Source organism: Cervus elaphus, chromosome 11 (assembly GCF_910594005.1).
Source record: "Cervus elaphus chromosome 11, mCerEla1.1, whole genome shotgun sequence".
Taxonomy (NCBI): Eukaryota; Metazoa; Chordata; class Mammalia; order Artiodactyla; family Cervidae; genus Cervus; species Cervus elaphus.
In genome coordinates this window covers 86,068,647-86,140,735 of record NC_057825.1, presented here as the reverse complement: position 1 = coordinate 86,140,735, position 72,089 = coordinate 86,068,647, and positions in this window count along the sequence as shown.

Sequence of the window (72,089 nt, the reverse complement as noted above, 5' to 3'; positions counted from 1 at the left end):
ACTCTTGGAATCAACCAGGAGTCTTTGCTGGGTTATTTGTCATTGGTTTATGCTGCTTCCCATCTGCTGAGCAACTTGAACTTGAGTGCACAAACTCAAGTGAAAAAACACAGTATAGAATTTCAGATACTCCATTTATATCCAATCTAACCCATCAAGATAGCAACTTGCAGACATTGCGCCTGCAGTTTGTAAGCAAAAAATGTTGCAGATGGAAGGATAGGTAAGGAGAAAGGTGAGGAGCTGAGTGTAATAGAAAAAGAATCAAGACTCAAGATTCAGTCTGGCTTGAATTCCAAAGCCTGTGCTCATTCAGTTAGCAATAAAATTATTTTTAATATTCAGTTCACATAATTAACTCTTTGAATCTGTAGACATTGTTTATTAACATAGATAGACATATTGTTGAGAAACATTGATTAAAAAAATATGTATCCAAATATGAACTAATTTTCTTCCGGATCATGAGACCTGTCAGGCTAAATTTCTTTGTTTCATGTTTGCCCTGTGCCTGTTTTTTGGTTTTGTGTTTTTCTTGCTATAACAGGTATTAAGATTTTCTAGTTATTCAGGCATGGTTTGTCTTGTGTTCCTCCCCTTTCTCTTTTCTCTCTTCACTCCCTTAATTCCTTACTTTATACAAATTTTACTATTCATTCTTCTCTAAAAGTATATTTCTGTTTTCACTTCTATTGTTAGGCAATCCTTGTCAATTGCTTTGCCTTTGAAACATGTGTCAACCAGTTCCAATTTTTTTCCTGCTCTAAGACCCAACTCAAAATCTACTTTCATTGAGGTGTATTACTTCATGACCCACATCTGTATGTTATGACTTTTAAACTCTTTTTGATCTTCTCTTATAACAGGTAATCTATTTTGTATTTGTTATTTTATTTTATCTCATTAATTTGCAAGTCCTTTGGGCTAAATCATTCTAGGCCTGATATCTATTACAAGTAACACCACTTTCAATTCCACAGCATACAAGATGAGGAGAATGTAAGATTTCCTTTTAATGTTTTAAGTGTGGATGATGTCTAAGCTAACAAAGAAATTTTCTTCAAAGAAAACAAACATATAATGACAATTTTTGTATGTAACTACTTGCTACTTACATAGTGGATTCATTGTGAGTTAATAGCTCAGTTGGGCTTCCCTGATAGCTCAGTTGGTAAAGAATCCACCTGCAGTGCAGGAGACCATGGTTCAATTCCTGGGTTGGGAAGATTCCCTGGAGAAGGGAAAGACTACCCACTCCAGTATTCTGGCCTGGAGAATTCCATGGACCGTATGGTCCATGGGGTTGCAAAGAGTCAGACACTACTGAGCGGCTTGAGTTAATAGCTCAGTTGGGCTTCCCTGATAGCTCAGTTGGTAAAGAATCAGCCTACAATGAATGAGACCACAGTTCAATTCCTGGGTCAGGAAGATCCCCTGGAAAAGGGATAGGCTACCTACTCCAGTATTCTTGGGCTTCCCTTGTGGCTCAACTGGTAAGGAATCTGCCTGTAATGTGGGAGCCCTGGGTTCGGTCCCTGAGTTGGGAAAGTTCAATCCCCTGGAGAAGGGAAAGGCTACCCACTCCAGTATTCTGGCCTGGAGAAGTTCATGGACTGTATAGTCCTTGGGGTCACAAAGAGTTGGACAGGACTGAACAACTGTCACTGACTTTAATTGTGATTTATAGTCATTATAGGAGATGATAATGCAAACAGATAACATTCTTTCCTAGTAATGAAGATCATGCTCAAGTAGAAGAGTCCTCAGTGGTGCTAGTGGTAAAGAATCCTCCTGCCAACGCAGGAGATGTAAGAGACATGGGTTGGATCCCTGGGTTAGAAATGGCAGCCCCCTCCAATATTCTTGCCTGGAGAATTCCATTGACAGAGGAGCCTGGCGGGCTACAGTCCATAGGGTTGCAAACAGTCAGACACGACTGAAGTGACTTAACACAGAAAAGTAGTCCCTATTCTTTTAAAATATGTTAATCCTTCGCCATGGCTGATTCATGTCAATGTATGACAAAACCCACTGCAATGTTGCAAAGTAATTGGCCTCCAACTAATAAAGATAATTGAGAAAAAAATAAAAAATAAAATAAAATACGTTAATCCTTCATAATCAGAAGTGCTTATTATAAATTTAGACAATTTAAAAGTGGAAATTTAAATAATGTATCTTAACCTTATTTTTGGAGCAAAATCTTCTAGATTTCAGTTGTAGAAGCTAAAAAAACAAAAAAAGAATAGTGGAAGAAAATCTAGAGATAAAGCTTTTCATTAGCTTTTGATTAATGACCCTATATCATTTACTTTGGACTTACTGAAAGTATAGACACAGTGAGAGTGAGTGGATTAGTCAAATTTTCTATAGCATACAAAAATAATAGCATTATACAATCAGTTTTATAGAACCCTCTCTTGGTGGAGAAGTGAGTTAGTGTGTAACAGAAAAATGGCTCCTGTCCAAATTATGTCTCATTAAAAAGAAAGAGGGAGGAAAAAGCAAGAAAAGTATTAAAAATGAAAGTTTGACAGAAAATCAGACTTCTGGTCATAGTTTTAAAATTCTTACATGTGGCCTAACAGCTACGCTAGTTTACATTATCAGTTAATTTCAGAATATATTACATTTGATAATGCTGGAAATAGTATTTTTTCATTTTTATTATAGTACATTAAGTATATGTACTCCTGGAGAAGGAAATGGCAACCCACTCCAGTATTATTGCCTAGAGAATCCCCATGGACAGAAGAGCCTAGGGGGGTTGCAGTCCATGGGGTTGAACAGAGTCAGACACAACTGAAACAACTTGCACAACCCAGCAAGTATATATACATTTTCCCCTGGGCTCTTAAATTACCATGTGCAATATGTGCATACAATTTTTTGGCCCTGACAAGATTTTTCTCATTGTTTCATATTCTATGGCTTTGACTTTCAAGGACTTTTCATATCAATTAGTTCAATACTCTGAAACACCTAAACTTCCTCCAGTGAAATCAAAAGCAAGCATCATTCTTCTGTGGGTTTAAACAAAGTTCTGTTAAAAGAGCTGCCATACAACCTAGCAATCCCACTGCTGGGCATACACACCGAGGAAACCAGAATTGAAAGAGACATGTGTACCCCAATGTTCATCGCAGCATTGTTTACAATAGCCAGGACATGGAAGCAACCTAGATGTCCATCAGCAGATGAATGGATAAGAAAGCTGTGGTACATTTGCATAATGAAATATTACCCAGCTATTAAAAAGAATGCATTCAAATCAGTTCTAATGAGGTGGATGAAATTGGAAGCCTATGATACAGAGCGAAGTAAGCCAGAAAGAAAAACACCAATACAGTATACTAATGCATATATATGGAATTTAGAAAGATGGTAATGATGACCTTATATGAGAGATAGCAAAAGAGACACAGATGTAAAGAATAGACTTTTGGACTCTGTGGGAGAAGGCAAGGGTGGGATGATTTGAGAGAATAGCATTAAAACATATTTATTCAGTTCAGTTCAGTTCAGTCGCTCAGTCGTGTCCGATTCTTTGCGACCCCATGAACCACAGCACGCCAGGCCTCACTGTCCTTCACCACCTCCCAGAGTTTACCCAAACTCATGTCCATTGAGTCAGTGATGCCATCCAACCATCTAATCCTCTATCGTCCCCTTCTCCTCCTGCCTTCAATCTTTCCCAGCATCAGGGTCTTTTCAAATGAGCCAGCTCTTCGCATCAGGTGGCCAAAGTATTGGAGTTTCAGCTTCAACATTAGTTCTTCCAATGAACACCCAGGACTGATCTCCTTTAGGATGGACTGGTTGGATCTCCTTGCATGTGTGAAATAGATCGCCATCCAGGTTTGATGCATGAGACAGGGTGCTCAGGGCTGGTGCACTGGGATGACCCTGAGGAATGGGATGGGGAGGGAGGTGGGAGGGAGGGTCAGGATGAGGAACACATGTACACCTGTGGCTGATTCATGTGAATGTATGGCAAAAACCACCATAATATTGTAAAGTAATTAGCCTCCAATTAAAATAAATTAAAAAATAAAAAGGAGAACTCTTTTTTTTTTCATTTATTTTTATTAGTTGGAGGCTAATTACTTTACAATATTGTAGTGGGTTTTGTCATACATTGACATGAATCAGCCATGGATTTACATGTATTCCCCATCCCGATCCCCCCTCCCACCTCCCTCTCCACCCGATCCCTCTGGGTCTTCCCAGAGCACCAGCCCCGAGCACTTGTCTCATGCATCCAATCTGGGCTGGTGATCTGTTTCACCCTAGATAATATACATGTTTCGATGCTGTTCTCTCAAAACATCCCACCCTCACCTTCTCCCACAGAGTCCAAATGTCTGTTCTGTACTCTTAAGAGAAAAGAGAAATCAAAGAATGTTTTGTGCTGAATGAAAACGAAAACACCGCCTATCAAAATTTGTTGGATACAGCTAAAGCAGCACTGAGAGGGAAAGTTCAGCTCTCAGTGCTAAACAGGGAACAACCAAATCTCCATCCAGAGAAGGATAAACAGATTGTGTCATATCCATATAGTGAAATACCACTTAGCAATAAAAAGAACAAACCATAGATACATGCTACCACACCAATGAATCTCAAAGCATTCTGCTGAGTATCCTTTGTTGGATGCTTAGCAATGAAGACAAAGACATAGAGAACAGACTTGTGGACATGGGGAGGGGGAGAAGAGGGTGGGATGAACTGAGAGAGTAGCATGGAAACAGATACATTACCGTATGTGAAATAGATAACCAGTGGGAATGTGTTCTAGGACGAAGGGAGCTCGGCTTGGTGCTCTGCAACAACCTAGAGGGATGGGGGTGGGATTCAAGAGGGAGGGGACATGTGTATACCTATGGCTGATTCAGGTTGGTGTGCAGCAGAAACCAACATGATTTTGTAAAGCAATTATCGTCATTAAAAATTAATTTTTTAAAAAAAGAAAAGAAAAAGCACATCTTCAATTCTAGGCCTGGATAAGACTACACATATTCCACATTTTAACAGAGAGGAATAAAATGACAAAGCTAAAACAATAGTTATCAGTATGTGATCCATAGAACCCTTGGGGTCCAAGACAACTTTAGAAGGTCTGTGAGATCAAAACTATTTTCATAGTAATGTTGCATATATATATATATATATATTTTTTTTAAAACTATGTTAAAATTGCATTTATTCTGCAAAAGCAACAGTGGGTAAAATTGTTGATGCCTTAGGATAAATAAAGGCAGTGGCACCACACTGTACTAATAATTATTGTATTCTTCAATGCCAGGAACTTACAGGAAAAAAAAAAAAAGCCAGTTTCACTGAAGAATATAAGGCAGTAAAACTAATTAATTTTACTAAATCTCAAAACTAGAATACATACTTTATTAAAATTTTATGTAATAACACCAATAGACTGTCTAAAATACTTCTAATATAGACCAAAGTATGTTTCTGTGTAGAGATAAAGGATGGGATTGTTTGGTTTGCAGGCTGTCCTAGCCATTTTATTCAGGGAATAACATTTCCTCCCCCCACCATTCCCGTAAGAATAAGTGAGGTGAAGTGATGTTGCTTAGTCATGTCTGACTCTTTGCAACCCCATGGACTGTAGCCTGCCAGCCTCCTCCATCCATGGGATTTCCTAGGCAAGAATACTGTAAAAATAACCAATAGTTAAAATTTGATCATTTAGACTTGGGTATTTGATAGTTTGGAGAAGGGCATGGCAACCCATTCCAGTTTTCTTTCCTGGAGAATCCCATGGACAGAGGAGCCTGGAGGGCTACAGTCCCTGGGGTGACAAAGAGTTGGACACGACTGAAGCGACTTAGCTCGCATACACATTTGATAGTCTCTCAAAAGTGGAGGAACTGAACCTGTTATTTCAAGGAAAACAATAGTATTAGTTGACAATGATAAAAATTTGAGCTTTCAAGGGAGAAATTGAAATTTTAGAAAACTTATATCTATAATTAAGAGCTTAACAATTTCTTAATACTTGTAGAATTTTGTGATGAGATTACTGGTCATAGTAACTAAAGCAATATTTTGTTATATTATTGTGCAGTGAAGAGTTAACTTGGCAAGCTTGGGTTGTTCAAATTCTGCACATTCCAAAGAAAGAAGTGACCCTTGACTAATTCATAGTAGATAACATCTGAACTTTGTAATATTTTGCCTGATAAGAGTGTTTTGTATTCCTGAGTTTATGGACCATGTTCTGTCAGCACTGGGAAGCTGAATATTGAGTAGCTCCAGCCTGTCATTAAAGCAATATGTCTACATGACTGACTCTTGATATCTGGACATTAAGGCTCAAGTGAGCTTCCTGGTTGATAATACTTTGCATGTGTTTTTGCACATCTCTGCCAATAGAATTAAGTCCATTCCTGTGTGACTCCTTCAAATGACTTGAACCCAAGGCTGGGCATATGGACCCCCAACACATTTATAATTGTGTAAACTTTGGAAAAACTTTGTAAAGGAAATGATCAATGCACAATGTAACAAAATCATGCTTGGATAAAAGATGCATAAAAAATGCAAGGTAGATCAATAGATTTTAAAGTACAGAGAAGTGCACTGATTAGTATCAGATTCCACAATGCAACAAATCTCTTAAGAAACTAGTGTCATCTGTTGAGTTTTAGCATAATACTAAAGAAGAATATCCACAGTTATCTGAAAAGGATATTACCTTACTCCTCCCTTTTCCAATGAGTCATCTTTATGAAGTCCCATTTTCTTCCTATACTTGAACCAAACCAATACATTGCAAAAGACTGAATGTAGAAATGGATGTGAGAATTCAGCTATCTTCTGTTAAGCCATACATGAATGAGATTTGTAAAATAAAAAGCAATGTCGCTGTTTTCAGTAAATTGTGTTCTGTTTTATAACTATATTTTTATAAAAATATGTTAACAGACAATGGCTTTAACATTGTTATTTTAATACTAATTAATAAATACTTTACATTTTTCTCAATTTTAAATCTAAATCTAACAGTGACAAAAAGCTCTTGTATTCCTAAGAATTTTAAGAGCATAAAGGGGGCTTCTGAACAAAGTTTAAGAATCACTGGGGTTGTGTCTAGATGTACTCTTTCTTCCACTTCTTCCAGGTTGCTAGCTCCCTTCTGTTTAGTGGGGTGTGAGTAGGGAAAGGGGTTTGTTCCTTATTTGATTTGCTCTGTAAACATTTTTCTCTTGTTTCTCCCTCTTTCTTTCGTGAGCAGTGGCCATTCTTTGACAGCTTCTGTGTGGCTGGTATCTTAAATGCTCTTGGGTGCTTGGTTGATTTTTGTTTGAAGAAAGCAAGGTATATGCAGTCAGGAACCAAGGCAGCAACTCTTTCTACTTCTCTTTCTCTAGGGACACATATTCTCACCAGTCTGTTTCCCTGCCCATGTCTCCTTGCCTTTTTTGCTGTTTCATCTATATTTGGTGTAAACATGGGCACACCTGTTCTGTTTTACAAGTGCAGTATATCTAATCCCTTAAACTACCATTGCCAAATTCACCTTCAACTCTTGACTGTATACCACAGTCTCTTTCCTTTGAGTCTCCTTGCCTGTCAAGTAAACCCCTTGGGATGGTGAAGAGTTGAATCAAGCCTAGCTAAATTCCTTAAGTCCACATGGCCCTGGATACAAACATGCACTTGCCATGTGTCTTAGTCAGCTCTGGCTGCCTGACAAAATACTACTGACTGGGTGGTTTAAATAGCAGAAATTTATTTCTTACACTTTTGCAGACTGGAAAGTCCAAAATCAATTCACTTCCCTGGTGAGGGCTCTCTTCCTAACTTGCAGACATCCATCTTCTTTCTGTCCTCCAATGGCAGGTATATGGAGAAAGCATTGGTCTTTTCCTCTCCTTTAAGAACATCATGGGGACCCTATGCTCAGGACCTCATCTAAACCCAATTATCGCCCAAGACTTCACTCCCCAAACCATCACTTTGGGCATTAGGTCTTCAGCATATGAATTTGGGGGTGGTACATTCAGTCCATAACATCATAGCAGTTAATATGAGAACCAGCTTCACTCTTTCACAAGACCAGGAATACCAAGTCTCTCTTGCTCCTCACCCCCTCCACCACCACTGACCTCACAGCTGTTCCCACTCTCTCAGGTGGTTCTCTGTGAGTCCCACTCACTTAGGGAGGTATTACTAAGGAGGAGAAAATAAAATCCTCAAAGCTTCAGAGTCAGAATTGTTATTACTCCCTCTCTAATTCTCCCCAGTTGACTTTGTAGAGACTAGAAGAGAGGTAGGAAAGGAGTAGCGGAGATGGTTGGTTCTAGCAGGGTGGGTTCTGCTAACAATTAGGAAATCCGAGATGTCTGGCCCAGAATGTTTATAGCTCCCTTTGGAATAGAAAGTGCTTAGAGCATCTTTGTCTCTGCCTTTGGATTTCAGCAGCCAATTCTCAGGCAGTGTCACTGAGCATTCTGTTACATATGGAAATATCTGATTATATATTCCAAAATCATACATGAAGTTTAAATTATTTACTTGTGTCTGTGTGTGTGTGTGTGTTAAGAAAATCCCTTAACAGAAATATTTTGTAGGAAACTAAGGAGTAGAATACATCTATTATAGAAACATAAAGTGCAATTTTGGCAGATCAAACTAGATTGCTGATAGGCTTAAACTCTTCCAAAGAGAAAATACCACATTTCAGGTCCATTTGACCAGTACTTATGGAACATCTGCAAAACGTATAACCTGCAGTTTTGCCTAAAGAAGCTTGTCTTTCAGTGGAAAGACATACATGCAGTCTATTCGGTTGAAGTATGTTACATGAACTAAAACAGAGGAACTGTGGAAAACTACAGCAGGGAGGAGTGGTTCCAGCTGGCATGCTAGGGAAGGACTTCAGGTAAGAAGTGTGAGTTGGACTAGGAAAAAAAAGAGAGAGAGAGAGAGTATTCTGCCCAAATGGACGTAATGACTGGATTGTAATTGAATGAGAAGAAAAAGTAAACCCCAAACATCTATGTGAAATGTATGAAGGCACTAGTTGGGAAAACACATACTCCAGGGTCAATATTATAGACAGAAAAGGGGGTAGGAGTATGGGATAGGAGTGAGCTTTGGCTGAGGAGAAGAGTGGCAGGTAGCATGGCTTAGACTAATGACACATTGATGGAGAAAGCCTCCCTGCAATTTGAGGGAATGAAGTCATTGTGCATTAAGTTATTTAGTAGTAAACAGTTATTTCTAATCAACATTAGTACTAGTTATATACTATATCAGAAAACACTCTAACACTATATTCGATTCAAAATTTTTGTCATGATATCTGGCCTTTCAGACTTTTTTTTTCCCTTTTAAAAATGGTTGGCTATTTTATAATTAGAAACTGTAAAGTCATATGGCACTTATTTTCGCATATACTCTTTGTACTTATTACCTCATTTTCCAAGAATGCAAATTTTGTTTCTTGTCTTGTGAAAGTCCACTAGTGAAATTACAAATAGCAAATAATTCTAGATAGGAAAACAGTGACAAAATCCAGACTTATTAGCAATGGCTATAAAAGCATCAAAAATATATACTGAGTTTGTGTTAAAGCATTCTTTTTGCCTGAGGTATCATGTTAACTTCTGGCAACATCAATTCACATCACTCCAGACTTGGGAAGGATGGATAAATGTCGCCAAATCTGTTCTGTTTTAGAATGATGAATAAGAATCATCTGAAGAATGTTGGGTGAAGGTTTACACAGGGGTAGGGGGGACAAGAAGGATCCTCAGTGGTGGTGATTACCAACTGCAATGACTTCCCAAATGAAAGGAAGGTTGACCATTGAGGAAAGAACAGAATATTGTTAGATGAGATGAAGTCCATCCTGAGAATGCAGAAAGTACATGTGAGGGAAGAGCTGCAATTCAAGGTAATTTGGGGGCAAGATTTCTATGATATATCTCACAATGAACAGATAACCTCAACTTTCATTAACAAATAATAAAATAAAGTAAAACAATAAATAAAAACTCAAGTCCTTGCCAATCACTAACAATTACAGAATAAACAAAAATCCTTATTTTCTAAGCCATCTCTCAATTTACCAAAGGAATATTAATAGAAACTACCTCACCAATTAAAGGGAGAGATTTCTCTATTATCCACCTTGAGCTCTTTAGTTACATTTACATGATAGTTTTAAAAATTTATAAAGTTCCTACAAAGAATTTTGGACTCTAGGGAGGGAAATAAATTGAGATAGATTCTGCTTTCTCCAACTTATATTTGAAACCTCTTTATAGAGACCTGTCACTTTTAATGTTCAGTTCAGTTCAGTTCAGTTGCTCAGTCGTGTCCGACTCTTTGTGACCCCATGGACCACAACACGCCAGACCTCCCTGTCCATCACCAACTCTTGGAGTTTACCCAAATTCATGTCCATTGAGTCGGTGAGGCCATCCAACCATCTCATCCTCTATCTTCCCCTTCTCCTCCTGCCTTCAATCTTTCCCAGCATTAGGGTCTTTTCAAATGAGTCAGCTCTTCGCATCAGGTGGTCAAAGTATTGGAGTTACTTATTATTTATTAAAGGCAGGAATTCTAGCACAGTGCCTGGCTTAAAGCAGATAATATTCTTTTCTAGGATTTTATTAAAGTTTCATTCTTTTCTGTTTGGATCCATCTTCAGCTAGCAAGGTTTTCAAAGTACAAAGTTTTGACATAGGAAAAAAAAAGCTATAACCACAAGAGACTTCTTCACGCAAGGTACACCTATGACTGATTCATGTTGATGTTTGACAGAAAGCAACAACATTCTGTAAAGCAATTATTTTTCAATTAAAAAATAAATAAATTTTAAAAAGAAAGGAACTCTGGAGGAAGAAACTTCTTCTCTTTCTAGATATAGTAGGTGATAAACTTCACACAGGAATGAAACACATTTGCCCTTAGCAAAGTGACAGCCAACCTGGAAACTGAATAAACTCGTATAACCTGGTTAAATCAGATGGGTAAGCCTTTTTCTTCCCATACAAGTGAATAAGTAGTTGACTCACTGTACTAAGTCCTATAATTTGTGATAAACAATCCAGTTACTAGTCTACTGAAAGCTTCCTTGAGAAGTGGGAAACTTGTGTCTGCCTTCTCTACCAGTGTTATTCGCTCAGTGGTGTCTGACTCTTTACGACCCCGTGAACTGTAGCCTGTCAGGCTTCTCTGCCCATGGAATTCTCCAGGAAAGAATACTGGAGTGAGTTGTCATTTGCTTCTTCAGGGGATCTTCCCAACTCAGGGATCAAACCTGATCTCCTGCATTGCAGGCGGATTCTTTACTGTCCGAGCCACAGAGGAGTCACTCTTATCTCATATAAATATGTACTGAAGAAAGAATTTAATGTAACTTCAAAAGTACATTTTTTCACATCCTATTCGCTATTTTAGAAATGTGGTAGGAGCTTATCATAATAAAAGTTATTATTAGGTAGACTTGATTGGGTCATAAATTAAGCATGCCTGTAAAATATAGTTTTAAAATAACAATGCACTCTACCAAAAGTAGTACACTTATGTAATTCTATAAGACTACTATCTCCAAATAGTTGTGTTAAACCTTTGAATACTTTTTTTTTTTTTTTACAGTTAGAACACTGTAGAGAATTTATATTCTAGGAAGATACTTCTTTTTAATAAATTAAATGCTGAATGATCTTTCAGATTAACAGTCAACCTCTGTTATCCATAATTAATTGTCATCACTAATGAAAACAGGTGAGCTATTAGCACAGACTGAGTCAGTCTAGTACATTTTATATTGAAATTGGGTGAACCAAAGCATTTTCAGCTTGCCATCTTTCTCAGTATAAAACATTTCAAAGGATTTTCTGACTATTGAGAGAGTTCTTCCTCAGCAGCATGTGAGTTCTGCCTGACCACCGCTGGTCTCTCACTCCTTGTAGTAGCTAACTTTGAAGAGAACAGGTGTCTACAGTGGTTTCAGCAGCTTCAATGGAACTTTCTTCCTTTGCACTAGTAAGCACACTTTCCTGAGGTTTGTCTTTTTTCACTAAGGATCATTTGAAAGTTCAGATCTAACACAACTACTTAAAAATCAGAATAAAATGTAGTAACGTTAATTCAGCTTTTCTTTAGAACTTTTGCCTACTACCTTAATCTGCACCCTGTTTTTAACATCAACAAACATTATGTCATTAAAAAAAACAAACTGGGAAAAACTGATCACGAATCAAATACAATGGAGAGAGGAGCCACAGTGGAAATAATTTCTCTTAACTACTCTGTTTTCGCCACCTTGCTGATTTGTTTTTAAATAGTTAGCAAGACTAGATGTGCTGCTTAACGATTCTGATAGAATTGTTTTCACTGAGAAGGCATAGCTAAAAGATGCCAGCAGGACTTGCAAGTTGAAATTTTGAAGAAGAGGGGGAGGAGGAGGGAGTGGGGCGTGGGGAGGAGGAGAAAGGAGTGGGAAGCAGAAGAAGAGGAAAGGGTGGGAGGAAGAACAACACAAGAACATTTGAAAAACCTCATGAATTAATAGAAATCTTCTTAAAGTTTCATGGTGTTTCTTTTCAAGAGAAGTGAAAATGATACCCAGCTGTGGTATGGACTTCTCACAGGAGTTCTATTCTCAGGAAGCTGGACTGAGGCTAATCAATGCTGGCAAAAATGAGTTAGTTTGTTAGAATTGCAGAGGGACCAGAGAAGATCAACCTGAATAATAAAAGAGAAGCATTTAATAAAAGGAAAGATTAAAGACATTTTGTTAGTAAAGCTAGAAGCATAAAAGAAAAGGGTAACTGTGTTAGACTGGATCCTCCAAGAGTTATTGCCAAGAGAGGATGAAACTAGCAAACTGTTTTTTAAGTCTTTGAAGCAGTTGCTAAAGAAAATATGAAGGGAGCCTAAGAAGGCTGGAAGAGCTCATAGACCACAGTGCAAGTCTGACCCTGAGTGAAGGAGAGGGAAGGTGGGTTGAGTGCAAACATCCTTGACCACTGGGCAGTCTAAGGGATGTCTGGTAAGGCTTGTCAGGTTGTCCTCAAGCCAGAGTCAGATGTCAGATGTGTCTCCTGGGTGTCCTAGCCTCATATCTGCCTTAGTTTCCCTGACCTCTATCAATTGATTGTTCAAACCCCTAGACATTAACAAGTGATATAGAAATACTCATACTTGATGCTTACTCAAATATATCTCTTACTCCAGACCCCAGAAAGTCTCTGATCTTTCAGCCCTTTTTCTTCCATGACCTGACTAGGTAGTCAGTAAGCTCTCTCTTCCCACATTAGGCCCCTTCTCTTTCCACAGGTCCACTATTAGTCATTTCCTCAGTTCCCAAATTAATAGATAAATCAGAACTGGACTTCCCCCATCATTCCACAAATTCCACCTATCCCTCCATTCTGATAGTGAGCCAGGATAACGATTTGGGCCTCTGGGCTCCAGATAATCTTGTACCCTATGTTTGTAAGTCCTCAAAATGTTTGGTTACTCCATCTTCCCTCAGTGTACAGTCACCCAATAAACAGGTCCTTTTATGAAGAGTCTGGAGAATTATCATGGTATAAACTTATCACAGTGTTACAAGGTCTTTCTTCTAGGTACTTGAGCATCATTTTAGTCTTTATTCATGTCTGAGATGGTGAATTTTTATTGGGTGGTCACCTTCTCTCACCTTAAGCACCTTGTTATGTGCCTGTCTATTTTGCTGTAAGTTCCATATTCCTTACTGGTTAATCTCCTTGGCTACACCTCTGACCTTGGGAGTTCTTTATGACAGTTATGACTTCATGACTTCTGAATCAAACCCCATGATCTGGCCTTGATTATTTCAGGGCTCAAGATCCCCATGAACCTTAGTGAGCTCAGCTTTGCTACCTATTCCCCTAGGTCTTGGGGCCCAGGCCTGTAGAGGATAGCTACAATTAATACAGATCCTTTTAATGATTATGGGGCCCTCTTCATTTCTGATGGCCTTGGTGAGTGCATTGTCCTTTGAGTCCTCTTATATTAATAGAACATAATCTTCTGCTGTGTCATCTGGCCTTATTTAGCATATTCATTGTAACATGTCCATGTCCCTCAGCCTCTTTATTCCTTTCTCTACATTTACTGGAGTAGGGGAGTCATTTCTATCTCACTGTGATTAGTGGTCTCTCTCTTTTTTTTCTAGGCTTCTAAGAACCACTTCAGCAGCAAGATTTCCCCATTCTCTTAGGTCCTATGTCCGGAAAATGACCCTCAAATTAAAGAATTTCTGCTAGCCAGTCTTATGTTCTAGCCCATTAATCATTCACATTCCAAGTCCAATCCCAGGAACACTCCTCTGGTTCTTGCTGGTAACAAGTGGCTAGCTTTTTCCATTTTTGAAGTACATAGTCCAGCAGATCCCAGCAGGGTTTTGCTTGGAGTTTAATCCTAGTTGTTGGCCTGGAAGCTAGAATGGAGGTGGAAGAAGTTCCTCAGAAGCCTTCCTGGGGAGGCTTCTTCACCATTTGCTAGGATGATAGAAATTCTAGCATCGATTGAAAAGGTTAGGCCACCTCTGCAAGCCCAAGGAGTCCTGGGTGTAATTGCAGAGCAAACATCTTCAAGGCTTTCCATCTAGTTGTCTTCATCCCATGTTTTGGGACTCTATATATTTTTCCCACAGGTCCCTGACCTTCATATACAGACTTACCAAGACAGAACATTCAAATGTCTTTGGAGCTCTGCTACACAAACAATTACATATTCACTTTGTTTGCCCACTATGTCTGCTCTTCGATGGCAGGAGAAATGCTACCACAGAGGCCCTTTGGATCCCACACTTACCCATTAGGTCTTGTTAATAGAGCCTCAGACTCTCATTATCTTTCTGCAGGATATCAATACAACTTTAAAGTATTCAGCCAACTTGGCTCTCTCGGTAAGTATTGTTCCCATAATTTTCAAATGCCTGCATCACTGCATCTTGCACAGAATTCTCCTCCACCAATATATTTTTCCTGGTTCACCATCATGAAATCTTTAACAAATATTCTACCATCTTTTGTCAGGCACTGTCTGCACCTCATTTATCAACCAGGATGGAGTCTTCATTTATCAGTTGGTGGGTGAGCTAAGTCTGAGTCCCCATTTTACTGCCTGTTTTCTGGAACCACTCCTGATACCACTTGTTAGTCCAGATTCTCTGAGAAGCAGAGGCCAAGGTGGAATTAAATATGCAAGAATTTTACTAGGAGGAAACTGAGAGGAAATGAGGAGGGAGCCCAAGAAAGCTGGAAGAGCCTTGAGGCCACAATGTAAATCTGACCAAGTGTAGGAAAGCAGGAAGCAAAGGTGAGCAGAAGTGCCCTGGTCAGCTGTGTGTCCTACTATAGTTTTGGCAGGATCATCAGCAAGCCCCAGGTCAAAGACTCAGGTCTCCCAGCCTTGGACCTGCTTCAGTTAGCCTCCTATTGAGAGGGTAACAGGCAGGAAGGCCAGGGGTCTCCAAACGGAGGAAATAGGCTGCAAGTGCCAGACATTTTTTTCTATCTTAAGTGGCAGGAGGAATCAAACCAGCGATATTTTTTTCTTCTCTATACAAATTTAAAACGAGTTTTCTCTTAAAATGTTGTGTTGCCATGACACCTGGTTTCACCTGAAGCTAACTACTCTCAAACCTTGAGTTAACCAATACATTTCTTTTTCTTATGGAAATGTTGTCTTAAGCTATGTTAATGTACCCCAGACTCTATCTTCAAGCTGGTTCCGCCAAATGGCCCAACCTACTTACTCAGATTGTGAGTGACTATATAACAATAACATATCCTGCCTGAGGACAGTCTTTGGATTAAACCCTCTGGCTAATTCTGTTATCTTAAAACATAAATTATGGGAGTAGGTCTGGTCTTTACAAGGATGTATCCTGCCTGAGGTCAATCTTTGGATTAAACCTTCTGTCCAACTCTGTTATCTTAAAATGTAAATTATGGGAGTAGGTCTGGTGAGGTCTTTACAACCTCCAGACATTCTTTGGATTCATTGGCTAACACTAGCAAAGGGGTACTCTTTTGCCCCCTTCTGATGCCTGTCAGAAGCTTTCTCTATCTCCTTTATACTTTAATAAAACTTTATTACACAAAAGCTCTGAGCAATCCAGCCTCGTCTCTGGCCCTGGATTGGATTCGTCTCCTCCGGAGGCCAAGAATCCCACATCTTATCGTTCAACAACAACCTTTCACTATGATCTGTCATCGGCTAGAAGCAGTGTCTGGGATGCTGTGAAGCCTGGGCCCAAGTGTGGTCACAGATCTCAAAGCACAAGAGGTGGTCAATTTTGGTCCCTGTTGCTGGGAATCTGCAACTTCCACTTTTAGGGCACCTTGACTAATAGAGGAAAGGCAAGATATCTGTAAGACTGGATCCTGTTCTGATGTCCATCCTTAAAGAAGTTAGGATGCCAATTTAAACAAATATGGTGTGTCAAAATAGGAGTGGAAGGGGTCATATAAAACTAATATAGTATATGTAAAACTAATATGTCTTTATATAAGTACTAGGTTTGTCTTTTTGTAAGAGTAAGGATTTCTCTTTAACCTCAGTAATTTTAACTCTCTAATCTTCAGAAGGAGATCCAACCAGTCTATCCTAAAGTCCTGGATATTCATTGGAAGGACTGATACTGAAGTTGAAACTCCAATACTTTGGCAACCTGATACAAAGAACTAACTCACTGGAAAAGACCCTGATTCTGGAAAAGATTGAAGGTGGGAGGAGAAGGGGATGACAGAGGATGAGATGGTTGGATGGCATCACTGACTTAATGGACATGAATTTGAGTATGCTCTAGGAGTTGGTGATGGACAGGAAAGCCTGGTGTGCTGCAGTCCATGGGTTCACAAGGAATCAGACATGACTGAGTGACTGAACTGAAACTTCAAAAAGATTTTATGCAAATTCAGACTCTCTTACAAGGTAATTAGTGTACAGTAATGGCCAGTATTACAGTGATGTAATGTTTATTTATTGCTAAAGTGTATATTGAGCTTTTTGTTTAAAAAAATGTATTTCAGTAAATACAGTTTGAGAAATATTGGGATAGAAAATTATCTCCTAGAGGGGTTTAAAAATTACATTTTTAAGGTTATTAGTTTCATGCTGCTGATTTTATGATTCTACAAGTTGATTTTAGTTCTTTTAATGCATGTCAAGAATATAACCTTTATCATTGATAGTCAATAAGAACATATTAGCCTCAAAACATGCACCTCTGTTAATGTCAGTTTTTAAGATGACATCTTGCAAGCTCTCTAATTGTTTTTGTTTTTTTTCTTTTAAGATGATCAGCAGCTTAAACAGTTCAGAAGGCTTTGTAAAATTACTGGGGACATATGATATCCTAGCCCCTAATATTTACATCAAGTATCAGGAAAAGCTATTTCCTTTTTATACAATTATTTAGGGAACTACAAGTAGTTACTTAATTATTGGATATCTGGACTACCAACTGGATCCTCAGAATGACAAATTTAAACCCTGGGAACTGAGAGACTGCTATACAGGGATTGAACAGGGAAGCAGTTTCTGTACACTCTGGAATTTGTCTTTTAAATGGTTGGAAATAAACAACATTATATCTCTTTAATAGAAAGGAAAAGTACCTTAAAGAATCCTCCCCTGCAGAAACCTTTCATTGCTTCAAGATCCTTTAGAATTATGGTGTCTCCAAAGTGATTTATTATTAGATGTACTGAACCACATAAATCAATGTTATCTTGAAGTTCAAACAGATCAGGTAAGAGGAACCACTAAATAACATCAAAGCTGTTGTAAAGAACAACTCAGGAGGATGATAAAAGGAGTCCTGAGATTTGATTCATGTGTGTAAACAATACCATGCCTGCCCCTTCTAATTATGATTATAAATACACAAAATTTGATTAATCATAATGTGAAATTGTTTTCAAGGGAAAAACTGACTCCACTAACTCCTCTATTACATGTTTCTTGTCATTTCAGCATGACAGAGCATGCCTGTAGCTCTGAGAATAAGAAACACTTTAGCATATGGATCTGAGAATGAATTTTTTTTTTTTTTGGTTTTGTTTTGTATACAAAGTTCTGAAAAAGCCATGTGAAGGCTGAATGATGCGCTGAGTGGTTTTAAAATATTTCATCGAGAATCTTTGAATTTTTCAAGAAAAGAAAATACTGTTTACTGTTATAAGGAAAGTTGACAGAAATAACACTCAAATATGAACAAATCGAGTTCCAATTTATCTGAACTGATTTTTAAAAAACAATTTCAGACCTAGAATGGCATTTCTTTTTTATATCTCTGATTAAGATATTGAACAAAACATGTTTTTGTTTTCTTTCAACATCTGGGTTCTAGTGTTAGAGAAGTGAGCGACATTTTCTGACTGCCTCTCTGACTTCTCTTTCACAAGACACAGAGCTCGTACTGTTGACATTGAATGAAGTGGAGAGCAAAAGAAACACTGATGAAAAAACTCTCTCTCTTCAAAAAGCTTAATTGTTAGTATTCCTCACAATCATTCATACAATCCTTACAATCAGTCAAGTCTTCAAATAGCATACACTGTCTGATATTATTCATCTCCATCTTCTTCACAATTGAGCTAACCATTTTACAATGTAGGTATCAGAAGTCAAATAGAAGCATACATATCTTAGGCTTTTTAAAAATATATTATATCCTCCTCCCAATAGAAAGTTGTCCCTGGTAAACTTGAAAAGGCCTCTTCACTTTCTTAATGTATAAACCTTTACCTGGAAATAATTTCAGACTTACAAAAGAATTGTGTGAATAATACTATCACAAATAACACATTTGTATACTTTTTCTCAGGATTTATATATTTTAACATTTTCCCATTTGCTCTAAAGTATGTGTTCTTTTTTCCTGTCTCTCTCTCTCTATATATATATAATCATGTATAATATGTATATATTATTTGATTATTTCTTTTCTTTCTGTCATAACAAGTTGTTCAGGGTTATGCTTATCTTGTACTTAGCACATACATGCAAATACACATACATGCAAATAAATACATGCACACAATACACATACATATGTACCCATTCTGCTCATAACCTTATTCATGCTTTGCTCTTAGCTAGAAATTATGAAGCACTCATGAGTATATGAGACATATTCATGAAAATATGAAATATCCATGAAATACTTAATGTTAGTTGCTTTATCAACATCTTCCCAGTCATTTTTGTTTGGATGAATCTCAATCTTGTGTTGATTATCTTGTTTCTCTTTCTTTTCTGTAAGATTTTTATTTTTCCCTTCTACTTTTTTCATTTTACTGTTTTCCGTTTACTGTCTCATCTCCAAAGGTTACGCCTTCTTAACATATATGATTATGTTCCAGAAGCTGGCATCTTTGAGGCTGCCACTTCTGGTCCTATATAATATCCAGTTTTCCTTGCATGCCAGATTGCTTCAGTTGTGTCCAACTCTTTGCAACCCTATGGATTGTAGCCCACCGAGTTCCTCTGCCCATGGAATTCTCCGGGGAGGAATACTGGAGTGCTTGCTGGGCCCTCCTCCAGGGGCCCTTCCCAACCCAGGGGCCAAACCTGCATCTCTTTTGTCTTGAGCATCAGCAGGCGGATTCTTTACCACTAGCACCACCTGAGAAACCCTTCAAGTTCCTTTCCTGTGGCGAGTTCTGTGTATTAGCAAGTTCTGACATATGCTCAGTATTTTATCATTTATATTTGAGCATTTTCTTTCTGAGAATGATTTTTGCCTATGCCTTGAAAGGATTCAAATGAGCCCCCCCAAAATATGCCACTTTGTCTTGTTGATTACTTTGAGCTGAAGTCAATCAAGGCCCAGAACACTCAAAGTGTTTATTCCCTGTTAACTGCCTGAAGGAATTTTGATAGAGGGCTTGATTCAGAAAGAGCTGTCACCAGAGATAACTGCACAGAATACGGACTATGTATGGTAAGCTTGGGGGAGGCAGTATAGGGCCTGGAGATCAAGTCCTCTTTGTCCCATTTTCACTGCATCGCATGGCATAGCAAACATTTGTTTACTGAACATTTGTTATTATCATCTTTCTGTGGATGAGGCAAGAATACTAGAGTGGGTTACCATTCCCTACCCCAGGGGATCTTCCGACCCAGGAATCGAACCCACGTCTCCAGCAGGTCCTGCAGTGGTGAGCAGATTCTTTACCATTGTCTACCTGGGAAGCCCAGACTCCTATCCATTTGCCTTAGCTTCAGTTCAGTTCAGTTCAGTCACTCAGTTGTCTCTGACTCTTTGCAATCCCATGGACTGCAGGACGCCAGGCCTTCCTGTCCATCAACAACTTCCGGAGTTCACTCAAACTCATGTCCATTGAGTCAGTGGTGCCATCCAACAACCTCATCCTCTGTCATCCCCTTCTCCTCCCGTCTTCAATCTTTCCCAGCATCAGGGTTTTTTCAAATGAGTTGGTTCTTCGCATCAGGTGGCCAAAGTATTGGAGTTTCAGCTTCAACATCAGTGTTTCCAATCAATATTCAGGATTCATTTCCTTTAGGATGGACTGGTTGGATCTTTTTGCAGTCCAAGGGACTCTCAAGTCTTCTCCAACACCACAGTTCAAAAGCATCAATTCTTTGGCAGTTAGTTTTCTTTATAGTCCAACTCTCACATCCATCCATGACCACTGGAAAAACCATAGCTTTGACTAGATGGACCTTTGTTAGCAAAGTAATGTCTCTGCTTTTTAATATGCTGTCTAGGTTGGTCATAACTTTTCTTCCAAGGAGCAAGTATCTTTTAATTTCATGGCTGAAGTCACTATCTGCAGTGATTTTGGAGCCCAAAAAGATAGTCTGTCACTGTTTTCACTGTTTCCCCATCAATTTGCCATGAAGTGATGGGACCGGATGCCATGATCTTAGTTTTCTGAATGTTGAGCTTTAAGTCAACTCTTTCACTCTCCTCTTTCAATTTCATCAAGAGGCTCTTTAGTTCTTCTTCACTTTCTGCCATCAGGGTGGTGTCATCTGTATATCTGAGGTTATTGATATTTCTCCCAGCATTCTTGATTCCAGCTTGTGCTTCTTCCAGCCCACCGTTTCTCATGATGCTTTCTCATGAAGCTTTCTCATCATTTCTCATTCTTAACTTAGAATGTCATATAAGCCACAATTGTCTGACTGCTGTGGGTCTCATAGTCTTAGGGGATACCTTGTTGTTGTTCAGTCGCTCAGTTATGTCCGATTCTTTGTGACCTGATGGACTGCAGCATGCTAGGCTTCCCTGTGCTTCACCATCTCCTGGAGCTTTCTCAAACTAATGCCAGTTAAGTTGATGATGCCATCCAACCATCTCATCCTCTGTTGTCCCCTTCTCTTCCTGCCTTCAATCTTTCCCAGCTCAGGGTCTTTCCTAATCAGCCAGCTCTTTGCATCAGGTGGCCAAAATATTGGAGCTTCAGCTTTGTTATCAGTCCTTCCAATGTATATTCAAGGTTGATTTCCTATACATCTGTAATTAAATTTTTCTCCTGTTAATTTGTCGTCATCTCTTCTCGGCCTTTTGGCTAAGATCAAGTGTAATTTGTCGTATGTGAATTTGATGGTATCAGTCTAAGAACCAAGAGGACAGAGGAAAGTTTTTCCCTCTTCTATAGCTTTGTCTCTTAATCTTCACTGTGCCCTTGTTCTCACTCAAGGAAAGCGGTTCACCTTCTCTCTTCTGCTCCCTCACCCACAGGCTTGTAGCACAGACTGGGCAATGGAAGAGACATTGGAATTTTTGCTCTGTTTCTTCTATACTTACAGATAATTATAAAATTGCATTTCCCTGTCTCCCAATAATGCTTGAAGTATTGATTCTATGTGGCTTATTTCTTCTCCCTGTTGATTTTATGAAGTGCTGATCAATTAAAAATAGTTTCATGCCCTTTGAAAAACCTTTAAAATATTACAAGTATAGATTAAATGTTTTCATAGAAATTGTCATTCAGATTTATATATTTAGAGTTAGAGAGAAATATGAGCTAGATTAATTCAGTTAATTTGGGGGGAGTGACTACTAGGTCAGAAAGTGAAAAGGACCATGAGTACTATAGCCAGATGACAGAGGGCAAAGCAGGGATGATGCAGAAGAACAAAAATATAATAACCCTGAGAAGCTCTGGGGAACAAGGATGTTTTTGATCATCTCTCAAGCAAGAGGTTTTGAAAATCAACAGTGTTTAACACAGAGCTTCTGGGGAAATGGTATCCTCAAGCTAGAGCTATGAGGAGGGGATATTCTGTGAATACCTGGTTTCTAGAAAATTGAAAGTTGGTAACTAGTGGCACATTCATATTGGAGAGGCCAAATAGGTCTATTTCTGCTTTATTGACTATGCCAAAGCCTTTGACTGTGTGGATCACAATAAACTGGGTAAAATTCTGAAAGTGATGGCAATACCAGACCACCTGACCTGCCTCTAGAGAAACCTGTATGTAGGTCAGGAAGCAACAGTTAGAACTGGACATGGAACAATAGACTGGTTCCAAATAGGAAAAGGAGTACATCAAGGCTGTATATATGGGCACCCTGCTTATTTAACTTATATGCAGAGTACATCATGAGAAATGCTGGGCTGGAAAAAGCACAAGCTGGAATCAAGATTGCCAGGAGAAATATCAATAACCTCAGATATGCAGATGGCACCACCCTTATGGCAGAAAGTGAAGAAGAACTAAAGAGCCTCCTGATGAAATTGAAAGAGGAGAGTGAAAAAGTGGGCTTAAAGCTCAACATTCAGAAAACTAAGATCATGGCATCCAGTCCCATCACTTCATGGCAAATAGATGGGGGGACAGTGGAAACAGTGACAGACTTTATTTTTGTGGGCTCCAAAATCACTGCAGATGGTGACTTCAGCCATGAAATTAAAAGATGCTTATTCCTTGGAAGGAAAGTTATGACCAACCTAGACAGCATATTAAAAAGCAGAGACATTACTTTGCCAACAAAGGTCTGTCTAGTCAAGGCTATGGTTTTTCCAGTGGTCATGTATGGATGTGAGTTGGACTATAAAGAAAGCTGAGCACCAAAGAATTGATGCTTTTGAACTGTGGTGTTGGAGAAGACTCTTGAAAGTCGTTTGGACTGCAAGAGGATCCAACCAGTCCATCCTATAGGAGATCAGTCCTGGGTGTTCATTGGAAGGACTGATATTGAAGCTGCAACTCCAGTATGTTGGCCACCTGATGCAAAGAAATGACTCATTTGAAAAGACCCTGATGCTGGGAAAGATTGAGGGCAGGAGGAGAAGGGGACGAGAGAGGATGATATGGTTGGATGGCATCACTGACTCAATGGACATGGGTTTGGATGGACTCTGGGAGTTGTTGATGGACAGGGAGGCCTGGTGTACTGTGGTTCATGGGGTCGCAAAGAGTTGGACAGGACTGAGTGACTGAACTGAACTGAACTGAAGTAGGACAGTATCAGGATGAAAGTGCAATACGGCGAAAGACTAAGGATGGCTGGGATGTATTATTCATAGGGTGGGATGAACTGTTCTTAAATGTTACATAGAAATCACATACGAAGTAGCTTCAGTGAAGGCAAAGATAAATCTGCACTTTGAGTCAGAAGTTTAAATAATGGTCCAGGCAAAGTGCCTTAGAAGAAACATGTCTCATCAATGGGCACTAAGGCAGACACAGGCAGAAGTTCCTGGTTGAGTCTGTAGGGGAGGAAAAGTATTTTTTCTTTAGAAGTCTACAGTTTCAACTGGGCTTTTGTAACAAAAGAGATTAGCACCAGACAAGCAAAATTTTGCCACATGTATTTCTATTTATATATACATGGGAGAAATTCAGTCATAAATAGTTTAAAGGGATGTTTCAGACTGAGACTCTTATACTATTTTAGGCTAAAAAAGAGGGGCAGTGGACTTTTGGACAAGAGAAGGCAAATTATGGGAAGGTAACCAAGAGAAGCTGAAACTCCAATACTTTGGCCACCTCATGAGAAGAGTTGACTCATTGGAAAAGACCCTGATACTGGGAGGGTTTGGGGGCAGGAGGAGAAGGCAATGACAGAGGATGAGATGGCTGGATGGCATCACCAACTCGATGGACATGAGTTTGAATAAACTCCGGGAGTTGATGTTGGACAGGGAGGCCTGGAGTGCTGCGATTCGTGGGGTCGCAAAGAGTCGGACACGACTGAGCGACTGAACTGAACTGAACCAAGAGAAATATCGCAGAAAAGGGGAAGATTTATTGTGCGGATTGGAATGGTACTTTCTCCATTGATGAGTCTCTTGTGAAGAAAAGTTACCCTTCTCTTCTGGGTACAAAGAGAGATTTCCTTTACAAAATGTAAATTTCCTTTACAAAAGGGAAACTTGTTTTCTTTCCTAAGAGCTTGTCCTGTGCCAGCTATTTCTTGAAATAATCAACTCAACATTATCGTTATGTCAAAGAGGCATATTTTGGGGTGACGTGTTTTTGTATGTGTGGACCTATAAGCTTTTGAAGATAAGGATTTGAATGGAGTTGGAGATCTACATCTCATCTACTGAGAGCTTTAGTCCTTTCCTTCAGTAGCCTATATATGCTGTATGCCAATCCACTCTTTCTTGCCTCCAATATTGCAAAAGAGACATCTAATGTCAGTGTCATCACTTCCTTGTTTGTTTGGGGTATAGTATGATACCTAGATATGTGTCCTTCATTCACAACTCAGTGAAATCTCTCAGTCTTTGGACCGAGTGCTCCCTTTAATTTAAGGATGTTGTTTCTTATGATATCATTAATGCCTTTCCTTCTTCCTTTTTATTCTTTAGAAGTCCCTGTTAGTCACTGTTCTCTTTTTCCTCAGTTTCCCTTCTCTCTATACTTTGCCTCCCCTGATAGGGCTTTCTCGTATTTTGCCTTCTAGACCATTAAAACACATTTCAACAATGCCATCTCCAATTTCAGCTAGGAACAGCTATGCTAAACCATGGTACCTACTGAACTTTAATTTCCTAAAGTTTTGCATTATTATTTTAAATTTGAGTTTTCATTTGCTTTTTTTTGTATGTGTTCTATGTGTTGTGACTGACACTTCAGAGGCTGAGGGATAACTAGAACTAGTTCTCTATTTTTAGCTCATTATGCTTAAGCATGATAATTGAATGGTGTGATTGCAATCTGCCATTGGTAGATTTCCAGCTGGCTGCTTCTCTTTGAGACAAGGCCTCAGATTTAGAAGCTGGCATGATGCCGGTTCGTAGCTGAAACACCTGGAAGAAATCTACCTGTTCTTTAGTTTCTTCTGACTTTCACAGTTTCAGAGTCATGGAAAATTTTGTTCAGTTTTTCAACTCCTTTAGTATTGTGGGGTGTAGGGGTCAGTAACCTTTTCCTACCATGAAGAGGTGCTCTCAACAAATCTCTGAGTGCCAGTATCTTCCCAGAATATGCTACTTGCTGACTTATACATTGGGTCCCTGATAATATCTCCAGGTGCTTGTTTAGTGCACCATGAACAAAGGCTGGTACCAGTTATCTGTAGTGAGAGTCCCTTAAAGTAGGATTACCTGATAAAATACAGGACATCCAATTAAATCTGAATTTTAGATACACAAATAATGTTTTTTTAGGGACATACAGTAAAAAAAAAAAGTATCCATTGTTTATCTGAAGATCAAATGTAACTGAGCACCCCATATTTTTATTTGCCATACTACCACAGAGTTCAAGACTATTTTGCACATAGCTTCCTGTAGGGTCAGGTAGAAGGCTGATGCAGAAGGAACACCTAAATTCGTTTCCAGAGTGGAGGAAAGAGGTTCATCACCATTTTCCCAAATCTCTTTTTTCTGCAATTTTCTACTTCCCTTTTCACTTTGCCTATCACATATATTCTCCACAATAGGTAAGTCCTTGTGAGCTGACCCAGGAAATAAAAATAACTACAATAAAAGCTTTCCCCATTAGAATCTTATGCCTGTGAATACAAATATTTAAAACACTTAGGTTTTTTTTTTCCAGATCACTGGTTCTATTTTTATTATGTTTGATTGCAAAGCAAAATCTAGCTATAAACTATTTTTAAGATAACCATTAACATTTAAATTTATAACTAAATTAACAATTTAAAGTGAATAATTAAAAAAACAATTTAAGGGATACTAAATAAAAGGGAAACAAAACAGTAAAAAAGGAAAAGAGGAAAAAGAAAGAATGAAAAGTCAGTAGCAGATTATTGGAAATTTAAGTTTAAAGTCACCAAATAGGATAAAGAAATGCACAGTGTAATAATAAAAGCACAGTTTATTAAGAAAATATATTAGTCATACATTTATATCTTACACAAAAAATAGCCAAAAACACAAAGAAATGCAAGAATTTATTAGAAATATAACATAATGGAAGTCTTCCCTATGCCCCAAAATTAGGCAAATTGAGTTACCACAGTGAAGTAAGAGATACTTAGGAGAGGAAATTAGTTTTTAGAAATAAGTAGCTATAACGTCTATTGGTGAAAGGCCTGTGGAGCAATAAATACTCTCATAGGGTAAAAACAAAAAACAAAAAACAAAAAAACTGGTGGAAAATAAAGTGGTATAAAAATTTGGAAAAGCAACTGGTAGCATCTATTAAGTTGAACTTTCAAAAATCTTTTGGCCCAGCAACCTCATTAATGGTAATCTTCAGTAAAAGAAAACACATTATTATATGAAGTCAGGTAGACGTAAATATTTACTGTGGTATTGTTTGCAAAGATAAAAAAATATGGAAATCAAATGACTGCCTCTCAAGAAGAAAATGATGGAATGCTACCCTCATCAAGGGATATATGTCAGTTGAAATGGAGGGAGTTACAGGAGTTACAAGCTGAGAAAGAAAAAATACATAAAATGTGATATTTTAATTTATTTTTATTTATCACTTAATGTATAAATTTATATAGAGTTGAGAGAACAAATGAAGAAGCATGGGTCAAGATATATATGGACACAGTTTCTATTTATGTTGATGAGTAAGAAGGAGAAGTAGAGAGAAAATGAAAATGGAAACCCAAGAAGAAAAGGGAAAAAATAAAAATACTACCTCACAACCAAAACACTTACGACATGGTAACATGCATGGACTTATGTAAAGATGTAACAGATTGCCTTATATGTAAGTAAGTTAAATTGACTAATTCTTAAGAAAATCTTTGGATTCCTACCCAATATATACACATTACAGAAAAAGCATTCCAGATTTTGATCTCAGAGGTTATTTTTTCTCTGCCTCTCTTTTCTGTGAGTCTTGTTTCTATATGTATATGTTTGTTGAAAGTTTGTGCCCTTAACCATCCCAGGCGAGGAGTAGAATCTGCTGATCAGCTGAGGGGCTCACACTAGTGGTTTCTATGCTGTTTGTTTCCTTCCTTTCTAAGCACTTCCTGCCCAGCTCTGTGCTGGGTGCTGCGGAAGTTCAGAGAACTGCATCACCCAATCCCAGTTTTGAAGGAGCTTTCAATACAGTTGCAGAGACAAAGCATGTACACTTAAAATAGTGCAACTTTAGAATAAACCACTGCAAATGCTGGTCTAAACCAGGCCATAACTAAGAAATGCATGCAGTCTACATAAATAATAGTGTTTGTTATTGAATCCAAGCTCATACTGCTTGCTACATGACAAGCCGATAAATTGAGAAATGAGTTGTTGAGGCAAGGAATAGTGATTTTATTTGGAAAGCCCACAGACCAAGAAGATGGTGGACTAGTGTTCCAAAGAACAGTATTACCTGAGTTAGAATTCAGGTTTCTTTAATGCAATAAGGGGAGAGGATGTAGTTCATTGTGCAAATTTCATGTCAGAATCTTTTATTCTTGCATTCCATCCACTAGATCAGGTCATGACATTCTATAAAATTCCAATAAGAAAAATGTTTTTGTCTGTTCTGCAGACTTTTATCCCTGTTATACCTTTAAAGGTTGGAGCCTTGAGAGTGGGTTTTCCTATATATTTCAGGCTACAGGCAACATTCTTGACTTGTAGCAAAAGCAATAGAATACAAAGATTAAAGTAAAAGATACAAATCCATTTGGAGTCAGGTTTGTTCTTCCCTATTACATGTTCATAAAAGGGAGAATTTGGGTTGGAGTAATCAGGAGAGAGTTCTATGAGGCTATGAGAACAAGGATTGGGTTTCTAAAACATATGTCCCGGAAGTAGAAGAGTAGAGAGTATTCTATGAAGGCACATCTTCTGAAAAAGAAACTAATAGTCTGTAGAAAAGAATGAAGAAACACCACAAATAAAAACGTAACATCATATTATTTGATAAGGAGATTGTCTATCCTGCAAGGGATGACTCTTTACTAAATAAACCTACAACCAACTGCTTTCTGCACTGAGACTGGAAAATAGATATACTCAACGTTAGCATTCCTTGAGGAGAATAATAGCTAACACTTCTTGAATAATGACTATGTTCCAGGAATTGTATATAATTAGAGTCAAGTAAACTGAGTCACAGATAGGCTAATACTTGCTCAGGGTCACATTGTTGGCGAGGGGTAGAACTGGGATTGGCGCCCAGGCTCCTAATCACTTTCTAAGTGCATTTTAACACCACGTTATTACAAGGCAGTGGTAGAGTGGCTGTTTGACTGGATATGGAAATAGCTTCATTACATAAGAGTATACATTTTGAAACATTTATAAAAATGAGATTCTAGCTTTGCAAACCAACTTCCTACTGCCTCAGAGAAACACCTTCAGGACCAATGGTAATTAGTAAAAGGAATCTTTAGATGTCTTCTATAAGCACTGTTGTGGGAATGTTGCAGGTTACACATGGCAAAATTACATATTTGCTATATAATTCAGACAACTGTCAGCCCATGGAGAGCTCATATTTAAACCAATTTAAAATAAATTAGTAACTACCTTTCATGAGTAATGAATCAAACGTTTTGCTAAATGGAAGACAAATCATGTTTGAATCTCAGCCCTCAATCTCAGCTATAAATCCTACAATTTGATTAAAAATACTCTGTTTGGCCTTTGTTTGGTTTAAAAACCAACTTTCTCTTTTTGCTCTGGAGATATCTAGATTTTTATCACCCACCACCCACCTTGATATACACTTGGCATCAAAATAATGCAGCTTGATTTGTTCCATGAGTTTTTTTCACTGAAAGAAATATCAATATGTTGAGGGATCTTATCAAGGTAATTTAAAACATGAGAAATATTATAATTAAATCCTTTGTTTGAAACGGTGGAGATAAAAATGCCTGTATAATCTAGAATAAGAAATTTTAAAAGACAAAACAAGTGAATAAACATAGCAAAACAGAAATAGAGTTATATCTACAGAGAACAGATAGGTGGCTGCCAGAGGGGAGGGGAGTAGGGGGAGATTAAGTGGTACTAACTTGCAGTTGCAAATATATCACTATCTATCAATCTATCTAATTTTTCTACTTTTTAGGCCTTATGCTGAGTTCTTTACATGCAGTATCCAAATAGGCCTGTTAGCAATATTAGCTGATAGTATAATTACCATCCCTAATGTAGGTAGTGAAAAGATAAAAAAATATGACACCAGAAGATGAGCCACCCAGGTCAGAAGGTGTCCATTATGCTACTGGGGAAGTGCAGGGAGAAATTTCTAATAGCTCTAGAAAAGAATGAAGCAGCTGTACCAAAGCAAAACAATGCTTGGTTGTGAACATGTCTGGTGGTGAAAGTAAAGTACGGTGCTGGAAAGAACAGTACTGCATAGGAACCTGGCATGTCAGGTCCATGAATCAAGGTAAATGGATATGGTCAACTAGGAGATGACAAGAGTGAACATCGACATTTTAGGAATCAGTAAACTAAAATGGACAGGAATGGGTGAATTTAATTCAGATGACCATTATATCTACTACTGTGGGCAAGAATAGCATAGTGAAATCTCTCAGTGGTGTCCGACTCTTTGCAACCACATGGGCTGTAGCCTACCAGGTTCCTCCATCCATGGGATCTTCCAGGCAAGAGTACTGAAGTGGGTTGCCATTTCCTTCTCCAGGGGATCTTCCTGACCCAAGGATTGAACCTGGGTCTCCCACATTATAGGCAGACACTTTACCGTCTGAGCCACCAGGGAAGATGGGGCAAGAATCCTTTAGACAAAATGGAGCAGCCTTTATAGTCAACAAGAGGCTGAAATTGCACTTGGGTGCAATCTTAATAACGACAGAATAATCTCCGTTCATTTCCAAGGCAAACCGTTTGCATCACATTAATCCAAGTTTGCCCAACCACTAATGCTGAAGAAGCTGAATTTGAACAGTTCTATGAAGACCTACAAGACCTTCTAGAACTAACACCAAAAGAAGATGTTCTTTTCAATTTAGGGGATTGGAATGCAAAAGTAGGAAGTCAGGAGATACCTGGAGTAACAGGTAAGTCTGGCCTTGGAGTACAAAACGAAGCAGGGCAAAGGCTAATAGAGCTTTGCAAAGAGAATGCACTGGTCATAGCAAACACCCTTTTCCAACAACACGAGAGATGACTCTACACATGGACATCACCAGACGGTCAATACTGAAATCAGATTGATTGTATTCTTTGCAGCCAAAGATGGAGAAGCTCTATACAGTCAGCAAAAACAAGACCTGCAGCTGACTGTGGCTCAGATCATGAACTCCTTATTGCAAAATTCAGGCGTAAATTGAAGAAAGTAGGGAAAACCACTAGGACATTCAGATATGACCTAAATCAAATAGCTTATGATGATACAGTGGAGGTGATGAATAGATTCATGGGATTAAATCTGGAAGACTGAGCTCCTGAAGAACTATGGGCAGAGGCCTAAAGTATTGTACAGGAAGCAGCAACCAAAACCATCACAAAGAAAAAGAAATACAAGAAGGCAAAATGGTTGTCTGAAGAGCCTTTTCAAATAGCTGAAGAAGAAAAGAGAAGCAAAAGGCAAGGGAGAAAGGGATGGATATACCCAACTGAAAGTAGAGTTCCAGAGAATAGCAAGGAGAGATAAGTTCTTTGTTAAAGAACAATGCAAAGAAATAGCGGAGACAAATGGAATAGGGAAGACTAGAGATCTCTTCAAGAAAATGTAAGCTCTCAAGGGAACATTTCATGCAAGGATGGGCATGAAGGACAAAAATGGTGAAGACCTACCAGAAGCTGACGAGATTAGCAAAAGGTGGCAAGAACTATACAAGCAAGGTCTTAATGGCCCAGATAGCCACAAAAGTGTTTGTCCAAACTCAGCTTGACAATCTGGAAATTCTCAGTTCATGTACTGCTAAAGCCTAGCTTGAAGGAATTTGAACGTAACCTTGCCAGCATGTGAAATGAGCACAATTGTGCAGTAGTTTGAACATTCTTTGGCATTGCCCTTCTTTGGGATTAAAATGAAAACTGACCTTTTCCAGTCCTGTGGCCACTGCTGAGATTTCCGTTTGCTGGCATATTAAGTGCAGCACTTTAACAGTATCATCTTTTATTATTTGAAATAGCTCATCTGGAATTCCATCACTTCCACTAGCTTTGCTCGTAATAAAGCAAGGCTTTACTTTTAAAGTAAATCACCTCGTTTATGCAGATGATACCATTCTAATGGCAGAAAGTGAAGAGGAACTAAAGAGCCTCTTGATGAGGATGAAAGAAGAGAGTAAAAAGCTGACTTGAAACTCAGCATTCAAAAAATGAAGATCATGGCATCTGGTCCCATCACTTCATGACTAATACATGGGTAAAAAGTGGAAACAGTGATAGATTTTATTTTCTTTGGCTCCAATATCACTGCAGAAGTTAACTCTAGTCATGAAATTAAAAGACATTTGCTCCTTAAAAGGAAAACTTTGACAAACCTAGATCACATGTTAAAAAACAGAGAACACCACTTTGCTGACAAAGTCCATATAGGGAAAGTTATGGTTTTTCCAGTAGTCGTGTACATATGTTGGACCATAAAGAAGACTGAGCACTGAAGATTTAATGCTTTTGAATTGTGGTGCTGGAGAAGATACTTAAGAGTCCTTGGCCTGCAAGGAGATCAAATCAGACAATCCTAAAGAAAATCAACCCTGAATATTCATTGGAGGGACTGATGCTGAAGCTGAATCTCCAATCCTTTGGCTGTCTGATGGAAAGGAGCTGACTCATTGGAAAAGAACCTGATGCTGGTAAGGACTGAAGGCCAAAGGAGAAGGGGGCACCAAAGGATGAGATGTTTAGATCACATTACCAACTCAATGGACATTAATGTGAGCAAACTCCAGGAGATAGTGGAGGACAGAGGAGCCAGGCATGCTGCAGTCCATGGGGCCACAAAGAGTCAGATAGGACTTAGAAACTGAAAAATAATAACAGTGTAAAAAGACGCACTCACAAATTTAACCTTTGATTATCTATTTTGTGTCAGACATTGTGTTCCACAGGAGACATCCCTTTGAAATATAACCTCCAGGAAACACAGAGCCCCTATTTCCCTGTCTCTGTGGGAGGGGAGGAGCCTAAGCTTTATAAATTCCAAATAGCTGACACAGATGGCCTAATCGTATTAACCAATTTCCCTCCTCTCCTAATGGTTTCCAGTACTTTTCCAGTGGCTCATGCTGATGGTTAAAATCTCTCTCACCTTTTGTTTCAATAGGAATGGAACCTAATTTCTCAACATTATTGCAACTGTCTTGAATGAAGTCTTCCTTGCCCATTAACTGATGAGGCACAATTATTTTCTTGTTAATTACAGATCCACATACATGGAATACAGTGTGGTAAACCAAGTGATCAACAAAAAAAATTTGCAATTTATGTTCTGCAATCATGGCAAGCCACAAGCTGCCAGGGGAGGAGAACTCTTTTATAGAGGGGAAAAGGAAGCTGGGAGAGCTATAGTAAACAAGGAAGCCATGGCTTTTCATTAACTGAGTTGGCACCAGGAAAGAAGGAATCTTCCTTCTTTCTTTTTAGCCATGATATCTTCACAGGGTATGAGAGCTACCCCTTGTGGTTTCCTCACATAATTTAATTGAGGTTTTTGTTTATTCATTTTTTTAAAGACATGTTATATGTTTACTGAAATGTCTCAAAAAAGTCCCATATGTCTACATAGGTCTGTAAGAGTTTGTTATCAGGATGATTAATGATTCTGATAAAACAGTGAGCAATTCTAAATATTGAATAAGTAAATCTGAAAGAACAGCCAAGTGCTTTTAAATGCATAGTGAGACACTGTTTTACTGTTAAGAAGGATTGTGCTGTAATTATTGTTAATGTATAACTATTGCTAAATATTAGCATCATTGCCCATGTTGTTCTAAGTCCTTTAAGACTTTCATGAAAAGCCAAAATTGCTAGCATTTGATAGGATACAGAAAATGAAATAGAGAAGGAAGGCATCAATTCCTTTATTTATGGAGTATAGGAATTAAGAACACATATTTATAATGAAAAAGATCTACCCATCTGAATGCAGAGTTTCAAAGAATATTAAGGATAGATAATAAGATAGCCTTCCTAAGTGAACAATGCAAAGAAATAGAGGAAAACAATAGAATGGGAAAGACTAGAGATCTTTTCAAGAAAATTAAAGATACCAAGGGAACATTTCATGCAAAAATGGGGGCAGTACAGGACAGAAATGGTATGGAACTAACAGAAACAGAGGATATTAAGAAGAGGTGGCAAGAATACACAGAAGAGCTACATGAAAAAGATCTTAATTGTCCGGATAACCACGATGATGTGATCAGTCTCCTAGAGCCAGACATCCTGGAGTGCAAAGTTGATGGGCCTTGGAAAGCATCACTACAAACAAAGCTACTGGAGGTGATGGAATTCCAGCTGAGCCATTTCAAATCCAAAAAGACGATGCAGTTAAAGTGCTGCACTCAGTATGCCGACAAGTTTGGAAGACTTAGCAGTGGCCACAGAACTGGAAAAGGTCAATCTTCATTCCAATCCCAAAGGGCAAAGCCAAGAATATTCAACTACCATATAATTGCACTCACTCACATGCTAGCAAAGTAAGGCTCAAAATTCTCCAAGCCAGGCTTCAACAGTGCAAGAACCTAGAATTTCCAGGGGTTCAAGCTGAATTTAGAAAAGGCAAAGGAATCAGAGGTTAAATTGTCGATATCCACTGGATCATAGGAAAAAGGAAGAGAGTTCCAGAAAAAAAAAAAAAATCTACTTCTGCTTCATTGACTACGCTAAAGCCTTTGACTATGTGGATCACAACAAACTGTGGGAAATTCTTAAAGAGATAGCAGACCACCTTATCTGCCTCCTGAGAAACCTGCATGCAGGTCAAGAATCAGCAGTTAGAACCAGACGTGGAATTATGGAGCAGTTCTAAGTTGGGAAAGAAGTATGTCAAGGCTGTATATTGTCACTCTGTTTATTTAACTTATATGCAGAGTTCAGTTCAGTTCAGTCGCTCAGTCGTGTCTGACTCTGTGACCCCATGAACTGCAGCACGCCAGGCCTCCCTCTCCCTCACTCAGAGTCCACCCAAACCCATGTCCACTGTGTCAGTGATGCCATCCAACCATCTCATCCTCTGTCGTCCCCTTCTCCTCCTGCCTTCAATCTTTTCCAGCATCAGGGTCTTTTCCAATGAGTCAGCTCTTCACATGGACTTTTCTAAAATTAAAAAAAATTTTTTTCTCCATAGCCCTTCCAGCTTCTTCTCACTCCCCATAAAACCCCTCCATCCTCCTTTCCATTGCCTTGGTAGTTGTCATGTTACAGACCCTGAATTGCAATTCTCTGGTGATCCTGAATAAATTTGCCTTTGTTGGAGAAATATCACCTAAATACAAGATTTATCTACATTCTCTTATATCATTTTTATAAAAAATGAAGTATAGTTGATTTACACTATTGTGTCTGTTTCAGGTATATGGTAAAGTGATTCAGTTATACATGTTTTTGACCATAAAGCCCTATTTCCCATTCTACATTCCTGACCTAATATCAGACAACTTTTAATTGAACCAGTACTATCATAAGGGACTCGCTACTTCAAAGAAACAAAAATGAATACAAAGCAGAATAACCCAGTTCACTGTTAGCCAGCTCTGGTTGTCTGGTTATTCTTCATTGTTTGAGGTAGAATTGTGCTCTGTGAAACTTACTCTTCCCCTAGTTCTGGTCTCTTAAGCAAAACTGAATAAGCTTGCTTTTTCCACATGACAACTTCTCTTAAAATATTCATTTCCTTTGACTATTTTAAGAAGAAGGTTAAACTGCAGAAGAAAGTTCCTGCGTTGCTCCAGAGATTGGCCTGGATGACCTCTATAATTCTGTCATGCTGTGAAGCAAGTATCATAATAAAACCCTGCAAGTACAATAATGAAAATAGCAACTACCTTTCCTTGATCGATGGGCAGATGCCAAGTACTTAGTGTGAATCTTTATAATAACCCTGGAGAGTTGTCTCATGTAGAGTAAAAAATTAAGATGAGTCAAATACTCATATCTGTGTAGCTGAAAAGGGATCAGCCCAAGATTGAGGTGTAGTTCTATACTATTCCTTAAAAAAAGGAAGAAGAAGAAGAAAAGTATCTTAAAAAGAGAAAAGTACATGTAAAACACAAACTCATTTTGTATAGTGCTACAGCATTAGCTCTCTGGTAGGTTAATTAACTTTACTTCTCATTTTAAAGAAGTTTTAGATAAGCCTTAATGATTAATGTACATCAAACTGGAAAATATTGTGGACTTCTAGACCATTTTTATTTGACCATTTTCACCTGAGATTCAAACCTGTAGATTCCAGATATTTTAATTAGACGTGTTCTTTAATGGGTAGCAAGATTTATACTCCTACATTGCTTTAAACATTTTTGGGGAGATATAAACCCTTAGTTATTTTGTTTACAGTACTTTAACTTTTATTTAAAAGAGTGAAACAGCTAAACAAAACAAATTAAAAATTAGAAAAGAATAAAGCACATTTGCATTTGAGGAGGCCTTGCATCTTCTGAGGTTTGCTTTTTAATAAAACTTTGCAGGAATAATTTTTAAATTAATTGTTTTTAATTTGCTATCCTAGAGCCCTTGTATAATTATTATAATTAATAATTTGATTAATTTGTCAACAAAACATTATTTGATTTTAAAATCTGATAGTGCCTAGCAATTTCTATACTACTAGACTTCTTTAGCATTCCAGAAGTACTGTTTTAATTAACAGTTCTAAATACTTTTAGAACAGCCCAGCCATCAACAGAAAATTGAATTAAAAATTTAATGAACATGGCACCTCCTATCAGAACAAGATCCAGTTTCCTCCTCAGTCAGTCTCTCCCATCAGAAACTTTCCATAAGCCTCTTATCATTCTCCATCAGAGGGCAGACAAAATGAAAACCACAATCACAGAAAACTAACCTAACTGATCACATGGACCACAGCCTTCTCTGGCTCAATGAAACTATGAGCTATGCCAAGTAGGGCCACCCAAGACAGATGGGTCATGGCAGAGAGTTCTGACAAAACGTGGTCCACTGGAGAAGGGAATGGCAAACCACTTCACTATTCTTGTTTTGAGAACCCCATGAACAGTATGAAAAGGCAAAAAGGTATGACACTGAAAGATGAACTCCCCAGGTCAGTAGGTGCCCAATATGCTACTGGAGAAGATTGAAAAAATAACACCAGAAAGAATGAAGAGATGGAACTAAAACAAAACAAAACAAAACAAACACCCAGTTGTGGAGGTGACAGGTGATGGAAGTAAAGTCCAATGCTGTAAAGAGCAACTTTGCATAGGAACCTGGAATCTTAGGTCCATGAATCAAGGCAAATTGGGAGTGCTCAAACAGGAGCTGGCAAGAGTGAACATCAACATTTTAGGAGTCAGCTGACTAAAATGGACTGGAATGGGTGAATTTAACTCAGATGACCATTATATCTACTACTGTGGGCAAGAATCCCTTAGAAGAAATACAGTGGCCATCATAGCCAACAAAGAAGTCTGAAATGCATTACTTGGATACAATCTCAAAAACGACAGAATGATCTCTGTTCATTTCCAAGGCAAACCATTCAATATCACAGTAATCCAAGTCTATGCCATGACCAGTAATGCTGAAGAAGCTGAAATTAAATGGTTCTATGAAAACCTACAAGACCTTCTAGAACTAACACCTAAAAAAATATCCTCTTCATTATAGGGGAGTGGAATGCAAAAGTAGGAAATCAGGAGATACCTGGAGTAACAGGCAGATTTGGCCTTGGAGTAAAAATGAAGCAGGGCAAAAGCTAACAGAGTTTTGCCAAGAGAACACACTGGTCACAGCAAACACCCTCTTCCAACAACACAAGAGAAGACTCTACACATGGACATCACCAGATGGTCAATGCCAAAATCAGATTGATTATATTCTTTGCAGCCAAAGATGGAGAAGCTCTATATAGTCAGCAAAAACAAGACCGGGAGCTGACTGTGGCTCAGATCATGAATTCCTTATTGCCAAATTCAGACTTAAATTGAAGAAAGTAGACAAAACCACTAGACCATTCAGGTATGAGCTAAATCAAATCCTTTACGATTATACAGTGGAAGTGAGAAATAGATTCAAGGGATTAGGTCTGACAGACAAAGTGCCCGAAGAACCATGAGCAGAGGTTCAGGATATTGTACAGAAGGCAGTGATCAAGACCATCCCCAAGAAAAAGAAAGGCAAAAAGGCAAAATGGTGTCCGAGGAGGTCTTACAAATAGCTAAGAAAAAAAGAGAGGCTAAAGGCAAAGGAGAAAAGAAAAGATACACCCATTTGAATGCAGAGTTCCAAAGAATAGCAAGGAGAGATAAGAAAGACTTCTTCAGTGATCAATGCAAAGAAATAGTGGAAAACAATAGAATGGGAAAGACTAGAGATCTCGTCAAGAAAATTAGAGATACCAGGGGAACATCTCTTGAAAAGATGAGTACAATAAAGGACAGAAATGGCACTGACCTAACAGAAGCAGAAGGTATTAAGAAGAGGTAGCAAAAGTACACAGAACTATACAAAAAAGATCTTCATGACCCAGATAACCATGATGGTGTGATCACTCACCTAGAGCCAGACATCCTGGAATGCAAAGTCAAATGGGTCTTAGGAAGCGTCACTACGAACAAAGCTAGTGGAGCTGATGGAATTCCAGTAGAGCTATTTCAGATTCTAAAAGATGATGCTGTGAAAGTGCTGCACTCAATAGGCCAGCAAATTTGGAAAACTCAGCAGTGGCTACAGGACTAGAAAAGGCCAGTTTTCATTCCAATCCCAAAGAAGGACAATGCCAAAGAATGTTCACTACTACAAAATTGCACTCATCTCACATGCTAGCAAAGTAATGATCAAAATTTTCCAAGCCAGGTTCAACAGTATGTGAACTGTGAACTTCCAGAAGTTCAAGCTGATTTTAGAAAAGGCAGAGGAACCAGAGATCAAATTGCCAACATCTGCTGAATCATTGAAAAAGCAAGAGTTTGAGAAAAACATTTACTTCTGCTTTATTGACTATATAAAATCCTTTGACTGTGTGGATCACAATAAACTGTGGAAAATTCTGAAAGAGATGGGAATACCAGACCACCTGACCTGCCTCTTGAGAAATCTATATGCAGGTCAAGAGGCAACAGTTAGAACTGGACACAGAACTAGTCTGGTGCCAAATCAGGAAAGAAGTACATCAAGGCTGTATATTGTCACTCTGTTTACTTAACTTATATGCAGATGATGCAAAATGCTGGGTTGGATGAAGCACAAGCTGGAATCAAGATTGCCGACAGAAATACCAATAATTTCAGATACACATATGACACCACCCTTCTGGCAGAAAGTGAAGAAGAACTAAAGACCCTCTTTATAAAAGTGAAAGAGGAGAGTGAAAAAGTTGGCTTAAAACTCAACATTCAGAAAACTAAATTCATGGCATCCGGTCCCATCACTTTATGGCAAATAGAGGGGGAAACAATGGAAACAGTGAGAGACCTTATCTTTTTTGGGCTCCAAAATCACTGTAGATGGTGACTGCAGCCATGAAATTAAAAGACGCTTGCTCCTTGGAAGAAAAGCTATGACCAACCTAGACAGCATATTAAAAAGCAGAGACATTCCTTTGCCAACAAAAGTCCATCTAGTTAAGGCTATGGTTTTTCCAGTAATCATGTATGGATGTGAGAGTTGGACTGTAAAGAAAGCCGAACGGCGAAGAATCAATGCTTTTCAAGTGTGGTATTGGAGAAGACTCTTGAGAGTCCCTTGGACAGCAAGGAGATCCAACCAGTGCATCCTAAAGGAAATCAGTCCAGTATATTCATTGGAAGGACTGATGTTGAAGCTGAAACTCCAATACTTTGGCCACCTGATGTGAAGAACCGACTCATTGGAAAAGATCCTGATGTTGGGAAAGACTGAAGGCAGGAGGTGAAGGGGATGGCAGAAGATGAGATAGTTGGATGGCATCACAAATGTGAGGCCATGAGTTTGAGTAGGCTTTGGGAGTTGGCGATGGACAGGGAGGCCTGGCATGCTGCAGGTCATGGGGTCGCAAAGAGCCAGATATGACTGAAGAACTGAACTGAACTGAAATATTGATATAAAAGTATAAATTAGGTCAGTTAAAATCAAAGGAATTTTGGGTATGTTTTCTTATGAATCAAAAATACATTTAATTCAAAGTCATTGAAATGAATGCCTCAATTTTGAATAACTGTACATTATTATGGTATCAGAGTGTTTAATAGACAATTTTAAGAAAATATTGAGAGAATTTGATTCTTAACAAAGGTCTGAAAGTCTGAGTTTTGACTGAGTCCCTAACTAGTTTTGTGATCTTAGGTCATAACCTCCCTGATCTTATCTATTTTTCAGACAAGAATAATGGAGTTTTTAAAAATGGTTTTTGTGCTCCTATTGAAATGTTTGTATAGTTTTATAATTTTTACTTGTGAACGTGATAAATTACTATGATTGATTTTTAAATGTTAAACCAAATTTACATTCCTGGGATAAATCTTATCAAGTCATGATATATTATACATTTTATATAGCTTTGATTTTGATTTGTTAACATTTTGTTTAATATTTTTGCAATTATGATTATAAGGAATATTGGTCTGTTATTTTATTTCCTTGTAATGAAAGTATGTTAGTATTCAGATATCTTGCCATATATCAGGGTTTGACATTAGAGTAATGGTGTTAGATGTTAGAAAGTGTTAGAAAGTATTGTCTCTACTTCTATTTTCAGAAAAGTTTTTTGTAGAATTGCTACTATTTCTTCCTTAAATCTTTGTAAGAATTCACCAGTGAAGCCATCTGTGGCTTGTGTTTCCTTTGTGGGAAGCTTTTGAACTATAAATTCAATGACTGTAATACATATATGATGATTTAGTGTGTCTACTTCTTCACTGGTCTTTAACAGTTTGTATCATTCAAAGAATTTGCCCATTATCACATATATTGACAAAAGTTGTTCCTGATATTCTCTTATAATCCTTTTAATATTTATGGAATCCATCATGATATCTCATTCATTCCTGATATTAGTATTTTGTGTCTGTTATCTTATATAATTAGTATGCCCAGAAGCATCAATTTTATTGATCTTCTCAAAGAGTCAGATTTTGGTTTAATTGGCTTTCTTTTTTTTTTCTCATTTTTTATTTCATCAATTTATACTCTTTATACATTGACTTTGGTCTTTATTATTTCCTTTCTTCTGATTACTTTGCTTTTTATTTGCTTTTCTCTCTCTGGTTTGCAAAGGTACATTTGAAGGTCACTGATTTGAGAACTTTACTAACATAAACATTTTATACTATAAAGTTCCTCCTGTTTACCGGTCTAGTAAGATCACACACATTTTTGTATGTTTCAATAGATTTTTTAAAAAATTGCTGTGCTATCTTATAATCTCAAGACAACATTACTAGATGTTCGTGTATTACAACCTTGTTCTTCTATGTTTGTGTGTGTGTACATTTGTTTTTGTGTTTCTTTTCTTCACTTTGTCAGGAAGATCTAGAGCTGGAACTGATACCATATTAAAGTAAGGACAGAGTAACGTTTTGCCTACAGTCAGGTATGAGCCTCTAGCCCTGTTTGTTAATATAATCTCTCTTATACAAATGATTGGTAGGTCTGATACCCAGCCATGTGTTTCTTATCTCATTTGAGGATGGTTAGAAATCTGATACCTCTCTAACTCTTAATATCAACATGAAGATATTAAGTGCCCAGGAGGCACAACTGTAAACAGAGTTATCACAAAAAAAGTTTTGCTAGCATTATATCCTCTTTGTGCTAATATATGAAATTTATTTCTTCATGAAGTACATACAGATTTTAATAGGACTAATTTTATTTAAACTCATTTTTTTTTCTCGTGAGAGAGAAAAAGTCATACAAGATACAGGATAAGGTATCAAAATATAAAAAGGGAATTTGTTCAAACTTGTCCATCAATAAAATATACAGTTCAGATTATTGCAACCTATGCATTAGAACAGTGCTTTATTTATTATAGTAGTGTATTCATTTTGATTTATTAATTTTGTAAGCCAAATCTTTCAATAAATAAATGTTTCACAAACACATAGAATTTAGTTTACTTAATCATCAATTGTGATCATCATCAAACATAAAAATAAAACATAAAACATGATTATCATAAAACATAAAACATGCACTCATTGCTCAGTAACTGTTTACTTTAAAAATAAAATTATACCAGTTACTGAACAACAAGGGCATATACAATGTCTCATTGAATAGTAATAAAAGTTCTGCAAGCTAGTTACTATTATTCCCATTTTGCAGATTAGGAAATCAGGTCAGAGTAATTTAATTGAGTCACACAAGGAGTTGAAACAATATTTTTCTGACTACCCTGCCAATGCTTTCTACTTTGTAAATATACTATTTCAAAAAAATTAAATTCTAACTGTACTTATTTAATGTTATGTGCATAATTAAGGCCAAGCATGTTGGTGAAAGGATTTTTTGTTTAATTTTTTTAATTTATTTATTTTAATTGGAGGCTAATTACTTTATAATATTGTAGTGGTTTTTGTCATACACTGACATGAATCAGCCATGGATTTACATGTGTTTCCCCATCCTGAACCCCTTCCACTTCCCTCCCCATCCCATCCCTCTGGTTCATCCCAGTGCACCAGCCCTGAGCACCCTGTCTCATGCATCCAACCTGGACTGGTGATCTATTTCACATATGATAATATACATGATTCAGTGCTATTCTCTCAGATCATTCCACCCTTGTCTTCTCCCACAGAGTCCAAAAGACTATTCTATACATCTGTGTCTCTTTTGCTGTCTTGCATATAGGGTTATCATTACCATTGTTCTAAATTCCATATATATTCAATAGTATACTGTATTGGTGTTTTTTTTTTTTTCTTTTTTTTTTCTGGCTTACTTCACTCTGTATAATGGGCTCCAGTTTCATCCACCTCATTAGAACTGATTCAAATGAAGTCTTTTTAATGGCTGAGTAATATTCCATGGTGTATATGTACCACAGCTTCCTTATCCATTCATCTGCTGATGGGCATCTAGGTTGCTTCCATGTCCTGGCTATTATAAACAGTGCTGTGATGAATATTGGGGTGCACGTGTCTCTTTCAGATCTGGTCTCCTCGGTGTGTATGCCCAGGAGTGGGATTGCTGGGTCATATGGCAGTTCTATTTCCAATTTTTTAAGGAATCTCCACACTGTTTTCCATAGTGGCTATACTAGTTTGCATTCCCACCAACAGTGTAAGAGGGTTCCCTTTTCTCCACACCCTCTCCAGCATTTATTGTTTGTAGATTTTTGGATAGCAGCCTTTCTGACTGGGGTGATATGGTACCTCACTGTGGTTTGATTTGCATTTCTCTGATAATGAGTGATGTTGAGCATCTTTTCATGTGTTGGTTGGCCATCTGTATGTCTTCTTTGGAGAAATGTCTAGTTCTTTGGTCCATTTTTTGATTGGGCCATTAATTTTTCTAGAATTGAGCTGCAGGAGTTTCTTGTATATTTTTGAGATTAATTCTTTGTCAGTTGCTTCATTTGCTATTATTTTCTCCCATTCTGAAGGCTGTCTTTTCACTTGGCTTATAGTTTCCTTCATTGTGCAAAAGCTTTTAAGTTTAATTGGGTCCCATTTGTTTATTTTTGCTTTTATTTCCATTACTCTGGGAGGTGGGTCATAGAGGATCCTGCTGTGATTTATGTCAGAGAGTGTTTTACCTATGTTTTCCTCTAGGGGTTTTATAGTTTCTGGTCTTACATTTAGATCTTTAATCCATTTTGAGTTTATTTTTGTGTATGGTGTTATAAAGTATTCTAGTTTCATTCTTTTACAAGTGGTTGACCAGTTTTCCCAGCACCACTTGTTAAAGAGATTGTCTTTTCTCCATTCTATATTCTTGCCTCCTTTGTCAAAGATAAGGTGTCCATAGGTGCATGGATTTATCTCTGGGCTTTCTATTCTGTTCCATTGATCTATATTTCTGTCTTTGTGCCATACTGTCTTGATGACTGTAGCTCTGTAGTAGAGCTTGATATCAGTCTGGTTGCTTCCTCCTGTTCCATTCTTCTTTCTCAAGATTGCTTTGACTATTTGGGGTTTTTTTGTATTTCCATACAAATTGTGAAATTATTTGTTCAGGTTCTGTGAAAAATACCGTTGGTAAAGGATTTTAATCTCAGACAAATTAGAAGCCCAGTAATGACTAATAAACGTTTTTCAGATCCTGTCTATATTCCAGAACCAAGATTTAAAACTTAAAATATCTAAGGCAGTTTTTACCAATAGAATTGACACACAGAAGGAAAATGAGTGTTTTTAAGTCCCAATGACCCTCATTAAATTAAGACACAAATGGATTTGTGTCATGATTACATACAACTACAAACTCAGTTTTTTTTTTTTTTCAAAAATTACTATGGTTAGATGTCAAAAAAAGCTAGCCCTGTAAATTTACTGTCTCTTTATAGAAAATGCCAAGCAGTGCATATCAATTTTTGAGAGAACTCTGTATGCATGTGTGAGTGTATCATAGGAAGTCAGGAAACATTTGCAGAGAATATGAGTTAGTCATTCAACTCTCTGGTCTTTTCATGGTCTCACTTTGGAACTTGGAATCCCTTGGCTTTCTCTGGTTGGTCCAAAGTGTTCAGGCCTGGGACTGCCTTTAGTTATGCAAATAGCCATGCCAGGCAGTTCTGGAAAATTAACTTTCATATCATCCCTGTCCTGGCCTTGGATATTGTAAAATTAAGTAGTGAAATGACATGGTTCAGTGAAAACTCAAAATTAATTCATTAGATGCTTTTCTGAGCCAAAAAGAGGTTAAAAAACCTAAGAGAACTACTTCTGAGGTAGTTCCACAGGTTCTGAATAAGGAGGGGTCACCATAGGTCATGGAAGTGGGCATTCTCTCAGGACAAATTCTCATTCACCAGCTGGTCTAAAAATAATTAGCCTGAAGTGCTTTGTGCACAAAAGCCATAAAAATATTCATTTTGCAGGGTGCTTACTTCATTAACTTCTGGGCATCTCAGCACTTTTAATTATATGCTCTTGAAACCAGTGTATTAAGTTGAAAAATAAGTTGAGAAAGACTTTCCTGAGTGGAGTGGGGATGTTGATTTAGTTTCAAAATGAATTCTACTGTTCTCTAAATTTTAACAATAGCATTGTTAAGGACTTAAGTTGTTGTGGAATTATAAAACACCTGGCTGCTTCAAGGCAATTTCTTTAATAAAAATGCCAAGCAATGTTTATAGTTTATAACTATGTGTTTTAACATCATCCCTTCTGAGTGTTCCACACTGTTCAAAGTGCACATAAGGATATTGTTAAGCAGTACTATCCTTCTCTGATGGGGACTTGAAGAGTTGCTTACATGGTATATTTTCTTTCTTCGTGTAACAGTTTTTATAGTAGAAGAAGTAACACATAACATTTTTCAAAACTCAAAGAATTCTAAATAGTATACAGGAAAAAAAATAAAAACCTCCCCATGACTCCTACAACCTAGGAATAAAATCACTGAAAATACATTTAGCATATTTGTTTATATAATAAACAAAAAATATATATAGTTTTTTAAGAAATTAAGGTTAACTGTATTTAATCATAATTTATATGTGCTGGGAAAATGAACCAAATACATTTTCTCAGGCTTAATCTCAAAAGCTCAGGAATTTTAGTTAGTCTTAGAAAGTTTATGAAAAGCTTGGCATGACCCAAAATATCATTAGTTTATGTATTTACTAACTGTAGTTATTATGTAAAACAAAAAATCTAATGGGAAATTATTTCCCCCTTTCCTCTCCTTAATGTGAAACTAATGTTACTAGTAGTAAAACGCAGGAGATGTAAGAGATGTGAGTTTGATCCCTGGATTGGGAAGATCCCCTGGAGGAAGGCATGGCAACACACTCCAGTATTCTTGCCTGGACAGAGGAGCCTGGCAGGCTATAGTCCATAGGGTTGTAAAGAGTCAGACATGAAAAGCAACTTAGCATGCATGCACAAACAATATAGTCCTAGCACCAATTTGTTTTACATTTGTTTTAGTGGGATTTTTTTTTTCCAGTTACATAATAGGCATCTTCTTACAGCAAAGGGAAAAAACAGTCATGAGACTGTTTACATTTGTTGATTATGTTCCTAGGTCTAGGACTCTAGGCAGCTACTGAGGTGGATGATAAAGGACTCTTCTAACATTTGAGAAAGAGATGTGGGAATTTTAGTTTCAAAATTAAGGTGTTCTCAGTTCTCAAAAATAGACCATTGAAACTATCAATTGATGCTTCAATCTATTATCCTATCATGGACTCTCACTATAGAAGAAAGAAGTGGTAGGTTTATAATGGTTAACATCTATAATATATGAACCCATGGATAACACTTTTCATTAATTAAACACATGACAGCTCCATCTAGATACTTAGGTTCTAGTTATCTACTCATTTGGGCTGGTGAGGCAATTAATGTCTCTTGGTTACTCTTAAGATAACAATATTTCTTAATCTCTTGTGCCAGACACTACTAATTGCTTAGCCAGTATTCATGTTCCTTGTTTCCAAATTAATAGAGATCTGACTTTGCTCCAAATGTTATTAGTTACATTTCCTAACTTCCTTGCTCTAGGTGAATTATTTGGCTCAGTTCTGGCCTATGAGATTTAAAAAAAAAATCTTTTGGAAATTTATTTAAAATTTTTCTTTCCTTCTATGGATTCCATCCACTCACTCTCATCACTTTTTTATGCTAGAAAGGGAGATGGAAGATTTATGTGGAACAGCTATTTGTAAGGCCTCGTCAGACAACCATTTTGCCTTTTTGCATTTATTTTTCTCGGGGATGGTCTTGATCACTGACTTCTGTACAATATCATGAACCTCTGTCCAAAGTTCTTCAGGGACTGTGTCTATCAGATCTAATCCCGTGAATCTGTTTGTCACTTCCACGTATAATCACAAGGGATTTGATTTAGGTCATTCCTGAGTGGTCTAGTGCTTTTCCCTACTTTCTTCAATTTAAGTCTGAATTTGGCAATAAGGAGTTAATGATCCTAGTTACAGTCAATTCCCAGTCTTGTTTTTGCTGACTGTATAGAGCTTCTCCATCAATTCTTTGTTGGTCACATCTTCTGCAAACATTTTCTCACATTTCATAAGCTTTATTTTGTTTGACTGGATTTATGGTCCTTTCTCTAAAGCAGTTTTTAGTTCTGCATCAAAATGTCCTAATTTTTTTGATATGAGGGGCTGTTGTTTATCAATTTAATCAGAACTCTTTATTTTTTTAACTTTTTACTGAGGTCTAACATACACACACAGAAAAACATATAGTTCTGAGTGCACATCATTCTTTTCACAAATAAGATGAAACATAAGTGGATTTTCACAAGGTGAGCATTACCAGCATATTATTTCTAGATTACTTAAAATGCTTATTGTAAATGCTTTGTAAATTGTTGCCATCAAGTACACATTCAAGTTTTTATTTTTGGGACTTTTGGAAAATTTCTTTAATATTTTCAGTTTGTGTTTGACTGAATTGGTGAATGCAGAATCTGTGGGTATTGAGGGCCATCTATACATGTGACTATACTTGTTCTGTTTTGACAATTTATTCCTGAAGAAAGATGAAGTCTCAATTAACATTTCTGCTCTTCTCCCTCTCTAATTTGCCAACAAATAATGAACACTCATGAGAAAAGTGTTGACCAAATCACCAAGTCACATTTTAAGAGCTTAGCTTTATGTTCCATTTCCACTTCTAATTGGTAGAGATGGGATCTAAGTGTGGGGTAGGTCTCATGTTGCCCTTCATTACTTCCCTAATCTGGTTGATTGGTTTGGCTTTTAGGTATGGGTTCCTCTGAACTCTTCTCAGTAGAGTTATTAGATTTAGCAATTAAAAATACAGGATACCCAGTTAAATTGGATTTTTGGGGGAGGTTATAATTATGTGTCAAATTTTGTGCACTTATGCTAAAATTATTTAACTGCACTTCCTATTTAATTCATCCTCTGTTTTATCTGGTATCCCTGCTTCCCAACACAGCCAAGTTGGAAGCCATCACCTAGTTCCATCATGGTGAGAAAGGTCATACATATCAAGGGCTCTTATGCAACCTAGGGAAGATCAAATGCTGGCACATGAAGACGTTGTTGCATTGGTCTTTAAAGAGCTGTGGTCTTTCAGCAACTACTGAGACATGTGAGGTTATGCAGATGCTCAGTCTGAACATGAGAGTGAAGCATTAATACTATTTCTAAGCATTTTTAAATTTTTATTTTTATTTAACTGATAGGAAATTGCTTTGCAGTTTTGTGTTAGTTTCTTCTGTACAACAATGTGAATCAGTCATGATATACCCCTGTCCCTCATCCCTCCCCCTTCCCTCGCCCCCATCTAGATCATCACAGAGCTCCAGGCTGGGACCCCTGTGTTATTTAGCAACTTCCCACTAACTGTTTTACACATTACAGTGTATATATGTCAGTGCTACTTTCTGAGTCATCATTTGTTGGTTACTTCAGTGTGAAATTTATGTTCACCTGTTTATATCAATGCATTTTGCTTGAGGTGTGTGCGTGTGATGCGTCAGTGTAATGAAACTGAACACTGTCATCTATTTTGCTCACGTGCACCCATTATAGTCCAAGGAAATGGAAAAGAACAGTGCTTCCTCCCCTCAGAAGACCTCCTATTTTGGTTTTATTTTGCTATAACCTGACTATCTTATAAAAAGGAAATTCCACCAGAGAGATTCTTCAAAGAGTATTTACCAGTCTCAGTTGATTAAAAATGGCATCAATACAGTTGATTCTTAGAAGTTGCTTCATCCTGTAATTAACTTTAGTCTTTCTTTAAGAGTTCTTTAATTCACCAGGCATTTTCTAGAATGGAATCAGTGAGCCAGAGGCATTTACTGAAGATGGTTGGATTGCTGCCCATCTAACAGGTTAGCAATCTCTTATTTGTCTCCTTGGGGCCTCCTCCCCTCTCATCTGATTATTCCTTTATAAATGAGTCATTTTTTCAGGTAGCTCAGAATGTCCATGTCACATAAACTGATGGATATATCATCTGCTTTTCAAGACACCAGTGCTCCATCTGTATGCTTATTGATGTTTGGTCAGGCATTCCTTGGCAGATTACTTTTTCAGTAGGATAACATCCCTGCCAGGTCGTTAATTGTATAAGTTAGTTTGTGTCAGGGCTTTAAGTTCTGAAGAACTGTTTATCCCAATTCTGATATAGCACATTTTAAAATTATTTATTTAAATCAAGCTTTTTAGTTTATTTATTATTATTTTTTGCTTCATAGCATGATCTCACTACTTGTTTGAGAGGGTCTAGTTTACCTATTCTCTGTACCCTTGGCGGTTTCTCTAAAACAGTTTTTGGTTCTACATCTAAATTTACTGCTGTGACTGGCTGTTGGTTATCAATTTAATCAGAAGTCTTTGTTTTTTATTTTTTAGTTTTTAATGAGGTGTAATATGCGTGTATAAAAAATACAGTTGTAAATGTCCATCTTTCTTTTTGCAAAGAAAACAAAAAGTAAATTGGTTTTCACAAGGTAAGCACTACTACCATATCAGAAGTTCTCCACGCTCATGCCGTTTTAAGTCATACCGCCCCCCCCCAATCTGTTCTTGGACCCCATTAACAGTATGAAAAGGCAAAAAGATAGGACACTGAAAGATGAACTCCACAGATATGCTACTGGAGATCAGTGGGGAAATAACTCCAGAAAGAATGAAGAGATAGAGCCAAAGCAAAAACAACACCCAGTTGAGGATGTGACGGGTGATAGAAGCAAAGTCTGATGCTGTAAAGAGCAATATTGCATAAGAACCTGGAATGTTAGGTTCATGAGTCAAGGCAAATTGGAAGTGGTCAAACAGGAGCTGGCAAGAGTGAATGTTGACATTTTAGGAATCAGCGGACTAAAATGGACTGAAATGGGTGAATTTAACTCAGATGACCATTATATCTACTTCTGTGGGCAAGAATCCCTTAGAAGAAATGGAGTAGCCATGATAGCCAACAAAAGAGTCAATAGGCCAGTAAATTTGGAAAACTCATCAGTAGCCACAGGACTCGAAAAGGTCAGTTTTCAATAAAAGGCAATGCCAAAGAACGTTCAAGCTACTGCACAATTGCACTCATCTCACACTAGTAAAGTAATGCTCAAAATTCTCCAAGCCAGGCTTCAACAGTACATGAACTGTGAACTTCCAGATGTTCAAGCTGGTTTTAGAAAAGGCAGAGGAACCAGAGATCAAATTGCCAACATCTGTTGGATTATCGAAAAAGCAAGAGAGTTCCAGAAAAACATCTATTTCTGCCTTATTGACTATGCCAAAGCCTTTGACTGTGTGGATCACAACAAACTGTGGGAAATTCTTAAAGAGATGGGAATACCAGACCACCTGACCTGCCTCTTGAGAAATCTATATGCAGGTCAAGAGGCATCAGTTAGAACTGGACATAAAACAACAGACTGGTTCCATATAGGGAAAGGAGTATGTCAAGGCTGTGTATTGTCACCCTGCTTATTTAACTTACATGCAAAGTACATCATGAGAAGCGCTGGGCTGGATGAAGCACAAACTGGAATCAACGTTGCTGGGAGAAATATCAATAAACTCTATGCAATGACATCACCCTAACTGCAGAAAGCAAAGAATTAAAGAGCCTCTTGATGAAAGTGAAAGAGGGGAGTGAAAAAGTTGGGTTAAAACTCAACATTCAGAAAACTAAGATCATGACATCTGGTCCCATCACTTCATGGCAAAGAGATGGGGAAATAGTGGAAACAGCTACAGATTTTATTTTTTTTGGCTCCAAAATCACTGCAGATAGTGACTGTAGTCATGACAGTAAAAGACGCTTACTCCTTGGAAGATAAGTTGTGACCAAACTAGACAGCATATTAAAAAGCAGAGACATTACTTTGACAAAAAGTCCATCTATCAAGGCTATGATTTTTCCAGTAGTCATGTATGGATGTAAGAGTTGAACTATAAAGAAAGTTGAGCACAAAAGAATTTATTCTTTTGAACTGTGGTGTTGGAGAAGACTCTTGAGAGTCCCTTTGATAACAAAGAGATCCAACCAGTCCATCCTAAAGGAAATCAGTCCAGTATATTCATTGGAGGACTGATGCTGAAGCTGAAACTCCAATACTTTGGCTGCCTGATGTGAAGAACTGACTCATTTGAAAAGACCCTGCTGCTGAGAAAGATTGAAGGCGGGAGGAGAAGGGGACAGTTGAGGATGAGATGTTTGGATGGCATCACCGACTCAATGGACATGAGTCTGGGTAAACTTCAGGAGTTGGTGGTGGACAGGGATGCCTGACGTGCTGCAGTCCATGGGATCACAAACAGTTGAACAGGACTGAGGGACTAACAGAATTGAACTGAACCCCCCACCGAGGGTAACTGCTACTCTTACTTTTAGCAGTATAGATTAGTTTTGCCTAATTTTGAAGTTTATATAATTAAATGTACTTTTTGTGTTTAATATCTTTTATTCAACATTGCATTTGTGAAAGTAATCTACTTTGTTGCAGAAATTGTAGCTTACTCAATCTCATTGCCGTATAATACAGCATTTTGTGAGTGTATCAGAATTTATGCACTCTGACAGTTGACAGGCATTTGAGTGGTGATGCTGTGAGTTATTTTGCATGTCTTTGGATAAATATGACATATTTCTTTTGGTACATATCTAAGAGAAAGATTTTTGAATTCTCATTTAATTTTATAACTCATGCATCATATGTTGTATGTCCTTGAATCTATTTCCTGCATCACACTTGGCCACCCAGTACATCCTTTCCTCCACATTTATTTGTTTTAACTTGCCTCTCCTTATCACTTACCACCAACATGATTTAAGCAACATTTCATTTATAGTTCTAATTCTACATTAATTCTCAAGGATTAAGGTCATTGTCCCCAGCTTTACCAGTTTATGCCCTAACTCAGGTTTCCTGTAGCACTAACCCCCACAGGATTATTTCTAGCAACCCCTTAGGGTTCCTTGTACACGCTTATTTTTTAGATGCTGTTTTACTCCTTGGTATTCACAGGGCTCGGTGGTGATACACTAGTGGAGGCATCCTAAGTAGGAGCTACATCCTGAGTAGCTCTATCAGATATTTTCTCTTTCTGTTTCAGAAGCAACAGCTTTGAGTAAGAAAAGTCGTTTATGTATAGTTTATATTTCTTTTGTTTCTTTCTTAACTTTATATGTGTCTATATAGGCTCATTATCAGACTGAGATAAGAGTCCAGAGGGATGGGTTTACTGACAAACCCAAGTAAGTGAATGTAAATGCCATGATTTACTCACAGGTTGTTTTTTTTTTTTTTTTTTTTCCTTACCCAGTCCAAGGATTAAGTCAAGTTATCATTGCCTGGTTCCTTATTTCCTGATGAAAAAACAATATCCCATTTATGCCAATTAACTTTGGGTGACTTTAGCCATCAGTTCTTCATGCATACTCAGGGCTGTCAGAATCTCATTTAGCTTCACATGGAGACCCCACACAAATATTCAATCTTGATCTTTATATTATCCCAAATGTCATGGTTGATTTCAGCAGAATGCCCATCAAGCTTAAAACTATGCTTCTTTCCACATTTGGGGTAGAGAGATGTAATGAATACGGAAAGATGAAGTGAAGTAATTAGGTCATTGTTTCTTCTTTATGGGCTTACTTGGTAGCTCAGCTGGTAAAGAATCTGCCTGCAATGTAGGAGATCTCAGTTTGATTCCTGGGTCAGGAAGATTCCCTGGAGAAAGGATAGGCTACCCACTCCAGTATTCAGGGCTTCTTGGATGGCTCAGACAGTAAAGAATCCTCCTGCAATATGGGAGACCTGGGTTTGATCCCTGGGTTGGGAAGGGTATGGCAACCCACTCCAATATTCTTTACCAGAGAATCCCCATGGACAGAGGAGCCTGGCAGACGGCTACAGTCCATGGTGTTTTCTTTATAGCAAAGGTACTTATCTGAATGAAAAACTTCCAGATATAAAAAATATTCAAAGGTAAAATCCAAAGTGCAGCATTAGTTTAGCGAGAAGTGTGCACTCTGTTGAATCTACTGAATGTCTTGTTCTCAGTGCCTGAACCTCCTCTAGCATCCCTACTTCTTTACTCTTCCAGAAGCATCCCCACTCTCCGTCACACACTCCTGTGTGTCCAGGCTCAGCTTCTTGCCTTTCTTCATCACACTTGCCTGGCAAATACTGATGTAGTTAAGTCCAGTTTTCAGCTCTTCCCCGGTTAACCCCTTAACTGCTTGTCAGTGAACAACACAAAGCCGTGCTGACTGGTTGCATCTGAACTTTATGGCCATGATTCTTAAGTGGACTCTTACTCTCACCAGCAATTCCACTACCTTTCCTTATTTAATGCTTCTCCCTCTATCTATTGCATTCTCTCTCTTCAAATTCCATCATCCCATTCCCCTGTTCTTACTTTCAGCTGATGACTTTGTATTTTCTTTCATTAAGAATATGGCAGCATTCAAACAAGCACTCCTTTATTTCTCACCATTCCCTCCATCCGTCTGCACTGTGTCTGTACTCATACATCCGATTTCCCCCTTGCACGATGAATGAGCATTTCTGCTCCTAAGGCCAGTCTCTCCATTCGTGTCTTGGTACCTGTCCCATTTTTCAAAGCTGTTGGTCCTGTGGTTCTTTTTCTCTACTGCATTGTCTGTTTTCCTCTCCTGACAAGATCAGCAACAGCAGCAGCAATCTTTAGATCTCACTGAAAGAGTTGTTTGGACTCACTGTCTTCACGTCCTCAACTTATGTTTTCACACAACCACTCCACTCGGGTACTTGTCTACACACAAAACTGAAACCCATTTGCCAAGGTCACCAATGATTTTATCATTGTCAGAATTGGTGGTCAGTTATCAGCCTTGATTTTCCTTAGCCTCTAAGATGTTTTTGCCATAATGAAACCATTGTGAAACCTCTTTACTTGGCTTCAGGACCACACATCCCTGTCCTAGGGCATTTGTACCTTGTAACCCTCAATCCAGAGGCATCTAGAAATTGTCCCCCCATTTATTGAGTCTAACATCTCTTCCTCAGAAAAGAAAATAATTTTCTTATCAACATATACCTAAAATAACTGCCCTCAATGGTCTGTTCCCCCTTACTCTGGTTATTTTGTATCCCTAAACACATGCATGGGTCTTCAATGGCTCAGTGATCAAAGAATTCACCTGCAGTGCAGGAGACACAGGAGACAGGGGTTTGATCCCTGGGTTTGGAAGATCCCCAGGAGGAGGAAGTGACAACCCATACCAGTATTCTTGCCTGAAAAATCACACGGACAGAGTAGCCTGGTGGGCTACAGTCCAAAGGGTCCAAAAAGTCAGACACAACTGGATAACTAAGCACAAGCACATATGTGTTTGTGAGGTTTTGTTTTGCCTTGTTATTTTTGGCCCATTTTAGCCACTAGGTTACAAAATCCATATAGACAAGGACTCTCTTTTGTTTACCAGTCTATATCTAGCACATACAGCAGCATCTGATGTGTGATAGGTGTTAGTAAATATTTCAATTATGGAACACATGAATTGGAATGAAAGAAAAATTCATTCATCTGGGAATGTTCACAGTCTTCTCACAACCATGACAAGCTAGCAAAGTGGATCCTACTTTTAGCAAGGATAATTCTCACCCTCCCTCCACCTTAGAAAAAGGAAAAATGAATGTTTTTTTTCTTACTGAAATTAGTTTAAGTATATACTTTAAAAAGAGATGAATAGGGGAGAGAGAGCAATTAAGGAAGAATCCAGGTACTGAAGAGGTATTGGAGATGGAAGTGTGGACAGAAGAACAGCTGCTATGGACTTTGAGTTAGCTTGGACTTGGACTTTCTGCATCTTCTTTGACCTTCCTTCAACTTCTTCTCCACTATTGATAGGGATTCATAGAAGCAGGTGCGTGTGATTACAATGGCTGTGAATATTACTTTAGGATTTTTTCATAATAATTGAAAAAAATGTACTTGTTTTCAATTGCTTATCTTCTTCTATTTTATTATTTTTTTTTTACATAAAAGACAAATGTAACATATATCAAGAGAAATTTTAAACAATGCTATTGAAACAAACACATGTGAACTCACTTCTTATCGTAAGAATATTTGATAGATATACTCGAGGCTTATTGCATATTCTGCTCTGCTGATTCACCTGCACACATATACCTTGCAGGAAACCACTGCCTTGAATCATTCCTTTGTTTTTTTTATTGTTTTAATACACACTGAATCTCTAAAAACATACCAAGTTTAAGGGCAGGGAAGCCTGGTGTGCTGCAGTCCGTGGGGTCACAAAGAGTGAGATGTGACTAAGCGACTGAACAACAACAAAAGTTTAGTTAAATAAGCAGAATAGTATTAGCATCTTATAATTTGCATTTTTCATGAAAATTTGTAGCAGGGGTAGACTGCTGGTGAGGAATTTTTTTTTCTAATTTATACATTTGTCTTCCTTTTCCTAACTGCCATCTTTCAAGAGCCCCAGTTTTACTTCCCATCTCTTTGATGCCTGTCAAACTGCAAGTTATGAGGCCCTAGGAATCAGCATACACAACTGGGCAAATAAAGATTCAAGACCTAATTACCCCTCTGGATTCAAGCTTTCTAGTCATTTCTGTTGAGAGAGTAACATAAAATATTTTAAATGTACATTTGACACATTATTTTAGGTGCTGTCTGTTGGCTTGCTACCTCTGTGAGAGGTTAATCTGTCTTATTTCTTCTTTTAATTATAATACCATGCTGAGACCAAACTGTGTAAATTAGTCTTTATGGGTCTACACATTATGATAGATTTAAATGGAGGACTTGTCTTACTTAAACAGTGATTAGAGATAATGAAATTATCTAAGAGATTCCATGAATTTGAAACCCAAACATTTTACTGTGGCAAAAGCAAAAGTGCCTTTACCCTATATTAACATTAGTGGATACTCACCAGACACTTCCTATGTTCCAAGCACCTTTCTAAATATATTATTTGAATTTATTCACTGAACCCTCACAGAAACATTATGAGGCAGGTGTGAGTTTTATCACATTTTATAAATCATGACACTAAGGCACAGAGAGCTTAAGTAACATGCCCAAGTCCACACAGCTGAATAAGTGGAAGAGCTGGAATCTGAGATTGGGTGAGAAAAGCAGCTGGACTATAACTGTTCACAGAGATCATAAAAGAAGAGAGAGAAACTAGAGGAAAGAAAGGAGATCCTGAAAACACCAGCCCTTGCAAACTCTTGTCTATGTACCACACACTAAAGCCAGGGCAGCCTTGTGAATCTGGGCAAGGGCAGAGGAGTTATGTTCTAAGCTGGCAGGTTTAACATATGTACAAGAGAAAGAATTGGTGAAGGTACATAAACATAGTTTGAAACAGGAAAGAGGCACACAGGAAAAAATGGGCATTCGAGTTCTTATCAAGGAAATATGTTAGAACCTTAGAAATGGTAGGTCAGCAGGAGATGAGATTCAGGAATGGATGATGAATGGGCTGCTAAGCCAAGAAGGTAGGAACATCATAACTGGATGGTCAAGAACATAGTCTGATTTGACACTAAACTGAATAAATTACTAATGCTCTTAATATTCCCTGCTTTGAACTAGAATTTTTCAGTACATGGGGGTAGAGGTTGAATATAAAAGGAATTGGTTTAGTGGCCACATCTGCCAGGTTTAAAAGAAGCAAGGGGCAAGGAGCCAGGTGGACCATTAGTCAGCATAATGTGTCATTAGAACTGTTCTTGGCTCTATGGCCTCTGTCACTTAAGTTAACAAATATATCATTAAAAGGGTCACCTTTCAGCCTGGAAATGACAGATTATTACCTTCCTGATCCCACCTCCTTGCTCTGTGATCTCTCACTTGTTTCTAAAAACCTAGTACTGACAGCAAGGGTGGATATCAAATTCTTTTTCTTTTTTTGCTTCTGACCTAGACTATGGCTCAAGATGCCATTTTATACAGATATCTGAGGGAAAAAAATCAATACTGACCCCAATGTCTTTTACAATGTACACTATTCTTTAGTCCTTTTTTGTTTGTTTGTTTTAATGAAGTATGAGACACTTGAAAATGAAGACTTTATAATTATATACAGCAAATATATATAGTTACTAGAGAAACATAAAGGGAAAAACAAGTTCAAGTAAACAAAAGATTAGAAGAATTAAAGGAAGTTAATAGAAGCTCAGCAGGGAGTAAATTCCATTGATGTCTACTTCATTGAACTGTCTTTGCAAGTTCACCACCCCTTCTCACCGAGTGTGTGTGTACATGTGTATGCTGGCCTGTGTGTGTGTGTGTGTGTGTGTGTGTGTGTGCACATGGCACACATAAACGACAGAGTAGAGTGATAAATATCAGCAAAATTGTAAGATTTTAGAGCTGTAGTGTTTGTTAGATATCACCTAGCCCTTTGAGAGTCTCATTTTGAGGACGGTATATCCCAGAAAGGTTAAATGACATGCCTAAAATAAGACAATTTGGAAGTGGCAAAAGGAACCCATTTTGGCAAAAACTATAGAAGTTCCAAGGAAGAAACAAATGCAAACCAAAGATTTAGGTTGTGGAGTTTTAGGCTTTTGAGGGAGGGGAATGCTATTGTTACCAATTCTTTTTCTTTGTCTTTAGCTATTATGAGCCAGATTTTGGCTGATTCATGTCAATATATGGCAAAAACCACTACAATATTGTAAAGTAATTAGCCTCCAACTAATAAAAATTAAAAAAAAAATCCTACCAGATTTTATACAATGGAAAAATAAATAAATAAATAAATAATAAAAGACAACTATATATCAATATAATAAAAATTAATGAAGTGAAACTTGTGGCATGTTTAGGGGGCTTACACTTCAGTTTTGCATAGCTATCAAATACTTAATATCAGGCACAAATTTTTGTCCAGAAAGTGTAAAAATGTTTTAAGGTATTTATGGCAAAATCTTAAAGATATTGCTAAAATAGTAGCGGTTTAAAGAAAAGTCAATAAACTTGTTTATCACTTCCAAGTGGTGCTTAACACCCAGTGTTCACAAACATATTTGGACACAAAGGATGATGGCGTTTCTTGAGTTTACTGGAAGAATAGTCTTTTGACAGCTCATAACTAATGGAAAAGTTTTGGTACAGAAGTGAAAAATTGGCAAGTGAAAAAAAAAAGAATCTAATAGTATAAACTGTATAGAGAGACTCAAGTAAAAGGCTTTATTAAAGGAAAGCTGAGAAATATTTAGCTACAGGAGTAGCTGAGCATCCGATGAGTACGTGAAGACAGCACGCCTACTTTCACACAAGATGGTACCTACTCATCCTTCCTTCGTAGGGCAACCTAACATGCAAAGGGTGAATAACTCAGAGCAGCTTTCCCTTCCAGAGATGGGGTATGGAAGGCATCAATCTGGCCTGTTAATTTGGTATGCTTTCAGCCTAAGAGGGTTAAGATGCAAAATTTTGGGTGGGAAAAAAATAATATATATATATATATATCACATTTAAAAAATAATAAAAGAAAATATTTGAGCATTCAAGCTGCAGATTATCATTTCTTATTAAATCTGTTTGTCTACAAACCCATTTTTCTACAAAGAAATAACTAAGAGCACATATATTGGGTCAATTTTCATACCATATGTGTGTGAAAATCTTATTGATACTTTTCACAAAGTCTCAACTGAGCATCTACTATTTGCATGCAATTTCCTGGATAATGGTGGCATAAAGATGGAAATCATCTGACTCCTGTCCTCAAGGAGCTTATTTTCTGAGATCAGAGAAGGCATGTGCATAACTAATTGAAAAACAAAGTCAAAAGTGATGGATATTACATTAGAGTGACAGATACACATTTTGTAGATTCAGCCATTCAACAGGTATTTATTGCACACTTCTTATGTGGCAGGCACCTAGAAAGTGCTGTAGATATAGTGGAGAAAAACCTGTCTTAGTATTGTACATATTCCTGGAATGGATGTGGAAGTTGTCAAACTCAGATTCAAGATACGTTGAGGCTGAGAGCCCACCAAATTAACAGGCCAGACTGATGCCTTCCAAACTCCATCTCTGGAAGAGAAAGCTGCTCTGAGCTATTCACTCCTTGTATGTTACATTGCCCTAAGAAGGAAGGATGATGGTAATCTTTTGTGTAAAATTAGGTGTGCCGTATAGTATTAAGGAAACACAGTCAACAAATAAATAAATACAACGCATTAGGCTGTGGTAAATCCTTCAGAGAAAAACAAAGCACTTTGCCAAGAATGGGTGCCCAGAAGTGCAGGTGAATCCTGTGTTAAACCTGGCCTCTGCCAAAATGCCTTCAAACACCAACACCAACACACACACACACACACACACACACACACATACATACATACATGTATGTTGTTGTTCAGTCACTAAGTTGTGTCTGACTCTTTGTCATCACATGGACTGCAGCACGCCAGGCTTCCCTGTCCTTCACTCTCTCCCGGAGTTTGCTCAAACTCATGTCCATTGAGTCATTGATGCCATCCAGCCATCTCACCCTCTGTTGCCCCCTTCTCCTGCCCTAAGTCTTTCCCAGCATCAGAGTCTTTTCCAATGAGTCAGCTCTTCGCATCAGGTAGCCAAAGTATCATACAAAATAGAAAAGCAAAGTATAAATATAGAATATTTAGAATAGAAAATATTTAATACACTGATGAAATAGAACATGAATATCTCCTCCCCCGACCTAGACCCCACCATGGGGACAGGACTGTCACTGTTTTGCAGCACCAGAAAGCCTTGGTGAGAGCATTTTAACCTAAAAATTACTTTATGTCTTGCATCCTCTGCTCTATTACTTTGGGGAAAGTGTGAAACTAGTGTTCCACTAACAAATGAAAGTGTCTAGTAATATGTTAGACTGCCTGAGGGGGCACTTTTACTCTAGAGAAAGTTCTTCCAATAACATGAAACATTATAATAATCTTTAGGGCATGTTGAAGCAAGTCTTGGATAAGAAACAATACTGTACTTTTAGCCTTTTGACTCCCAACAATAGCTAAAGGACAAAACACATTCTTCCTCCATTATTTTGCTTTTGTTTTTTGTTGTTATTATTGACATGTATCTGCAGCCTTTCTTTTTTTTCTCTATGATATTAAAGATTTCATACTGTAGTCTACACATTCAGGGTTGGGACTCTGTGATGATTGCTAGCTACAATAGCAGAGCAGTTCGGAGAACTGAAAATGTTTTACTGAGGAACACTCATGTAGAAAGTGGTCTGAGTAGCAAGAAGCAAGAGCCCCACATTTGGGGACATCCGTCTAGAGTGGGGATCAGCAAACTCCTTCTGTTAAGGGCCAGAGAGTAAACATTTTAAGCATGCAAGCCATGTGATCTTGTTCCTAACTAGGAAACTTTCTCCCTTGCAGCATTATAGCATTAAAAGAAAACAAATAAATATGGCTATATTCCAATAAAACTTTATTTTAAAAAACAGATGGTGGGGATTGGGCCCATGGATTGGGCCCATGAGCTGTGATTTCCTGACCTCTGATCTAGAGAACCCTTGGCTTCTGTCCTAGTCTGGGGACCAGTGTGTTTTATAACAGGTCCCTATCTAGTCCCCCTATCTCCAGTTGACTTCTCACCATTCTGTTCTCCACACAGCAGCCAGAGGGGTTTTTCTAAAGCTCACTTGAGATCATTGAAGTCACTTATCTGATTCAGTTCTTTAATTCTTACATCATTCATATCTGTCACTTGGCCATGCTTGCTGGTTTATTTGCTGTCCTTCTCAGACTAGGCTCCAAATCATACCTACTGTTGAAACTGACTCTACTAGAGCATCATCAGGGCCCCATGTTCCCAAACTACATCTAAATATGGCCCCAAAATAAATACTATCCCTTCCCATCAACATTGAGGCCTCTTGAGCAGAGGAGAATGACACCTCCTTCATATCAATCTAGAACTTCCTTTATGGGGGTAGATCTAGCAAGGCAAGATCTCAACTGGTTTAGATATTCAAAGATAATATTTATTCTAACCTACAGTTTCACTGAGATTTTTATGCTGCTTCTTTCAAATTCTAGACCTTGAATAGTTTTATTTCACTGCCCCTACCTACTGCTTGCTGTTTTATCTTCATGGCTGTGACATTTGCTAAACCCACTGTTACATATCGCTCACACTCTTGCATAAAGCATGTGTTTAAAAAATATACATTAAAAAAAAAAAAAACCTGCATAGTACTCTCGTTAGTCTTCCCATCAATCTTGCACTTAAAATTTCAGAAAATTTTAAACTCTCAAATATTGAGTTTGTTGCACTCCTAATCACTCACATGGATTAGTACCTTTACTTCATTGGAATTCTTTTTTTTTTTTTTTTTTTAATCGGAATTCTTTAAAAGTAAGTGTGGTGACCCAAGGACTAAAGAGCAGATAAAACTAAGGAGGGTCTTGGAATGCAGGAATGGAAAAACCAGATCTTTATGTCCTTCCCTCCCCCATGCTGTAACTACTAATGGATTTCAGGTCCTCCTGAGAACTATAACCTTCTTCCCCTCCTACCCCATAAGGAGAAGATATTTTCCCTACTCTTCCCCCCTACACCTGTTAGGGGAAGCACGCTGATTGAAACTGCCCACCCCAGCCAGGCACCATAGTAACCATTCGCATGAGTTTTTTTATGACAGGAGATCCTGGTAAGGAATATGGAACTAATAAGCCACCACCAACCAGAAGAGTTTGGGAAAGGTCGAAAGAAGACACTGCATGTCCGTCCACTTCCCAGAATCCCTCTCGCTAGCATCCATCTTGGCTGAGCGATGGGTGTGCCACCAGGAAAGACTCTGAATTAGAATGATTGGCCAAAGACAACCTGGAAACTAATCCCATCACCATAAAACCCGAGACTGTGAGCCACGGGGCAGAGCAGTTCTCCTGGTTCCCTTACCCTCCTGCTCTCCACCCGGGTGCCCTTCCCAATAAAATCTATGCTTTGTGAGCACATGTGTCTCCTCGGACAATTCATTTCTGAGTGTTAGACAGGAGCCCAGTTTCGGGCCCTGGAAGGGATCCCCCTTCCTGCAACACACCCAGTATATGTGCCTCATCCAATCAGCAAATGACCTGCAAGACCCCATCCCACTCCTTGTACCCTGGGTATAAAAGTGGACTAAGGACCCCTGTTCAGTGTCGGCTCTCCCTTGAGCTGGCCCACTGTTCTAACAGCATCTCCCACTCTCATAAACTTTATTTCCCTCTCATTTTGTCTCATGTCTGGAAATTCTTTTCCAACTTGTGTCTGGACTACAACAGTAAGTACTATTATAATCTCTGCTTTTTAGATAAGGAGCTAAAGAGAAAGAAGCTGTGGTACCTTGTTTATGGAGTTCATTGAGAAATTAGAGTCCTTTGTTTTGACCATTTTGTATCATTTACTTGGCTCTATCTCATATTCCAGTCAGCTACTCCAACTTGCTTTCTCCCTAGAGATGACGCACTCTTAAAACTTCTCTATAGGATATGTATCTCCAAATGCTGATATCCAATAAACATATACTATGCATCCATTCCATAACTGATATCTGGATCTTAAATGCACTTTAAAATGGTAACAAGGGATTTGAAAGAATTTTACAAACTCTAACAGATGTATAGAAATGTTAGTGAAAACTATCTTTCAAATATATGTATGTTTTATGGAATAACACAAACTGTATATATTATTCATATAGTACATGTAAGAAGAGAAATATTATTGAACTGTGAACAAGAAAAAGACATGGTGTGCATAATCATTTGCTCAACACAATTTCCTCATTGCTCTAGAGTTTTAGCAGGAAACTTGGCTTTTACATGCATAGCCTTATTGATTTTCTGTCCACATCTCCACAGGTAAACGGAAAGTTAATCGTTGTGTTTCCTAATGTTGGTCCTTGTCTTTCTCAGAAGATATCGCTCTATTCTGCAAAGACTTGACTATCAACCTCTCACCATGCTCCAAAAGGAGGATAAACTCAAAAAGGATTTCTTGATGGCGTGCTGTTGTGCAGTTTAGCTGCTAGGCTGTGCTCGACACTTTGTGACCCCATGGACAGTAACCTGCCAGGCTTCTCTGTCCATGGGTTTCCCAGATAATACTGGAGTGGGTTGCCATTTCCTTCTCCAGGGGATCTTCCAGACCCAGGGATCAAACTCCTGTCACCTCCTTGGCTGGCAGATTCTTTACCACTGCACCACCTGGGAAGCCCCTTGATGACATAATTTTGCCTAAATAATGATAGTGACTTACATTTATAAGACCTCTTTATCTCTCCAAAGCACTTCTGCTGTTTTATTTGATCCTCACAATAGTGCCCTGAGGAACATACTGGCTATTTTATTGTTCACATTTCCTCAGGAGGAAATTGATGCTCAAAAGGGTTAAGTGCTTGGCCTGTGCATACTGATATGGATCTCCTTATCAGTGTACCCAGTGTTCTGAATTGCATTCTGTGCTAACACTCAAGCAGGGTCTGGCCTATCTTTGCTTCTTGAAAAATACAACCTACCTAACCCTTCAGGGTCTTATACTTAAATTTCTCAAAGGGACTCCCACTTTTGTAGATGTGTTAACTGAATTGTCTTTCCTCATCCCTTACCTCATTTCACACACTGTTCACCCATTCAGTGATTAAAATTCACTGACTCGCTGTGCTCTCAATTCTAAATGTATAAGCTTCCAGTTTTTAAGCCTATTTTAATATGTCCTACTAAGCTCTCCATATTTCTAAATCTTAGTTCTTCCCATATGGAACATTGATTACAGACATAAATTTATTGGTAACAGTCTCTTTAGTTATCAATTGTCTGACATCATTCCTTTGTGTTTGTCTTTTTTCTCCTCTCAGAGGTAGTCTATATGGGTATGTTCTGACTCTACAACTAGGCATGGACACTAGCTTTTCCCACATCACTTCAGTTCAGTTCAGTCACTCAGTCGTGTCCGACTCTTTGTGACCCCATGAACTGTGCTGCTGTGACCCCGCAGCACGCCAGGCCTCCCTGTCCATCACCAACTCCCGGAGTTCACCCAAACCCATGTCCATCGAGTCGGTGATGCCATCCAGCCATCTCATCCTCTGTCATCCCCTTCTCCTTCTGCCCTCAATCTTTCCCAGCATCAGGGTCTTTTTGAATGAGTCAGCTCTTCGCATCAGGTGGCCAAAGTATTGGAGTTTCAGCTTCAGCATCAGTCCTTCCAATGAATATTCAGGACTGATTTCCTTTAGGATGGACTGGTTGGATCTCCTTGCAGTCCAAGGGACTCTCAAGAGTCTTCTCCAACACCACAGTTCAAAAGCATCAATTCTTCGGTGCTCAACTTTCTTTATTGTCCAACTCTCATATCCATACATGACCACTGGAAAAACCATAGCCTTGACTAGACGGACCTTTGTTGGCAAAGTAATGTCTCTGCTTTTCAATATGCTCTCTAGGTTGGTTATAACTTTCCTTCTGAGAAGTAAGTGTCTTTTAATTTCATGGCTGCAATCACCATCTGCAGTGATTTGGGAGCCCAGAAAAATAAAGTCAGCCACTTCTTCCCCATCTATTTGCCATGAAGTGATGGGACCGGATGCCATGATCTTAGCTTTCTGAATGTTGAGCTTTAAGCCAACTTTTTCACTCTCCTCTTTCACCTTCATCAAGAGGCTCTTTAGTTGTTCACTTTCTGTCATAAAGGTGGTGTCATCTGCATATCTTCCCCATATAATGAGTATAAAAACATTGCTCAAGAACAGTGAGGTAATGTTAGCTTACACATATATTTTATTTTTTACAGCATGGAATTTTTGTCAAATACCTAAACTATTTTTTTCCTAACCAGAGGTTAGTCCTAGCTCTAATACCCTGGGACACATGGTTGACATTAGAAATCTCATAAAACATTAAGGAAATGCCATATGCTGGGGAAGACACAGCCAAGAATATGATGGCATCAAAGGTTAGAAGGATTATAAATGCCCCAAATTAGGGAACTAATAGCAGAATCAGAAGTCAGAGAAAGTGAGTTAGGAAGATAGCCCAAAACAGCAAGTCCATAATGGAAAGTCAAAGGTATAGAGAGAGATCTTTTGGGAAATTGCCAGAGAAGGGCCTCGCTAAAGGCAGCTGGCATCACACTGAAAACGACTGAAGACCAGATGAGAACTAATGAGCATCACATCTGCTTGTTACAGTGTCACACATTGCACCTCATAGAAGTCACAGTCTTGGGGTTATTCCAGGATTATTAATTAATAGTAAAGGAAAACCTACATGAATGGAAATATATTAAAAACATGTCATCTCAAAATGTAAGCCTGGCAGATTAAAAATAGAATTCGAGCTTTGATATTCACATGAGTAAATCAGTACATGTTAGCTTTAAAATACAAAATGTTGTACTTTAGAAATAAAAGCACACAATATTTCTTAATATCATAAGTCAGTCTTCTTTCTATTAGAAAAAAAATGTTTAGCCCCCCAAAAATGTATTGTAAATCATGTACCATATTCTCAATGTTTCCATCAATTTAAAATGTGTTGCTAGTAATGCACGTAAATGGCTTAAACATGAAAACCAAATGACACGATGATAAACAGCTGTGCCTGCATTGTATACATCTTTTATGACATGTTTCACTTGCTTTAACTCTACGGCAGAAAACATCAAGGAATAACTCTTTACTATTTCAACTGAACACAAACAAAAAGCAAATAAACCATTAAAAAAAAAACCCTGTCAGCTATAATATGGTACCAATACATTATAATGGAAATTATACATATTACATGTTCAGGCATTCATTGTAGAGTGCTTACACCAATGAGTAAAAATATATATAAGATATATTACATTGTGTGTATGCTAAGTTGCTTCAGTCATGTCTGACTCTTTGTGACCCTATGGACTATAGCCAACCAGACTCCTCTGTCCATGGGATTCTCCAGGCAAGAATACTGGAGTGGATTGCCATGCTTTACTGCAGGGGATCTTCCCAATCCAGGGATTGAACTCTGGTCTCCTGCATTATAGGCAGATTCTTTACTATCTGAGTCACCAGGGAAGTCCCCATATTACATCTATTTAATTTATATCTTTTATGTGTTGGTTATAAGAAATCATTCTTGCCTGACAACCATTACTTTTTAATGTCAGATTTCAGAAAAACTAAGGCATCCAAAGAAATGACCCATTATATTATGACTGGAATACCAAAAATTGCCTACACTTTGCCTAGACCATGAATATCTACTAGGGCTAGAACTGTAATTGGAACTACTTCAAAGTTTGTTTAATTGGAACAAAAAGTCAAATCGACAAACAAGAAGCATAGCAATTGCTTCTGCAGATAATATGTGTTTTCAAGGGAACTGAGAAGAAGGTTTCAAAAGGCCATAAATAGCCTAGCTTCTCTGTCTCAGATTGACTGAGAATAGTTCAGCATGAAGAATAGCTGAAAATAAAACATTACCTGAGTCTCCTAAAGGCAACTGTGGAGCACATAATGACATTAGTAAGTTGAGGCAGAGATGCCAAACAAGGGGTGCATTGAGAGGTCTGTTGTGTAGAAAGATATTTTTAGTAATGAATTCTTGAGAAAATACCCTCACATGTAGCATTTAGACACTTTAATAGTTTTGTTGTTGTTGTAAATATTCCTTGCTTTATATTTTCTTTTACTAATGACTAATTATCAAACCACACGTCTTATAAATAAACATCATTGGGTTAAGATACCAACAGTAGGGTTTGTGTTCATGGCCAAAACAAGCACTGAAAACAAACAAGCAGACAACCAAACAAGTATTATGAACCACAGATACTGAAATATGCAACTCCCCATGATGCTGAAATTCTGTTTTAGAAGTCAGAGGGATTGATTGTGTTTGGCATGACAGAAAGAAGGTCATGGGAATATACAAAAAACATTATAGCCTATATCCTAGAAGTTTGTAGAAAGAAAAAATTTCTTACAATTTTAACTCATTTGAAAAATAAGATATTTAAAATTCAGATGGGCCAGGCTATGCCAAAAACTATTTAGATGATTTCTGATATTCAGGAAAAGATATGGGTTGTTAACTCACCAGGGAAAGCACCAATGAATTTTTATAAAGGTAGAATAATGGTGATGATACATGTATTTATTAAAAAAAACAAAAAAAGACCCTGTTCCACAGCACTCAGAAGGGGTGGTGTTTACCCTGCTTACCCAATCTGGCCACAGAGGTCTTTACTGTGCACTTCAGAGGTTTCCACCCCTATAACGTCCCTTGTCTTCATTTCACTTCCCTGGAGCCAAAGAAACAGAAACACATATGCCGTCTTTTTGATCAGGCTTATATTTCTGAACAGCCTCCACTGCTACCATGATAGGCAGTGCACTCTAATACCAATTTTTTTCACTTCTAGTCCATTGTGTTTTTTTCTCATTTCATATTTCAGTCTGGGGGTCTTTGGTCCAGGGCTTAACATTCTCTTCTCAGCTAAAACCTTGGTTTCCTTCACAGACCACAGTTTAAGTGGTTCCTCCTATGGCTGTGCTGTTTCAGATGAACAAGCAGCCTGCTCTTCCCACCACCACATGCATAAATACATGACCTGGGTTTTTTCCTTGACCCTAAGAATGGGAACCAGACAGCTAGGGTCTAGAATGTCCAAATGTCTTTCATAATTTATACATGGGAATATTAATTTAACCATGCTTTTCAAAAGGTAAGCAACACCCAGAATATAAGTTAGTATATGCAATGTACAAGTTATATAGAAAGCCTTATCTTAATTAATACAATGATATTTATGAGAGAGCAGTATTATCATGTTCATATTTATAACTGTGGAAATCAACTCTTAGGTGAAAAAGGTTAAAAAGCTCAACTGAGATTGCCTGTTAGTAAGTGGTAAAACCAGAAAAATTGTCTATCTCATCCAACACCATGATATTTAACTTCAAAGTGATTATCTGAAAATTGACTGAATTTATACAAGTAAATGGACTAAGAACATTTTACCGATGGTAAACACATACACACACCCACAGAGACAGGAATATATATTTATTGCTTTAAGAAGTATCCAGTAGTTAAGTCTGGCCCTTTTAGTTAGGAGGAACTAGAACGGTGAGAATCTGGATTTGATTCAAATATTCTTCTGTTCTGTGTCTCTGTTCTCTGAAGTGTCACGATTTGCTATGTGATTTCATGGTGACTCAGTTGCTTTATTAAAATAGACTCTCAGTTCAATTCAGTTCAGTCACTCAGTTGGATCCGACTCTCTGCGACTCCATGGACTGCAGCACGCCAGGCTTCCCTGTCCATCACCAACTCCTGGAGTTTACCCAAACTCATGTCCATTGAGTCTGTGATGCCATCCAACCATCTCATCCTCTGTTGTCCCCTTCTCCTCCCACCTTCAATCTTTCCCAGCATCAGGGTCTTTTCAAATGAGTCAGTTAGCAGTATAGCTCTAGGGTCTTAGGGAACCTGCAGTTCATGAGCTACTTGACTTTGGGCAATTGGTTTGGTATCTTTGTTTCATCATCCTTATTTATAAGATGGTAAAGCAACAGCTATTTCATAGACTTACTGTGAGGACTAAGTGAAGTATTATTTATAGCTCTTAATTTCTGGCTTACAGGCAGCACTCAATATCTGTATGTTACTATACTATGTGTTGTTGCTGTTATTGATTTGTAGCAGGACAGAAGGTGTCATTCTCTTTGTGAGCTACTCAAAGATGAATTTTCCTGGCAAATGTTTATTCCATTTAACCTGCCTTGCTTTATTTCTCTTTCTTTTTTTGTTTTACAAGTAAATGGACTAAATGGACTAATGGCACAAGTATGCCAAAGGCGTGGCTTTTCTTCAGTGTGCATTTGCTCTAAAAACATCTAGAAAGTATTTTTTAAAAATTCCTATGATTACCTAAGAAAACTTTGGCAATTTTAGAAAGCTTATAAATTATTTTGGCATAGGTAAAATGAAGAATGGCTTTTAGACTGTATGCTATTCAGATATTTTGTAATAGCACACTCTTACTTAAAAGCTTCTCTGATAGCATTTACTTGCTGTGTATTATGCTCCATAAATCTAGTCTCCTGTACCAAGGAATTGAAATTTTATAATTTGGCCACTCTGTCCATACTCACAGATGTGTTCATATTCACAATGAATCAACTAAAAGAGATGACTTCAGCTAAACCTCTCATTAATTTAAAACAAGAGAAAACAGGGAACTCTGCTTCTATCAATGGTGTAACAAGTTTTGGACCAAATCTTCCACTGATAACAACTAGAATTCCTGATTTAATGTAAACAAGTTGTTTGAGGGAATCATAGAATCATACCAAGGTAGCAAGAATATATTTGGATAATACGTGGAAGAGAAGAGATGCCCAGAGAAGTAAACCAAATATCTTGAACCACTCTTTTCCTTGAGTTAACTGTGGGTGGTTAAACCTGAGGAATGAATCAGAACTTTCTACCTACTCATAAGAATAAGAAAATAAAATTGAAGTTCAGGACTACTAAAGAAGTGGGGTGCTTTTGAGGGCAATCCAGGTATAGATCATCCCTCATAAAGACTGAAACTTAGTTTTGGATCTTATCAGTCTCTGAATTGAGATGACTTTCTCTAGTCTTTCTGCATATCAGAGTTAAAAGTAAATTTTTCTTATAGAAGGTAATATTTTTGAGAACTTCAACTTATCTCTATAACAATAACTTTTACTAAATAAGAACTTATAAAAAATAATCAATCATCCAACTGAAGACCAGACTGTACCTAAATAGAAAAGATTTTTACAAGATAGTAGAAACTGACACATAGGAAGCCAGAACTGGAGTTACTATTATCATCTTTAAGATGTTACATGGTTAATATACTCAAGTACTTGCAAAAGTAAGATTGAGAATTACTTGTCTCTCATACCTGGAAACTATTAAAAATCAAATAGTAACCTTAAATTTATATTTAATTATATGTCAATATTATTTCAATAGACTTGAAAAAAAGTCAAATGAAAATGAAGAATTGAATAACATAATAACAAAGTAACAACTAATGGATAGGATTAACATCACATTAGAAATATCTGAAGTGCTAATTAATGTACAAGATGTGTCAGAAATGTAAATATAAAAAATATGACTTAAAAAACAAAGGGAATAAATAAACAGGAACAAAAGTTTTTTAAAAATTTATTTTTGGAATATAGTGGAAATTATCCAACATGTGATGAAAAAGTGAAAGGGAGTGGAACTGAAGCAAAATTGAAGAGACAATTACCAACAAATTCCAAAACAACAAGACTGCAAAACAGCAACAACGGTCCTAGATACAATCATAGTAAAACAGCTGAAATAAGAGAAGATATCTCAAACACAGTCAGGACAAAAAGACATTATTTTCAAAGGAGCAAAAATAAGTCTGACAGCTGATTTCTCAACAGAGGTGATGAATACCACAGAGAAAAAGAGTTGAAATTTGAAAGGATGGCAAGATAATAGCTTTAAAGGAAATATTCTGTATCAAGAAAAATTATCCTTCTCAAAATGCTGGTTGGAAGAAAGATTAAGGTAAAAAAAAAGCAGAGAAAAAATTTTTTAAAAGGCATACCTGTACTAAAGAAAAGAGAAGGTATTTTTGAGAAATGATGATACAATCTCAAGTGGAGGCTTAGAGGATGATAAGATAGTGATGAACAATTGAAATGGTAAAAATGTAAATTTCAGAGTATAGTTAAAATGTAAATAAGTCTAAAAGAGTACTAATTATATAAAGCAATGATAGATTCTTTGATATTTTAAATATGAGACATACATTACTTGAAAAAAAGAATTCATAACTCAGAATGATGATTAAATGTCAAAGATCCTTGACTATTTTAAGGAGTATCAATAGTTCTATTTCATTACAGGTTTGTTGTTATTCGGTAGCTAAGATGTGTCCAACTCTTTGGGACCCCATGGTTTGCACCATGCCAGGCTTTGCTTTCCTTCATTATCTCTCAGAGTTTGCTCAAACTCATATCCACTGAATCAGTGATGCCATCCAACCATTTTTCATCCTCAGTTGTCCCATTCTCTTATCCTCAATCTTTCCCAGCATCAGTGTCTTTTCCAATGAGTCAGCTCTTTGCATCAAATGGCCAAAGTACTGGAGCTTCAGCTTCAGCATCAGTCCTTCCAATGAACATTCAGAGTTGATTTCCTTTAGGATTGTCTGGTTTGATCTCCTTGCAGTCCAAGGGTCTCTCACGATTCAGAAACATCACTTCTTTGGTGCTCAGTTCTTCAGTTTATGGTCCAACTCTCACATCAGTACATGACTACTGAAATATATCCTAGATACAAGATGTAATTAATCTCTAAGTTAAGCATTAAATGACATGTGTAACCAGTGAACTAAGGCAAGGAAAAAGTAATTTAGAAAAATTACTTTAAAAAACAAAGAAGCAAAAAATAAATACATAAATAAAAAACAAAGAAGTGAAACTAGACAAAACCATACAGAAGGCGTGAAACAAAAAAGAAGTACATAGTATAATGAATGGTCTATATATCTATGTAGCTATGTTGATAATTGCATTAACTATAAGGCTAAGTGTTTCATGTCAATGATAAGAATTATTATGTTTAGTGAAAAAGAAAAATGGATATGAGCTCTTTTAAGATGTACCTCAAAATAAAGTAAAACACAAAGATGATGAAAGTAAAATAATAAATAATGTGTCACTGACAATAGAGGAAAGATTGATAAATTGAGCTATACTGATATTGGGAGATTTTGTTCATCAAAGGACATCATTAAGATAATATAAATGTAAGTCCCAAAATAGGTAATATATTGATATATGTGTAACTGGCAAAGAGTTAGATGCATATAAAATATAATTTATACTCAATAGAAAACAATGGTGAGAAAGTTCAACAGATATTTTACACACACTAAAAGTATCCTTGGCTAAAATACATACATAGGTACTCAACATTGTTAGTGCCATCATGGGTGTAATACCATGACATACACAACAGACAGGTGAAAAGTAAAAAGACAAGTACACTGATGTTTAAAGTATCAGTTGCTACAAACATTGAAAAACTTTGTCATTATCTACTAAATTTTGAAATATAGGTAGGTAAATAGGTAGGTAGGTAGACAGATATTTTACTAACTAGCATTTCTACTCTTAAGTTTATACCATAGTGCACAGACACACACACTTCACACATTTGTGCCACAAAAGACATGTATGAGAAAGTTCATAACAGCATTAACCAGAAGAGTGGAAATGACTAAATTCTTCACCAACTGTATAACAAAAATAGATCATAAGATATTTATGCATTGGGACAGTATAGAACAAAAGCAGTGAACTACTGTCCAATACAACAACATGAATGAATATCCCAAACAAAATATTGGAAAGAAGAAGCCAATTAACAAGGTGCATAATGATAAATCCTTTATAAAAAGAT